This window comes from Pteronotus mesoamericanus, unplaced genomic scaffold (genome assembly GCF_021234165.1).
Source record: "Pteronotus mesoamericanus isolate MK-2021 breed Mesoamerican mustached bat unplaced genomic scaffold, CSHL_Meso_final contig_52, whole genome shotgun sequence".
Taxonomy (NCBI): domain Eukaryota; kingdom Metazoa; phylum Chordata; class Mammalia; order Chiroptera; family Mormoopidae; genus Pteronotus; species Pteronotus mesoamericanus.
The window spans coordinates 2,082,921-2,143,868 of NW_026555189.1; the positions used below are offsets into that span (position 1 = coordinate 2,082,921).

The 60,948-nt window shown below is 41.2% G+C and overlaps 1 protein-coding gene across 1 annotated transcript; it reads right to left on the reverse strand.

The window, feature by feature from the left end:
* Positions 1–14,357: 14,357 nt before the first annotated feature.
* Positions 14,358–58,754, reverse strand: HSD17B2 (hydroxysteroid 17-beta dehydrogenase 2). The gene is made up of 5 exons (XM_054579006.1): positions 58,451–58,754; positions 32,072–32,284; positions 25,837–26,022; positions 18,378–18,515; positions 14,358–14,762 (listed from the first exon to the last, which is right to left on the reverse strand). Exons 1-5 carry the CDS (start codon positions 58,716–58,718, stop codon positions 14,419–14,421), a joined length of 1,149 nt encoding a protein of 382 aa, XP_054434981.1. The 5' UTR covers positions 58,719–58,754; the 3' UTR covers positions 14,358–14,418.
* Positions 58,755–60,948: the final 2,194 nt, after the last annotated feature.

Below are 60,948 nucleotides of genomic sequence, written 5' to 3' on the forward strand. Positions count from 1 at the left end.
AAAACCAAGAGTGAACACTAAGGTAACCTATGGACTCTGGGTGATTATGACATGTCAGTGTAGGTTCATCAATTGTAAAAAACATATTACCGTGGTGAGGAATATTAGTAGTTGGGGAGGCTGTGTATGTGTGAGGACAAAGGTATGTGAGGACTCTCTGTATTTCCCCCCAATTTTACTATGAACCTAAAGCTGTTATCAAAAAATAGTCTTTAAAAAAAAACTATGGGGTTCATATGTGAACCTAGACAAGATAAATCCTTTGAGAGCCACACCTTGAACTTATATTTAAAAATGGAATCACACCTGATAATAGTTTATTTGAGTATAGAATTCTGGATTGAAATGTGTTGTCACGAACTTAGAAACCAATAGCTATTATCCCTCTGTGAAAGAAGTACTGATAAATGGACTTAGAAAAGTAAAGACAGCATTGTGTCATAAGAGAAGAGTTAGTGAAGAGAGAAACCAGCAAAAATTGGTTGGAAAAATGCATTGATTATAAATTGTATATTATTTAGAAAATTTAAATATTCACTTATTCTAAATAACTTGTCTTTTTTATAAAATAATGCAAGAAAACAATAGCATGGAAGATAGGAAGGGAGCATTTTGAGGGAATTTAAGTTGTGCTAAGGTCTTGATCTTATTCAAGAAGAGACTAGAAATATAAATTTACATAGATATTATTTTTTAAAATATAACATTAAGTGTACATGCTAAAATTTTGAGTAACCATCAAAGGAATTGAAATAGAATATGATGAAGTTAAAAATTGGAAGTCAAAAAAACTTAACTCATCCAATAAGAGACAGAAAAAGAGAAATAAATAAAAAGCAAGTGCCATTGGCATAGGATAGACAGATAGACACATGGAATAAAGATAGCCCAGAAATAGACCCACATCTGTATGGTCAGTAATTTTCTTACAAAGGTGTCACATCAATTCAGCGGGGTAGATCACGTCTTTTCAACAAATAACAGAGGGACAACTGGATATCCATATAGAAAAAAGGTGTGCCTTGATCCCTGAACCCACCACTGTGGGCTACCCAGGTATATTCACTTCTTAAAATGCACTGAACCATATGCCTAAGGTGTGTGTGTGTATTGCACATAAAATAATATCTAGTTTTTAAAATCTTCATTTAATCCTTCCTCTCTCCCTCCCTTTCTCTCTAAAAACAATGAAAAACAAAAGTCCCCAGATGAGGATAAGAAAAGAATAATAATGAAGTCTTTATTAGAGATGATTATGTCTAATTTCTCCACAACCTTTGTTCTCAGCATGATACCTCCTCAAAGAGGCTCTCCATAACCACTCTAGGCCATGAATACCTTTAGCATTCTGGACAATACTGACTTCAGCCCGAAAGAGGTAAAATGTTATCCAGCCAAGATTATTTATCCCTCCTGGTCTACAGCCAGCCCCCACCTCCCATGTTCACTGGCTCTTCCCCTATATGTTTGCCCCATTCCCTCCCATGTCCTCCAGCACCTTGAACTACCCATTATCTCCTTGCCTCCCATTCCAATCTCCTCATCTTTTTCCACTTCAAATGCTTACCAAGCTGCCTCCTGCAAGGTGAGCAGTAACAGCAACCATTCTTGATTATTAGTTTGAACTTTGGGACCCCAAGTGTGCGCTGCCTTCTGGGTGTCTGTGTGGTTTGTTCATAGGTACTGTGTGTTCAATACCTGATGAATTGCTGCTGAGGATCCAAATCTTTTCTGATGTCCCTAGAGCAGAAGGCCTTGCAGGAAGGTGGAATCAAAACTGGATTACTACCTTTTTTCCTCCAATTGCTACTTGCTCAGCCCCCTGAGTCTGATGCTAACTCGGGTCTTGCAGGATGCATTCTAAGGAGGGGATGCCAGACACTGTCCCTGGAGAACACAGAAGCTCAGCAAGGCTGACATGCATAGTTACACAGGTTGTGCATTTCACAATATGCCCTGGTAAGGCAGATAGAGGGGTCTGAAATCCAGCTTTCAGTCCCCTGACCAAGCCATTCATGCTTAGGACTATGTCTTTTTAGCAGACAATTAGTAAAATTGCTTACTAATTTGTGGAAAGTACCATAGAAGCGAGCATCCACAATGAAATTTAGCCTGGGGAAGACAGGAAGGGACAGTGGCTTTGACCAGATTCAGAATTCCTGCAGCATTCAGGACCCTGAGATCCTGGAAGGCAAGGGCAAAAACGGACTTGTTTTACAGGCTTCCCTGAGTAGGTCTGAAAGAAGGCAGCCTGAAGACATGAGCCAGTTTTCAATGAGGCCCATTATCGATGTTTAGTAAACTAAGCGATTTACTGAAATCATCGACAGCCCCTGCCTGGCAAGATGCATTCCTCCACTCAGCTTTGGCCAAAGATGCCCACATTCCCTCTAAGGCCTACGCCCAGGTGTTTCAAAACCAATTACCAAATCAAACAGATTCTGTAGCTTGTCACCTCAGACCAACACACAGGCTCCTCCCTGTGATCCAGAGCCTATGGACCTGGGTGCTGTGCCCCTACGTTCTGGGAAGAATCATGCATTCCCCCAGGCATTAGCTGAGGATTTGAGTCACTTCTAAAGAGTCTAGGAAGAACACACATCTGAGTTAGAGTGAGTTGAACACCTTCACATGTCAGGCAGTTATTCAGGGAAGAGCTGCCCGCCTTCTTACATATCCTTGTCATAAGGGTTTCATCCTTTACTGGGTTCTTTTCAGAAGAACCAGTGGCAGTTGGCTTAGTAGTTGGAGTTCTTATGAAACAGCTAAAATCAGCTGTCTTGGCACTCAAAACATAATAGCAATGATCTCATGCTTACATCAAACAACTTTATTTATTTAGTTGCTGCATGTTAGTCTTCCCCCATTATACTTCCAGTTCCCAGAAGAGCACGGATGCATCTGATTTGTCCCCAGACGTGCCCCCAGGGCCTGGCACAAAAATCTGCTGAGTGGGAAAAAGGGTTGGTGGGTAATAAATGACATAGAAAACCTAAGGTTTGCGGTTGAAGCGGGACTCCTTTGAGCAGTATGGGCTGGGTGGGCAGAGTAGACAGCCATGACTTGACTTGACATTTGTTCCCCTAGAGCAGATCAGAGGAGGCAGAGTGGCGGGGAATGACAGAGCAGAAACATTTGGGCGCTAGTTGGGGTATGCAGGATATATAACATATGAAATTCCTCCTCCCTTAAACTCTGCTTTTTGGGGCATTGTACAGCCATACCAACTTATGTTTGGCCAGTACTTGCATGGTATATCTTTTTTGTCTTCTTACCTTCAGTCTTAGAATGTTTCTCTTGCTGACACTCTCTCATAATGTCTTTGTGGAGACTGACCCTAAGAAGTCTGAGGTAAGTCTTGGTGTGTTCCTGCCTATGACACAGTGATTCACTTCACTTTTATGTAACAATGAAGCATAAGTCACAGGACATCAAGACATAGAGAAGTCACATGTTCCACTTTCCTTCTCCTGCATACAAAACACAATGCCAGGTGTCACCTCCTCAGCTTATAGCCTCTGCTTGCTTGTGTTTTTCTTATGCTTTTCTTTAACTGTCTCTTCACAGCAGTCCTGACAAGGAAAATGTTCTGTCCCCTCTGATCATTTCACATTGGATAGAAATGAAAGACTCATGATGACACTGAATTAGTGTTCTTTTACCTTATTTGGAACATTGGTAAGCCATCTTTTCCCCAATTTTGCATAGAAGTATAAATGTCAAGTATAATTTTCAAGCAGAAAATTTTGTTGACAATTTGAAAACTGTGTAATTATGAGAAATAACATTTCAACAAGGGATATCGACACACTGCTTAAGTCTTTTTTTTACTGCACACAGACATGCCTTTATGGGGAAAGGCACATAGACCTTAGTACAGCTCACTTAGGAAACTTGTAATAGAGTAGTATACCACAAGGTCTCATGATCCTTCTAGGGAAGAGATTCTCCAATGGCTTCCAATAGACTTCGATAAAGCCTGGTACATAATGGATACCTTGGAATGACTGAAGGATGATTTCTTCTCCTCCTGGGTTCTAATTTTCTTATTCCTCTTGATTACAACAGGTCCATGGACTGGATGGAGAGACTATACACTCCTTAAGAGTCATTAGCAGCACCCAACATAGCGAAGAACTAATCTCCTGTTCCTTTGCAAGCTCCTCACCCACTTAACACACAATTCTCTATACCTGGTACAATCAAAACCACTCATCGAAGTGAGATAAATGGCTCTGAAGCCATCTAACTTATTTGTGCAATCCTGACTTAGGAAGAGCAAGTAAACATCCATCTAGAATGGAAAAAGGAGCTTTGTTTGCCCTCTCACTTTCTTTGACCTCTTACTTTCCTTCAGTGAGAGATGTCTTTCCTTATGGCTAAGCCAGAGCTTTGACTGAGTAATTGGAATAGCTCAGTCAGCCATAGGAGATGCTGTCTAGAACTTCCACACCAAGCCATGGTCACCATCAGGGGCTGGGTGACAAATCAGCTTCCTCATTAATTGGTAGTGGCTATATAGAACACAGTGCAAAAAAACCATCTGAGGCCTTATTTAGGCTTCGTGGAAAAAGAATTCTTTTTTAGGCTTTGTGGGAAAACATTGTTTAGTAGTCTGTACCTTGGTTTTTGTTGTGAAAAAGATCATCTAAAACTTGGAAATAAGGCAAAGGGATATATCTGTGTCCGTTTCAGTACCATGCCAGAGTGTTGTCTGAAAGAATACCTCAGGACCACTTGACTAAGGAAATGTAACTTTGCTCAACTTACAACTTAATATATTAACTAGGGGCCCAGCTCTGTAAGAGTAGTTATTAATTTAGAAAAAAACATAAAGGATCCAAATTATTTTTATCCACTGTAGATACATTTTGATCAATAGAGAACATAGACCCAAAGATAATGAGTGAATTGCTCTGTAGAACCTTGACCAATTTTGTATCTAATTTAGCAATCTAGTTCCTGCACCCTTTTATTATTTTAAGAGCATTATATTTTACATATAAGTTTCTAAAATCCTCTCTGAAACCAGCTTTGCCATCCTGCTGGTGCTCTCATTAATGGGTTAAATAAAACTTCAATGCATGTTAATCATGTGTTTGTATGATATTTTTAACATCTTCTGAAAATTATTCCTTGACATGTGGAAAGAGGAGGGAGGTGGAGTAGAAGTCGTGAGTTTTACATTCCTGGCCTGGAAGGCCAGAAGAGGTGAGGGGTTTGATGATGTTGTCCACACGGGTTTGCATTCCACAGCTCGCCCTAGGCCCTCCGTCAGCCAGGGAGCCAGCTGTGTCAGAAGAGATTTTCATATGTGTGATTGGTGGCCTGCTGGGCCCACCCCGTTCTCTAGTGTTGGGAGAGACCATGTTGTCTTTCAACACCAGAGGGAATTTTAGTGACTTAATGAAATCCCACCAACATTATGTAAGGAAGAGATATATCACTTCAAGCTTAACTCAAAGAAGTCGGTTTAAATAAAATTTTGTGTAGTTCAAAACCCTTTCCACATCCCAACATCTTTCCTAACATTCTGATCTAGCTCCTGTCCCATCATTCCTACAGCACTCTATAATTACCAGGATGGAGTAATAATAACTAATGTTCATTGTGTGCCTCCTATTTACCAGGTTAAGTTCTAAGTATTTAACATAGATTAAGTTATTTAATATGATAACCACCCTAGAAGAGGAGCACCATTAATTATCATCCTATTTATAGATGAAGGTACTGAAGAGCTAAACACAAGTAACTTTCCCCAGATCTCATAGCACATCAATGGTGGAACTGAGATTTGAACCTTGGAAGAATTCATGTCCTTACCCACTGCACAATTGTTCCTTTCACATTAAAATCTAACATGAATTATGCCCTGGCTGGTGTGGCCCAGTGGATTGAGCACCAGACTGTGAAGCAAGGGGTCACTGGTTCAATTCTCAGTCAGGGCACATGCCTGGGTTGCAGGCCAGGTCCCCAGTGAGGGGTGTGTGAGAGGCAACCACACATTGATGTTTCTCTCCCTCTCTTTCTTCCTCCCTTCCCCTTTCTCTAAAAATAAATAAATAAAGTCTTTTAAAAAATATATACTTTAATGTGAATTAAATTTTAAACAAACTTAGAATTAAAAGTTAAAAAACAAACTCAGTTTAAAAGCCTCAATTCTTGGGATAATGGAAAAGTTCTAGAAATGGAGAGTGGTGATGGTTGTACAACTTTGTGAATGAATGTACTTAATGCCACTGAATTGTACATTTAAACGTGGTGAAAATGGTAAATTTCATGTTATGTGTATTTTAACACGATTTTTAAAAGTTAAAAACTCCATTCTACTAAAAACTAACCATGTGACTTTGGACACAAATAAACTGCTAAGAAGGTGATGATAGTACCTACTTCATGGTTGCTGTAAGGATTGAATTGGTTAATCCACGTAAATTGCTCAGCAGAGTTTCTGGCAGCACATAGGAAGCCATAAATTATTGTTAGCTTAAATAAAAGGCAATAGGGATCGTTGTCAGGAAGAATAAAAGGCATGAACTTTATTGCTTGTCCAGGAAAGACACCCTGTGTTCTCCTAGGAGGGAGAAGCATTAGCCAATCAGCAGTGCTAGTTGCCATTTGATTCCAGAAGTTTGTTAAGTCTTGGCTACAAAAATTCAGAGCGACATTGGTTTTCCCACCATTGGACCTCAACCTAGAAAAGACATGCCAATGTGACCTTGTCTCCACAGCAAATGTGCTCAAATAGAAAGAAAAATAAAGCAATTATTATTCCTACATTTATGGGACCCGGATCCAATACCAGGCATTATTACAAAAACTTTTGCATTATTATCCTATCTCATCATCACAACTTTATGAGATTAACATTACTACTGCCCCTGTTTTTAGAGTAGAAAGAAAAAAAAAACCCTAAGATGCAGAGAAGTTAAAAATCTTATTTTTGGTCACCTGAATATTGAAGAGCAGACTCAAAATTTGCACTCGAGACTATGCACCTTAGTCTCTTCTAGCTGCAATAACAAAATACTATATACTGGATGGTTTAAACAACAACCATTTATTCCTCACAGTGCTAAAGTTTGGGAAGCCCAAGATCAAGGCGTTGGCAGATCTGGTGTCTTCTAAGGGCCAGCTTCCTGTTCTGCAGCTGGCCATCTACTCGTATCCTCTCCTGGCAGAGAGAGAGAAAAGCACATTCTCTCTCCTTTCTCTTCTTATAGGGACACTAATCTCATGACCTAATCACTTCCCAAAGGCCTTCCTTCCTAATACCATCTCACTGGGGGATAAGATTTCAACATGTGAATTTGAGGGGGACACATCCAGTCCATACAGTGTTATTCCTAAATGCCCATATTGTACCAATGTGTTGCACTGCCACCAAGAATTTGACATGTCTGGAGCAATATTAATTTCCCCAGAATTCAAAATACAAAACAAAACAAAACACTGCAGAGGAAGGGGAGAGCAGTCCTTCGACCTTAAAGCAGGGAGAGATGAGTAGAGTCCCCATTTTTTATAAGCTTCCCTGGAAAAATATTCCCAAAGTGACCTTTTCTCTTTCATTTCTCTTAACCCAACCAGGTCAAGTCTTAGTTTCGTCCCCTAAACTTCTTGTCCCTTAGTCTCATCCTACAGCCTTCACTCTGGAGGGGGCCAAATCAGGATCTGGAGTTAGGAAGATTTTTTTCAGGAGAAACCAAAAAAAAAGAAATGGGCATCTGAGATCCATCCGAATGTGTCCATGCAAGTGGAGCAGAGTCCCAGACAAACCAAAGAGGAGGACAGAGCTACTGGGATGGTTCACAAAGGGGAATGTACACAGCATCTCTCTTTGTAGAGCGTGCATCCTTCTTGGAGCCATTTACTCTAAGACCCATGATTACGTAAGGCTGAGTTTTAGGAGTCGGTTTGCGTGTTGTGGTGACAATGATATAAATTACAATGCTTGTGGTTGCAAGTAATAGCAACTGAGTTCGACTGTCTTTGAACAAAATGGGAGTTATTTGAGTATATATGAGGGTAGACCCCCCAAAAAACTGGAATTATCTTCTGGAGGGTGGGCCACTTGTGGTACAGGCTTGCCCCACTGGTGAGTGTTCTAGGAACCCATCTGTATCACTGTACCAGCTGGCATTATTGTGAGAGGCTGCATTCGGCTATAGTGAATTTTTTTTTTGAAGACTCTTTCAATGTGATTAGCCATTTCATGATGGATGATTTGTGAGAGCACCTGCCCACACCACACTGAAGGTTCAGCAGTTTTTAACCAAAAATGGCATGACCCCTGTGCATCACCCTCCCTATTCACCCAATCTCTCCCCCAAGAGACTTTTTATTGTTTTCCAAGATGAAAAAAGTCCTCAAAAACAAACCTTTTGCCAATGTGGAAGAGGTGAAAAAAAAAAAAAGGCAGAAGCCCTAAAAGGCATCAAAATCTATGAGTTCAAAAACTGTTCTGAGCAGTGAAAAAAATGTCTCAATAGGTGCATTGCATCAAATGGAGAGTACTTTGAAGATGACTAAAGTTTAAGCATGTAAAAATAAATACATAATTTTTTATAAATAAATTCTGATTTTTTGGCGTCCCCTCCGTATATACACACAAGTGCAAATACATATATGTATGGATTCGAGATGGCAATTGACTAAGTCTGGCATCAAGGCAACGCTAGAAGATCAGGCTTGAAAAATTGAATTGCTGGGACCAAGTGTCTCTAAAGTGTCAAGAAAGAGGAAGCACAACAACCACCATTTGTGGGAGACTGCCACCAGTACTCTTCATATCTTTCAATTGACATTCCATATCTTAAGAGGGTCATACGTTTGTTCATGATGCCCAAATTCCAGAGGCAGAAAGATGCGGAAAGAGGCAGGCTTTAGACCTCTGGCTTCTGTAGTTGGAGACAAAGCATTGCTTTCCACCAATATCTTACATCTGAGGAATGACTTCCAAATAGGGAGGTAAGTGGATGTTAAACAGTGTCCCTCCTTCCCCCCGAAAAAATCCATCACTACAAGGGCAGTAACATGTATTGGCCTCCCCCTCTTCTGATTTTTCATTCCTGTTTTGCTATTCACAGTGGGTATTCAAGAAGAAAGTATGAACTTTGTGTTCATTAATGACAATTTCTTGCACAAACATTTGTCTTAGCTAAAAATCATACCCGAACCAAAGAGTGGCATGGTTCAAGTTAGGACCTTCTCTACATAGAATCAGTTCATCTTGCACAGTCAGGAGAGAGTGCTCAGGGCAATGCCAAAGAGAGAGGTTACATTACATCCATCAGTGAATTACTGTCTATTATCAAAATAAGAGAAAGAACAGGAAGGGAAGCTAAACAAAAATATCTCTATGGTAAAATTCCCAGGGCAATTACTTGGGGCCAGAACACCATTACACAGATGGAATGACAGAAGAAGAACAAATAGTTTAGGACAAAAGCCTTCAGTTTGCTTGTTGATCTTCCTGTTTCCCATGGCTGGGATTCTCACTTTAGTCCTCTCCATATTTTGCAATATGATAAGAAAAGGTTTTTAATGATCCAAGACAGAATATTCTACCATGCTAGATGCAGTGTACTATATACTGTTATCCTAGCCAAGCAAGATTCCAAGAGTCTAGAATTGCCAGAGATCAACTGAAATCTTTCGTTTCCACCCTGGGGCTCAGTAAGGATTTTGTTTCAGCTTGTTTCCGAAGAACCGTGCTCACACACTTTGGGGATAAAACCCTCAAAGAAATTTTAACTGGAAAATTGATTTTCTGTAAGAGAGGGATATTGAATAATAATATCACCCATCCTAATATCCTTTTTTGTTTTTACTTAGTCTCATCTCTTTCTTTCTCCCCTAGGACATTGCTGCCTTGACTATTTTTTTCTGTCAGGCATTATTTTATTCCTCATTCTTCACCGAACCCTTCCCTACAGTGTATATTTGTCAGTAATTAATTCTATTGCAAAACATAGCAACCCAACTTAAAATAGTTTAAAGGAAAGGTATTGGCTCACACAACTTGAAATTCAATCCAAGTGTAAATTGGTAATTATAGCTAGATCAAAGATATCAAACTCTATCATCAAAACTTGATTTTCGTCATCATTATGCTCCGTTTTCTTTATCAGGGCTTCATTCTCTACCACACTCTCTTTCTGGTGGGCTCTAGAAGCTTCAGTTTAATATGGTCATTACAGATACGGTTTCTCTTTCAGTGCCTATTAGTAATCCTCCCACCTTTGAGAGTCATGATCCTCTCCTCCTGGGTCTTGTGCCCACGCATAAACCAATCATTGGAGTCAAGAGTACAGATTGATTAGCCAGCCTGGATCACATGCCCACTCTTACTGGGGGGGACTTGGGGGGTTTGAATGGCAGTCTCACCAAATCCCCCACCCAAAAAATGCTAGGCAGGCATAAAAGTAAGCAACTTCAGACTACAAACATATTGAGATCTCCTTATTTTAAACCTTCAAATTAGATTCCAATCTCTCTCCCCTCCTTTTGTTTCTTTTTTCTTGATGTGTAATTCTGAGCTCAGTATTGAGCTGGGACTCAGAAATACCCATCTAGTCCTGCCATGGCCATACATACACCTGAGATCCCAGAGGGAAATACTGGCTTATGAAACAGATTGGTAGAGAGACACTAATTTGAGTCATTTCAGAGCAGGTGTCCAGGGCTCCTGCGCCTGAGTGGACACTGCTCTGTGTGAGCTGGACTGGCAACTATTACCGAGCAGGAGGTAACATTACCCCATCATGGAATTACTCTTCTTCAGAATCACGCTATGGAGGATGGCATTCTAAAAGAGTCTTTTTCACCAGTATAATGAAACTGATGAAATTTAATGTTCCTTTCTAATAAAACAGTAAAGTTTATTTTAGGCCTTTATTAGCTTTCTATGTAAAAAAAGAAATTATATTTTCACTGGATGCTTTTTCTGATTTCTCCCTGTTACCCTAGGTCTGTTGTGAGGATGGCCCACTATCCTGCTGCCACCATCAGGGAAATACAGAAAAGGAAGAGATAAAAAGGAGCAGGTAAGGTTTTGCATGGGATTTTCATGTGATATTGTGTAGCCAGGTATTAAATGTACCTTGCATCCTGCCCTTGAGCAGAAGAGCAGGACTGGGGTGGGAGGAGGGAGATTAAATACTTTTTGCCAGAAGTCTTATTGTTGAATTACCTGCTGATCATGTCTTCCCCGAAGCATTCAACAAATTGCAGACACATTGGGGGTTCCCCTCTGCCATTAGCTCTTACCGGTTTCTAAATAAGAGACATCGATTACTGTGTAGACATGGTCAGGGTATGAAGGTGTTTGGTCTGCAATACCCGTCCCTTGTTTTCTGAAACTCTATAGGTATTTACTAAAGATGAAATACATTGGAATACCTATTAATACGTTCAGTTAACTTGGTCTCTTCTGGTTTAAAACAGGGCCTTCCAAATGGATGTGCAGTGGAATTCAAGACCCACCCCACCCCCTTTCTCTTTTTATTGCCCTTTTCCTCAGAATCTGAGCTCCTAGGGCCTGGTATATTCTCCCAGCATGAGGAAAGTCGCAGTGTCTTGACTCCACTGGCTTCCAGTTGAATTTCTCAACCTTAACTCAGCCCCCAGGTTCAAGGCTGCCCATTGGGTGGCCTTTGTTATACCATTCTCCCATTCACCTCTCAGGGACCCATAATCTTCATTCCCAGAATTTTTCCCTGCTTTCTCCAGGAGCCTCAACGATTTTTCCAGACCTCTCCACTCCAACCCAAACCCAAGGGAATCATGATGGGAATGACAGTGAGAAGCTGTCAGTCTTTCTCTGGCTAATATAGGCCACCCTTGGGTTTCTTTTCCTCCAAGGTAACCCAAAGATAGTGCAGAAGCACTCCTGCAGAAACCAGTCAGCAGCTTCTCTGATACCAATCCTCAGACCTGTCTGAGCCTCCATTCAGCACCTTCTGCCCATGCCTCAGTTTTCAACCCCTAGAGGCTGCAGAACACAGAGTATGTCCCACACTCAGGTCTCAACCTGATGTTTCCAGCTCTCCCCCACTGTCTTCAAAGACCTTCCCCCCTCCTCCTGTGGCCTGGCCACGTATCACACAGCCCGCTTACGCTATACCTTAGAGCTGTGGTTCTCTAACTTGGCTGTACATCACCTGGAACGCTCAGCATGACACGAATTGCTAGGCCCACCCCCAGAATTTCTGATTCATTAGCTAAGTCAGTGGAATACTGATCCCCAGTAATGGCAGTAGCACAGGAGTCCTCAGAACCTATGAATATGTAACCTCACACAGTAAAAGGGATTTTGGTGATGTGATTAAATCAAGGATCTTAAAATGGAAAGCTTATTCTGGGTTATCCTGGCAGGCCAATATAATCGCAAGGTTCTTATAAAGAGCACGCAGGAGGATCAGAGTCAGAGAAGGAGATGAGAGGAGGAAGAAGAGGTCAGAGTGAGGCAGGCACAAGCAAACGGATACAGAGGCCTTTGGAAGCTGGAAAAGACAAGAAAAGAATTCTCCCCTGGAGCCTTCAGAAGGAACCAGCTCTACTGATGACTTGATTTTAGCCCAGTGAGATACATTTCAGATTTCTGACCTCCAGAACTGTAAAATAATAAATGTATGTTGTTTTAAACTGCTGAGTTATTGGTAATGTGTTACAACAGTCACAGGAACCTGAAATGCACTGGCTCCTGAGAAATTGCATGTCTAGTAGGGTCTCAGGTGGTGCTGATGCTGCAGGCGTGGGGGCCACACTCCGAGAACCACCGGTTTATCATAAAACACACAATCCTCAGTCCTCCTCTGGATCCTGGACTGCAGGCTGCACACATCCTTTGCCCTGTCAGTGACTGAACCCCATAAATGGAGTGTTGGCCTTGATAGCTCTTATCTCCAAAAAGTGCCTATTATGGAAATCAACGCTTAACTTGATTTCTGTTTTCTTTTCTTTCTGTTTTGCCCTAAAGTAATGGTGGAGAACCACTGGGAAGTTGCCATTACCAGTCATTTAAAATGTTATCATATTAGAGAACAGATGGACAGTTAGTTGTCAGAAGGAAGGGGGGTTGGGAGCTGGGTGGAAAAGGTGAAGGGATTAAAAAGTACAAATTTGTTGTTACAGAACAGTCACAGGGATGTAAAATTATGGCATAGGGAATATAGTCAATAATATCGTAATAACTATGTCTGGGCCAGGTGGGTACTTGAAACATCGGGGGGACCACTCTGTAAAATACATGATTTTCTAACCACTATGTTGTATATCTGCAACTAATACAAAAAATATTGAATGTCACATGTAATTAAAAAAATAAAAGATACAATATATTAATAATTTTCTAAATATTTATCTCACTATATTGTTACTTATTATTTTATTTTGGAGAAAATCGCAGAGCACTATCAGTTTATCTGCTCTTCCCAAATTTCCAGGGAGTTGGAAAATAGAAAAAGAACCTGCACATTCCTGAAAGGAAATGGGACAGACAGAAGTTTGCCATGAGCAAGATGTCTGGGCCTCCGCTTCCCTTGTATCAAGCTGATATTTTTCTAATTCCATTTATGCCCCCTCTGTTCACAAGCTCCTCCCCTTTTGCCTACCCCAGGTGAACTTGGCAACACCCCTTAGTAGCTGACATTGCTCCCTTCAGCCAGTCTTCTCCAGATAACTGGCTTTCTATCCTAAGATGCTCAGATCAGGTGACAGGGATGGTTACTATGGATACCAAACCAGCCAGTCACACATCATGGGTCTGCCAAGAGGACTCTGGTGCTTTGCTTGTGATGAGAGAGCTCGTCATATTGTTCCCAGGGCTCCTGGTAGAAGGAGGGAGAGAAGGTGCACAGAGCACTGACTATATACAGTGAACTTAATACTTTGAATGAAGTACAATAGTTACTGAGGGATATCAGTACACAGTGAAAAAGACTCAGTTTGACTCTGGTCCTTGACAGTTCGTCCTCCTCTTCTCCCTTTCCTCTCTCGCTCTTTTTTCTCTTTCATCTCTGTTTCACTTAATTCTCTCTTGTCAGATAGTAAAGTCAAATCTGGATTTCAGTTTTTGCTCTGCCTTTTGCTAGCTATGTGACAATGAACTAAGAACTTAGCCTCTAGATCCTTAATTCCTTTACCCAAGAAACTAAGGTGAAGATACCTACCTCAGTTCTCTGATGAGAACTAGATGAGACAATATTTGAAATGTATTTAGCGCAGAGCTGGTATTCAATCAATGCTCTTCATGGTGGGCATTTCTACCCTCCAGCCTTCCCACCATAGGTCCCATTCAATGAACAGAATTCACAGGAAATGCAAGGTAAAAACTATGCTTTAATAATAAGCTCTGATTTCCCTTTCACTCCAAGATTACAGCATTTTCCACTTATTTGCGTACATGACCTTATTCTTTCAGTTAGACGTGCTTAGTGCTCTAGGTATTTTAACACCAAAGTTATACAATTTTTTGTTAAAATAATCAAATATGCCAGTTGGGCTAAAGGAAAAAAAGCAGAGCCACAGGTAAGCACCTGACCCTGGTGCATATAAGGTAAAGGGGCTCTTAGCAGAAATGGCATGCTGGACATCGAGGAGCACAGGGGATATGTCAGAGCTGGAAAACCAGCTGATGTTGCTGAGCCATTTCCGTTGCACAAGGATAAATTCCTGGCCGTACTCCTCTTGCACGTCAGGGGTGAGATGGTCCAGCATGTCTTTCTCCAGCTTTTCCAGCATTTCTCTCGTGCCTAAGATACCTGGGATAACAGAGAAAACAGAGGCTCAGAGGCTGGGAGGGCCCCAACAAGCATGGCCAACCCCGAAGGGGAACCCGGCCCTTGAAAACTGATGTCTGTTGGGAAGAACCAGTGTTCCCAAAAACCTTTTCAAATATGTGCTTTATAGTGATATTTATTATATTTTTAACAGAAAACTGCACAGATGACTGGGTTTTCACAAATTGAAGAGCCCGTGTGACCAGCAACCAGATCAAAAAAGACAAAATCATCCTCAAAGCCCCCATTCTCATCCCCCTTCCCAGGAGCCACTGTCCTGATGAACAGAACAGAGAATTTTTGCCTGGCTTTGGACATGATATAAATGGAATCATATACGACATGAGAGATTCACCTATGATATTGTATAGTCATTCTCATAGCTGCATAGTCTTGTATAAATGTGCCATAAACTATTTATCCATTAGTATTCTGTGATGGCCATTTGGGTTGTTTTCAATTTGGAGCGCTTAGAAATCGTGCTGTTACAAACATTCCAGGATATATCTTTTCATGATGATTAAATACAATATAAAATATAATATACACGCTGTAATATATGTTATGTATAAAATATGTGTATACATGCTGTAAGAGAATAAAAAGATGCATATGTTTTTAAAATCAATCTCCTCTGCCTACAGTTTTGGATGTCTTTCTACATTTCCCCCTTGGTTATACAAATATATATACACATACAAGGCTTTGGGTCAATTCCATTTTACCAGAAACATAAACCAAAAAGGGTCAGTACTATACATTTTTTCCAGGAGTTTACTTTTGTGTATGTTTGTTTGTTTTTGCCCAGTGGTTGGTGGCTATAGATTGAAACCAGAGCGGCAGAAGTTTCCGTCGAAGAGTTTTTAGTCAACCACATCTCTATCAAAGAACTTTCCAGTCTTGCCTAGGTTTCACCATTTTAGGTGGCTCTGCTGTAAACTGCCTTGTAGATCCTATTCTCCTGTATTTCAGCACTTACTTCTGTAGGTTATAGTCCCCAAAGCGTGGCTGCCCAGTAAAAAGGCACATGCGTTTTGAATTGTAATAGCTACTGCCAGACCTTTTTTTGTAGAACTATTGCAGCAATTCATGCTCTCTCCTGCAAAGTATGTGACTGCGTGTGGATTGCTGCAGGGATGAGCCTTGGTTTGCAAGTTTGGTCAACACCCAATATCAGGGCCGTGGGGGAGTCTCGTTGTGAAATGAAAGCCAGTGAAATTGAAATATACTCATGGGACTGTAAACATGGTTTCAATTGCTCATTTCTTTTTATGAAGGCACATGCCATATTTAAAGAAATGATTGCCCTGACAATTATTCTGGAGGTTTCTGAGTCATGGGAAACATGTTTGCATGAACTATTGTTCCTCCAACTACTTCTCCCCTAGTTCCTGGTTTCACAGGCTAGGGGGTTCCTTTCCCTCTACGTTTCCTCTTTAAATACCTCATGGACTTTCTAATCACTCTTGTGGGGATCCCATCTAGATTTTTCAGAGCTCTCTTTATTGGTGTCAAAGCCACCAGCCCTTTGTAAAGCAGCATGCCAGTTTTGACGTGCACCCCCTCTAACCCCCGGACACTTTGGGCTACACACAATTGTTAAAACTCTCTCACTGTACATCCTATCTCTGCCTCATGTTGCTTCATATCAGCTGTGTGGCTTGGGAAATTCCTTAACTTCTCTGAGCATCAGTTTTTTCCATAGGAAATGTGATTATTATAATGCCTACCTCGTAGGATTAAGTGAGATTGTGCATGTCAGGTGCTTAAAACTTGGTAAGCAATTTGTATTGCTGGTACTAAGAAATCTGGGGTGTCTCCTTGGATGTCTTTCAGAAGCTCTTTGTGTCCCTGAAGATTCTTATTCTTGCCCCCACCTTCAAGCATTGTTCTCCAAGTTTGAGTCTTCAGCCATCTATTGTCTGACCTCTTGCCTTCAGAGAGCCCATCAAATATCAGCTTTAAAGTGAGGTCAGCCTGGCATAACACAAAGAATCCAGCACTACATCTCAGAATTTGGTTTTATATTCTCCACTGTCATCATGTCCCAGACACCAATACCGGGTGTATATCACCCACCTCACTGCAGTGACCTCACCTGGAGAATTATGTCCATTAAACCTACCCCTCAGAGCTGTGATGCAGACTAAGACTCATATGGAAAGAGTAGGGCTATAAATGAAAGCAATATTTTATTTTATTTTATTTAGTTAGTTTTAAAGATTTTATTTATTTATGTTTAGTAAGAGGGGAAAGGAGAGAAAAAGAAAGGAAGAGAAACATCAATGTGTGGTTGCCTCTTGCACATCCCCTACGGGGGACCTGGCCCGCAACCCAGGCATGTGCCCTGGAAATCAAACCAGCAACCTTTTCGTTTGCAGGCTAGCACTCAGCTCTCTGAGCCGCACCAGCCAGGGCTGGAAGCAATATTTTAGAAAACAGTTTGATGTTATCTGGTAAGATGGGAGATAATCCAACTCTATGATCCAGTCATTCCACTCCTGGGTATGTGCTGTAGGAAAAATCATGTACAGATACACTGCAGTATGTGCGACACAAGGTTCATAGAGGAATTCTTCATAATTGTCCAAAATTGACCCAAATATCCCACCAACTGTAGAAAAATTGTGGCACATCCACAGAATACAGCAATGGAAATGAATAAACCACAGCTGCACACAACATAGGTGAACTATGGAAACAATGCGGAGTGAAAGAAGCCAGACATAATAAAATACAAACATGTTGATTCCATTCAAAGTTCAAAACAAGTACAGCCAAACTCTATTGTTTGGAGATGTATCTATGGATATGGCATTGTAAAGAAAAACAAGGAATTATTACAAAAAGTAAAAGAGTGGGCACATTTTGGGGATGAGAGAAGGTTATACATATGGTAGTTTCTGGGTATAGACGACATTTTATTTTTTTGTCTGGATGTTCAGGACATGAGTTTTTATAATAATTTGTTAAACTCTGTGTGTGTATGATATACCTCTCAATTAAAAAATAAATAACATCAAAACATCGGAAAGAATATATAGGAAGTAGCTAGAGTCTGAAAAGAGCAGCTCCCCCAAAATGTTAGCCACAATTTCGGTGAATAGTCAGACCTCTAGGATTTGTTCTTCAGTGTGCTAGCAGTACCTCTCAGTTTGTGGTCTTTTATTTGACAGGCTTTTTACATCTTTACTTCAATCACCAATTAAATGTTTGATGGCCCAGAACTAAGCACGAAGTCATAGAGGTGGTCTGCATCTGTCCAGAGTTCAGATATTCAGGGAGGAAGGAGGAGGGAGGAGAGGATAGCCATCCCCTCCCAGGGTAGGAAACAAGTGGGTTACATTCTTCAGAGGGGAGGAGGTGGTGTTTAAAAAATACTTGACATCAAAACTTAATTCCCTTGGGGAAGAATGCAGGGAAGCAACCATAGATTGAAAAAAAGAACCTAGCACTTGCCCCTCTAGTCTTAAAGGCAGCCCACCCATACCAACCCCTCTTTAGTTGACCTTGAAGTGTTCAGTTTGAGCAGAACAAAGGACCTTTGGCATCCTTCCCTGGATGAACATTGCAAGGTTTTTAGGTTCAGACACTTACCTGTTTTGAAGCCTCCAGGCTGGATGATAGAGACTTTAACTTGCCATTTTGAAAGCTCTTGTCTCATGATTGCCGAAAACATGGTCAGAGCCGCCTTGGAGGAGCCATAGGCCGCCAGATTTAAAAATGGGATCCCTCCTATGGAAATAATGGGAGAAAAAAAAAATCAGGTCTGATGTTTTCATGTATGGTGATGACTTAAGTATCCCTTAGTAAATGATCCTTAATAAATGTTAGATATGAGCATGAGGCATATTTTGTGGTTTCAAATGCTCCAGCTGAAAACTTTAACGTTTGGGTAGAGGTGGGATTCAGGCCAAAAACATGTTCTCCCATGGATGAAGCATGTTCAACTAAAAAATTTTATTTGCAAAATTGTAATGAGAACAAAGACAAGCACATGTGCAAACCTAGTCTCATGTTTGGTTTGGTGAGAATCACTAAACGCCGGGAAAGCTGGTGGAACTGGGAAGCATGGAAAGGAAAGACCAGGGAGAGCGGGAGGTCTTCCTTCCAACCCTAGATAGTTGTGCTAATGTCCTGGGGATTTTAGGCAGAGCAAAATACCCATGAAATCATATCTGGCATTTGCTGAAATGTCTATGGCCTCTTGAAGCCAGGTGGTTCCATTTTTTAATATGTTTTTTAATTGAGATATAATTGATATATAATAAGCTACTCATATTTAAAGTACACAATTTGATAAATTTAGACATATGTATGCACTCAGGAAACCATGACCACATAATCAAGATAGTGAATATGCCCATCATCCCCCAAAACTTCCTTGTTCGCCTTTCTACTCCCTCCCCTGCCTCATAGCAGCTAAATGCTTAGTGCACGATTAAAGAGAAAATGAGATGATGAAATGTATGAAACAAAATACACACACAAGTAAAACTGGGAAAATCTGAATAAAATTGGTGGATTACATCATTATTAGTATGCTAGTTATAGTATTGTACTATAGTTCTGCAAAATTTTACCGTCGGAGGAAATTGAGTAAATGGTACATAAGATCTCTCTTATTCTTCCTTACAACTTTAGTAAATCTACAATGACTTTAATAGGAATTTCAATTAAAAAAAGAGCATAGCATCTCCACCCTCATGTTCATGGTAACGTTATTTCCAATAGCCAAGACATGGAAACAACCAAAGAATTCATCAACAAATGAATGAGTAAAGCAAATGTGGTATAATATATGCAAAGGAATATTATTTAGCCATAAAACAAAAGAAATCTTGCCATTTGCAACAACACAAATGTACCTTGAAAGCCTTAAGGGCATTATGCTAAGTGAAATAAGTCTGACAGAGAAAGACAAGTATGCTCTCAGTCATATATGGAATCTAAAAAAACAAAATCATAGACACAGAGAACAGATAGATGGAGTCCAGAGTTTGGGGGACGGGGCAGGATATAGGCAAAATGGGTAAATGTGGTCAAAGATATAAACTTCCAGTTATAACAAACAAATCTGGGGATGTAATATACAGTAAGTCCTTACCATTGTCAAAAGGTCTCCGACTTTAAGAAAAAGAGGTATAACTATAGGTTAATTGATATAAACAAGAGTTAAATTTCCACAGCATCTGGGCACCGTTAATAATGAAACTGGTCAAATTAAACAATATCGTTTGAGGACCTACTATACTGCATAGTGACCATAGTTAATTCTATATTGTATATTTGAAAGTTGTTAAAAATAAGTCTTTAAAAAAATTCTCATCACAAGAAAAAAAATGTGTAACTCCATGAGGTAATGGATATTAATTAATCTTATTGGGTAATCATTTCATAATATATGTATACCTCAAATCATTATGTTCTACACCTTAAACTAATAAAATGTTAAGTGTCAATTACACATCAATCAAATCTGGGGGCGGGGAAGAACATAGGCATTGAAGTAGAGAATTGTAGAATGTCAATTACCATCATTCTTCTTACATTATTATTAGAGTTTTGGTCTGGCTCACATAATTTCCTTTGGGGAAATACAGGCATACCTCGGAGATATTGCGAGTTTGGTTGCAGACCCCCTACCCCCAATAAAGCGAATATTGCACAAAAGCCAGTCACAATCTTTTTTGCTGGCAGAGGTCTTGCTTTCACTTCGTAAAAATCGTATCTGTGAAGTGCAACAAAGCAAATCGCAATAAATAGAGGTGTGCCTGCATTCACCCTTACCTTCTTGCCTTGGAGGAAGGCTGCCCAGTCAACGGTTCTGTCCTTCTCATTCAGACAGACAGACCTGCCCATCATAATACTTCCTCTGCTGGGTGTGGAGATTGGGTTGGGTCTGGGCACGTGACCTTAATTGAGCCACAGAGCCCTGATATAAATAGTGGTTTTTTAAAATGTTCCTGGCTACTTAAGTACAATAATGGTGAAACAAAGGAGCCCCCAGAGGCTGTTTTTGCCATCACTTAGGGTAAGCAAAGGACAGCAGAGGAGCCAAAGGGGAAAGCAGAGTCAGAGGTTAGGGTGGAGGAGGGAAACTGTGGAGATGGGAGAGGGTTATAGTGATTCCATCTTTGGAATCACTATACATACAGTGTGATTCCATACAGTGTGACTGAGAACCACCAGCAGCAGCTAGGAACCTGTTAAAAGTGTAAGTCTACAGGTCCCCCTCCAGACTTACTGAATCAGTAATCCTGGGGGTGGGTGCAGGATTTTTTCTTATTGTGGTAAAATACATACAACATAAAATTCACCATTTAACCATTTTAAGGTGTACAGTTCAGCAGCATTTAGTAAGTACCTTCACAATCTTGTGCAACCCTAGTGTCTTGTCCCACGATATTTTCAATGCCCCAAAAGGAAGCCCTACGCTCATTAAGCAGTCACTTCTCATTCTCTTTCACCCCAACCCAACAACCATTAATATGCTTTCTATTTCTATGGGTTTGCCTATTTTGGACATTTCATATAAATAAGATCATCCAGTATGTAGCCTTTTGTGCCTCGCTTCTGTCACTTGCCATATTTTGTCAAAATTCATCCATTCTGTACCACGTTTCAGTGCTTCATTCTTATTTTTGAATGAATAATATCCCGTTGTATGGCTAGACCACATTTTGTTTGTCAGTCCACCAGCTGATGGCCATTTGGGTTGTTTACACCTCTGAGCATTATGAATAAAGGTACTATAAACATTTGAGTACAAGTTGTTATTTGAACACCTGTTTTTTGTTCTCTTGCATATATACTTAGGGGTAGGATTTCTAGGTCATAAGATAACTGTTTAACTTGTTGAGAAACCACCAGATGGTTTCCACAGAACCTAAATTGTTTTACATTTTTATCAGCAACTTGGGAGACTTCCAATTTCTCCACACCCTTGCCATCAAGTGTGGTGTTCTGTTTATTTGTTTGTTTGTTTGTTTGTTTGTTTTTATTACAGTTATACTAGTGGGTGTGAAGTGTTATCTCATTATAGCTTTGGTTTCCTGAGGTTGTTTTTAAGTAGTCCTTCTGGTGATTTTAATACATCCAAAGTTTGAGAAAGTCACCCAGGGACAGTAGTAATCACTAAAGAATTAGTTAGAGAAATGCAGAATCTTAGGCACCCACCTGCCTCAGACCAACCAGTCAAAATCTTCATTTTAACAAAGATCCCCAAGTGATCACTACACACATTAGTATTGCGTTGGCCAAAAAAATCGTGTTTTTTTTTTCCATGCAATGGCTCTAATAGCGCTTAGTTGTCTTCAACTTCATTCGAAACAATTTTTTTAGATTGTATTGTGACAGCTGCCATATCAGTGTGCAAAGAACTTAATCAAAATTGGTGAATTTTTGTGCAGCCATTTTAATATTACAGATGGAAGAAAATATGCAACACTTTTGGCATACGCTTTATTAATTCAAAAAAGGTGAAAATGCAACTGAAATGAGAAAAAAAGACTTGTGCAGTATATGAAGAAGGTGTTGTGACGATCGAATGTGTCAAAAGTGGTTTGCAAAGTGTTTTGGTGCTATTAGCCTTTCGGCCAAATACTTCTTTGCTGTGGGGTTGTCTTATGAATTGAAAGATGTTTAGCAGCACCTCTGGCCTCTACCCACTGGAATCCAATAGTGGAAGATAGCCGACTTATTCAAAATATCCAAATCAATAAAGTTATTGGTGAAAATGAAAAATGTGTCTTGTATTTTACAGAAAGAACCTAACAGACATTTTGACCAACCCAATATCTGAGAAGCCCTGGTGTAAGAGACAGGCAGCCCTGGATTGCTAACACCTCCTCATCATCATTTAAGCACAGTAGAATTAGGGTCTTTTTTTTTTTTTTTTTTGCCTTGTTTTTCTGATATGTCTTTTTTGATAGCCTAGAAAAGAGAGAGAACACTGAATTTAGAGTAAAACAGACAGACCAGATTACCGACCCTGACTCCAGCACTTACCAGCTATATAATCCTAAACTAGAGTATGCTTGATATAGAAATGGTGTTAATACCTGCATCCTGCAGACCTGGATTTAAGTGATTTCAGGTGTGCAAGCATCTAATATAATTTCGTGCAGAAAAGCTCATTCAATCTTGTTCTACTCTCTTCCACTTGCCTTACACTAGCCCCCGCTTTTGTGTGAGAATTTCAGGGAAGTAACTCTCAGCTTTGGCTTCCTCTCACATCATGGAGCAGCAGAGGGACTGGCTGAATAATTTGCCGGTTTGATTGATTTCCTTACGGCAGCCAGCTCAGCAAGAAAAAATCCAGGAATGATCTGCAGTCAACTTTTCTAGACTAAGCAAGACCAGGCTCAAAGCTGGAACCATGAATTCTGCCTGATAACTGTAATTTATAGACCTGTAATGATCTCCAAGGCCACTTACTTTGGTGTAAAGTAATTTTTATGCATATTAACCAGTAACCATGCTAAACACTCAGAACCAACAATGTCGAGGTCAGAGGTTCTCAACTGGAGGTGATTTGCCTGAAGACCACCCCCATGTGGCAATGTGTGAAGATTTATCAGCCATGGGGGTGGGTGCTAATTACATCTAGTGGGTTCAGAATACAGATGCTGCTGAACATCCTACAATGCATTGGACAACCCCACCCCCCCAAAAATTAGCCCTCCCAAATATCAATAAGGCTGAGGTTGTGAAACACTGCCCTAGATTCAGGTGCTGGGTCATCCTAGCATTATCATGGACATGTACACAAGTGAGGTGACCTGCCCCAGATCACCCAACTAATATTGGAACAGAATTCAAACCACAACTGGCTCAAAAACCCTGAGGCCTGAGCTGTTTCGTAAGGTTTGTTTTCTACCATTCTTGTTCAAGTCAAGCTTGCAATTGTACATACACAAGTTTTACTCTGCAACTTCTTAAGAGGAAAACTGGCAAGAAAAAGCTTTTAGATCTCTCAAACATAAAGCTTTTTCAAGTGCCCTTTGTGCAATCAATTTAAGAATCACCTCCAAATTCTTCTCTTCCTTGGTTAAATATTTATCTAACTGCCTTGTCAGGATTTGGGTTAAAGAGCTATTGTATTACTGTGGTAAGGGTGATAAACATGATTATAGGAGATAAAATTCTACCACAGAAAGTATGGTTAACTCTAAAAGTAGTAACCTGTCAAGGGTTAGTGTGTGACAGGGAGCAGGCAGCAGGTTACTCATTGTCATCATCAGGGGTGGTGATGCCAGCAGCTGGCAGGACAAAAAGCCACAGATGCACATATAGCCAGCCTCTTCCTCAAATGTCATGGAGTATGGCTTTTGACTCTCCCATCCAAGTATTAACCAAGCCCAACCCTGCTTAGCTTTCCAGATGGGGCACATTCAGGGTGGTATGGACGTAGATGGATTTTGGGTCTCTAATGCACTACATGCCAGGTGTGGCTGATGCTTAAACATGTCATTTAATCTCATCTCAGCACAACCCTAAGAATTGACTATTATTCCCACAGTAAAATGAGGAAGCTGCATCGCAGGAAATCAGACTTTGTACTACGTCACTAGTTTATCAGTGGTAAACACAGGATCCCAACATAGCAGTTTATCTCCACTCTGTTTGACTGGCTTCCTAACTTTTTTTTTTTTCTCTTCACACGAGGATGTGTGTATTCATTTTAGAGAGAGAGGAAGGGGGGAGATGAAGAGAGAGAAAGAGAAACATCCATCAGTTGCCTAGTTACGTGTCCCAATCAAGAACGGAACCCGCAACCTAGGTAGGTGCCCTGACTAGGAATTGAACCCACAACCTTTTAGTGCACAGGGCAACGCTTCAACCAACCTGATTCTACCTCATGTCTTTCTCACTCTTTCTATTTCTTGTTCCTTTCTTTAGGGATGGGAAATATGGAAGAAAAGGCTGTTCATAATGTGGTTATGTTTTCTGTGCATTACCTAGAAAAGAATGTAAAGAAGCAATGTTTCTCTCCTATCCCAATCCTTATAAGAGCAAGGCAGGAGTGTCAGAGTCAAGGAGAAACTGAAAGATGGAGGAAAGGGCCATGAACTAAGGAGTGTAGGTGGCTTCTAGAAGCTGGAAAAGTCAGGGGCATTGACCCTCCCTTAGGGATTCTGGAAGGAATGAAGCCCTGCTGACATCTTGATTCTAGCCCAGTGAGACCTCTCACCTTTAAAACTATAAGAGAACTTTGTATCATTTAGCCTCAAAATTTGTGGTTATTTTTCATAGCAACAAGAGTAAAGTAATAAACCTGAGTTGCTGGTGCATCTACCCTTCCTCCCTGTCTTCCATCCCCTTCACCCGCCTGACCCCCATGAAAACATCAACTGTAGGGACTGGCCTTCATACCCAGCATTGGCTATCCATATTGAGGCTCACTCTGTCCCAGGCCTTCCAAGCACTCCTAGATGACATCTTTTATTGCATGTATGTGAAGTCACATACATGGGCATGGGTTATAAAAGGGAGGTTGACTCTAGTTGTTGAGTATCTGTTCATTAACATGGAGAGAAATAAATCATCAAATGTCTCACTCTCACCCAGCTGCCAAGATTGCAAATGATGGGGAGGATTGTACAGAAAACACTAGCAGGCAGCCAACTAAGACATAGGGCTCTGACAGTGCCAACAGGATGAAGACATTTGCCTACTCGCCTCACAGGGAACAAAAGTTTAGGAGGTTTGAAAACAAGTAACCTGTAATGCTAACATTAACTGTATGCAGGATTTCCTGTCCAGATCTAGGAAGCTTATATATTGGCAGTCACATTATGAAAATAGGCAACAACCCTAAATCCCCAGTAATGAATAGGTAAATTAGAAGGTATGTTAGAGTTTGTACATGAAAAGATTTGAAAGGAGAAAAAGGTTTCATTGTGTTAAGATCAACAGTAAACATACAATTTGACTAATCTTGACCCAGTCTTGCTTGAGCACATCCTGCTTTTTGTTCAGCCCACAAAGAATGCAGCAAGGCACGTCTCACATGAGGGGCACTGCATAACCCTGTGGGGAAAGGCCAACTTACCCGCCATGCTGCTGATGTTCACCAGCCTCCCCTTGGATTTCCTAAGAAGGGGCAAAAATGTCTTTGTGACTTCCACGGCCCCAAAGAAGTTCACAGCCATACATTGCTTGTAGTGGCTCATGGGAATGAGCTCCCCTTCAGCAGGTAAGCCAAGGATCCCAGCATTGTTGACGACAGCCCACAGTCCTGAGAACAGAACGAAACAGCTTTGAGGTTGGGCCAGACTAGGAAGCAGGACAGTTTATAACACTTCAAGTTCCAGAGTCAAAAGGACCCCTCTGAGATTTCAGACCTAGGCAGATAACTTAAACTCTTGAACCTCAGTCTCCTTGAATCCCTACAACTACCTACCATGAGGGGTTATGTGGGGAGTAATCTGTGACATATCAAGCAATATTTTTGGAGGCATTACTCTTATTATTATTATTGCTTCAAAACACTTCCCTACATCCATGAAGCTAATAAGAGCCTACCTCATGCTTATCCCTCCAAGGAGCGTAGAGAGACAGTATAGTATTTTTAGGACAATGCAGAATGACAGAAGAGCCTGTCTTCCCTTTTCCTTAGATGAGAAGATTTTCCAGTCCCAGGAAAGAGGAAAACCAGAGCACAAGTACCAAGAGCTAAAAAGATTGTAGAGACCCTGAGCCTTATTCTTTTCCCCAACCAGCCTGACCCCCTTGCTCAGAATCACCGGGAGGGCTTTTCAAACACAGATTGATGGCTCCCCCTCCAAAGACTGATTTGAGATGTGCGGAGCGGGGCCTGAGAATACGCATTTCTAACAAGCTCCCAGGTGATGCCCATGCTGGCCCAGACCACACGTGGAGAACCACTGTCCTCAAGTAGTAGTTTTCAACCTTGACTGCACATTATGCTCACCTGGGGAAGCTTCTCGAGGCCTCCATGCCCAGGCCACATCCCAACCAATTAGATCAGGACTCTGATATGGGGGAGGAAGGGGACCTTGGCATTAGTAGTTTTCAAAATTTCCCAGGTGATTACAATACGCAGGCTTGGGAATCACTGCCATAAATAGTAGGAAAGAGGTAAACAAAAAAATAAATAAATGACCTCTAGATGTTTCAGGGGTTGAGGGGTCTGAAGCAGAGGTGAGTGACCTGGAACCTCTTTATCTGAGAGAAATGGAGGTGACAGGACCCAGGGCATGTTTATCTTGACAGACCTGTAGCAGACTCTCTGAGTTCCCCAAGCCTCAGCATAATTAGCAACAGTGGTTTGTAAGGTGCTGTCCAGAACCAGCAGCATCCTCATCAACTGGCAACTTGTTAGAAATGACAATCCAGAACCCCACTTCAGACCTGCTGGATCAGAAACTGGCGATCAGAGTTCAGTGAAGCTCAGCACCTGATACAGCCTGACCTCCAGGCGATCCTTCTGCACGTTCAAGTGTGAGAACCTGTGCTATGTGCAGAAGACAAATGAGCCTCAGTGCTGGCAGAGCACAGAAATGGCGGGAGGCACTGCCTCCAACAGCACCTTCCGATAGCATCTAGGAGGTAGGTACATGAGGGCTGGATGGAGCATTGGATGTCTCCGCAGGGGCCAGCATGAAGCATTGACAATCCAACAGGAAATGTCCCGTCCCCAAGTACGTAGATGCTACCCCAGGGGAATAAGACGAAGCTCAAAATAACAGAAATGGGTTTGCCACATGGCAGAAAGATGGCTCAAAACAGAAATTGAGTTGAGTTATAGAAAATAAAGTTACATGTCTTGCACACCTGAGTTGGTGACATTTACGTACAATAATGTTGAGGGCATGCAGAAAAGAGGGCGCCTGGCATGTAGTAGGAGCTCCACAGCTGTTACAAGGACAGTGAGGGGTGAAGAGGAAGCCTCCACTAGCATCCCCTTCCTCAGTGAGAGTTTTGAGTCACTCAGCCTGATGCACACCTTTAATCAGACAACATGCAGATGGCAGCTTGAGAATGACCTAGAACAGAGGTCGGCAAACTTTTTGTATGAAAGGGCAGATAGAAAATTTTTTGATGTTGAAGGTCCTACTTTCTCAACTCTGCCATTATCGTGTGAGAGCAGTCAGGCTATATGTAAATGAATGGGCATGGCTGGGTGCCAATAAAACTTGATATATAAACATTGACATTTGAATTCCATATAATTTAAGTTGGTCCGAAGGTTGTGGGTTATTGTTAAGCTGATTAACATTGTTAAGCTGAATTCCATATAATTTACCTGTCAAAAAATTCTTCTTCTGATTTCTTTTAACCATTAAAAAATGTAAAACACATCCTTAGCTCACAGGCTGTACAGAAACAGGTGGCAGAACCATATAATAGCCTTTAATTGACAAAGTTAAAGAGATAGAGAACAGGTTAATAAGTGCCAGGAGTTAGGGATGACACTATGGCTCTAAAAAGGCAGCGTGAGAGAGGCTGGTAGTGAGGGAAAAGATTTGTATCTTGATTGTGGTGATTTTTGCACAAATCTACACATATAAAATTGCAGAGCTACACACACACACACACACATACACACACTTGTGTGTATAGTTAATAAAATCTGAATAAACTCTGTGGATTATATCAATGGCAACTTCCTAGTGTTGCTCTTTTACCATAGTATGCAAAATGTTAATATTGGGGGAGGCTTGCCCTGGTTGGTGTGGCTCAGTGGGTTGAGTGCTGGCCTGTGAACCAAACGGTTGCTGGTTCAATTCCTCCTCAGGGCACATGCCTGGGTTACAGACCAGGTCCGCAAGTGGGGACTTGTGAGAGGCAACTGATTGATATTTCTCTTGCATATCGATGTTTCTCTCCCTCTCTTTCTCTTTCCCTTCCCTTATAAAGAAGTAAATTTTTTAAAAAAATTATTGGGAGAGGCTTGACAAAAGGTGCCTAATATTTCCTTGTACATTTTTTTTTTTTTTGCAGCTTCCCATGAATCTACAGTTATTTCAAAATGTTGAAAAAAAAGAAAAAAACAAGGTAAAGCCATATTTGCCAACTCTCGTCCTAGAATTCTAAACTGGCCAACAAGCTCATTATACATTTAGGGCTTTAAAATAATGTTAGTTAATAATTAACAATATGTTAACAAAAATTCATTAACATGTAGTATAGGAACATAGCACAAGCTCTGGCCCTCTTCCAGGATCAGAGGATTTCTGGATTATCTACAGGTCCCAGAAGATTCTTTAGCAAACATCCTTCTTGGTGGTTTTAAAGTCCCTTGTTTTCACTGTTCTAGATCTCTGACTTGAGAGCTGAAGTTGAGAGAGACTTTGAGAATGGCAGGCAAAATGTATGTTGGTAATTCTGTCTCAGAAGAGGATTGCTCTCCAGAGTACTGGCTCTCATATACCATGGGCTCATACCTTATAAAGTGTACTCACCACATCCCTTTACCCCTGGACACTGGCATGGTATTTTCCCTGCTTTATTGATCAGTATGGCCAGTACTGCCCCCTCTGGGCCTCACTAGAGTATCTCATTGAATAAGACACCATGAAATCAAACTCATAAGAGGAACACGCTCAACCTGGTAAGACAGCAAAAGACCAGGCCAGGAAAACTACCTTTCTAGAAAATGATCACACACTGCTAAATGCTGAAAATTGATTCCTCATAACCAACAATCTATTTTTCTCTTGTCTTCTCATTTCTTAGATGTTTATTGAATACTCACTATATGCCAGGGACTGTGCTTAATGTTGATTGAATGAAAAATAGGAGGCCTAACTGAATGTTTACCTCATGCCAAGACTCTTCTAAGTGTTCTCTATATAATAACTACTCCTTTAAATAACAAATGAGGCAAACAACATTACTCTTTTTTATTGTTGTTGTCAAGAGGATATAAGCAGGAAGAGTTTGAGGCTTCCATGGAAAGCCCTATAATAAAACCAACAGAGGAAATGGAGCCTGGGTCCTGATGACATTACTTAAGTGCCTGGATCAAGACATGCCTGAAGCCAACTGATCTTATCAATCTCATAAGCAAACATATTCCCTTTAGGCTTTAGCAGTTTTGAATTGGGTTGTGTCACTTGCATCTGAAAGAATCCTGCTGGAAGCATGGTTCTGGTTCTCTAGAAGCATAGTGGTGAGGAGTGATAGATGGACAGATATTTATAATAATGCGGTGACACAGGTGTGTATAAGGTATAATGAAATGAGTGAGTGTCCAGGAGAATGAAATGAGTGACGTGGCCGGATTACCAGGAAGATCAGGCCAGTGAGGATATGTTTGAGCTAAGTCTTCTGTGGGAACAGAGCCTGCCGTTGGATGAAGGAAGTGTCTCAGAGAAAGGAAGTGGAGGCAAGAAGGAAATTTTGGCAAGAGGAAGCAGGATACGCAAAGATACAAACTAGTACATTCTATTCTGGAAAGCATTCAGAATTTACTGAGTGGACCAGCAGGTATTGCAAATTAAGAATTTGGCAGGGGCCACTACCCTGAGAGGACTTCAAGTGCTTGTTAAAGTGTTTAGATTTTATTTGGTGGTGGGTAGAAAACCACTGAACAATTTAATGAGATGAAGCAAAACACCTATCACAGAGCTGGCTCATGGGAGGAACCCAAGACATAAAGGCTCTCTATGCCAAGGGGTGTTAGGGGATGGATGACCTTGTAAGATGTGCACTTCATAAAGATTACTCTCCATTGGGAAAGTAATGGGGAAGGAGGCCACCGTGGGAGCCCAAGTGGGAGATGAGGGCCTGCGCTAAGCCACAGCTGCCCGGAGATGCTAGGAAGGGACTGGGGTGATAAAGATCTAGGAGGTAGAATTGACAGGACTCCAGAGCAATAGGATGCAGGGATCAAGGTTAGCTGCTGGTCTAAGTGACACCCAGGTTACTGGCTTGAATGTGGCAGTGCCAGCATCTGAGCCATGGGGTGCAAGAGGATAAGCTGATTTGCAGACTTGGAACAGAGGTCAGTTTCTGACAATCAAGTTGAGACGTCAGATAGACAACTTTATATACATATAGTTCCGGACAATGAGAAGAGGGCTAGGTAGATAATACAGATTTGGAAGTTACTTAAATCACAGTTGCTTAAATCTCAATGTTTCTCAACTCGGGCAGAACATTAGCATCTCCTGAGGAGCTTTAAAATATACTGATATGTAGGACACCCGCCTAGGATCTTCTTTAACACTGACATTCTCAGCAAAAAGATAGCAGCATTGCCAGCCCCATTAGCTGACTGCAATCCCCGTTGAAAGATTAGCTGAGTTACTGTAGGTAGATGCTGATGTAACCGGTTGGGGGAGGGGTGCCCAGGCTGGGTGGATATTATGAGCGTGAGACCTGCACAGCCACACAGGGCCCAGTGCTTCAGAACGGCATCATGCTTGCTGGAATTCTCTGCTGACACCATCTTAAAGTCTTAATCATTTTTTAAACTAATGGAGCCCCGCATAATTTTCATTTTGCATCAGGGCCCTCAACATATGTAGCATCCTTGGTCCAACCTGGATATTTTCAAATACTTCCCAGGTGTGAATTCCTGATATAGAGAAAGAACAGTAATAGCCCAAAAAATGTGGAGTGGGAAGTTTGGGGATGGAGCCCTCAGTAACTTTCACATTTGGGGGGTGTGGGTGGGTAGGGGGTGGAGGAAGAGGTTCAGACAGGAGAAGCAGAAAGAGTGATCAGTGAACCAGGATGGCGATAGGGGTCTGGCAACTCCAAAGCCAAGGCAGGGGAGGGTGACTGCCACATTTAAACAGTGCAGAGAAGTTGATTTTGGTGTTTAGGATAATGCTGATTAGCTTGGCCAGACCAATGTTGGATTGAAAGTGAAGTAGTAAAAAACACAGCAGCAAGGTTTTTGAAGAACTTGGCCATGAAGGAAAGGAAGGAGAAGGGGCAGTGGCTAGGGAAGGACAGTGATTATGGAGTTGTATTTTTTTTAAGTCTAATATGTATCAACATTGGTGAAAGGAGAAAAACGAGGAGGGAATGGGAGGCGGTGATTCATGGGAGAGTGACTGAACAGATGTTGGAGCGAACAGGATAAAGAATTCTGTAAGTTCTGTGAAGACAGACCATGCCTGACTCATTGCTAATGTCCTAATGTCTATGAGAGGCCCCAGCATGTGGAAGGTGCTCCGTACAGGTGTCTGCAGGTGCAGTGAGCAGCCAGAATGGACTAGAGGGCAGCAGTAATTAGAGGCTAAAACCAGTGTTGAGCATTTGCAAGGAGGTGGAGGATAACGCAGGGCATGGGTGGCTGAAGGTAGTACCTCTGTTCTGCAGCTTCTGCACCACAGTGCTGTAGGCATCTTTTATCTGCTGTGTGTTGGTGACATCCATCTGGAGCACACAAAGGCGCTCGGAACAGGTTCTTCGTAATTCCTCCGCTCCTGGTCCACGGTCATCCAGAACTCCGGCAAACACAGTAAAGCCCAGCTGGTCCAGATACTTGGACAAAGCATGGCCAATTCCGGAATCGCCACCTGCAAGGTGTCAAGGCAAGACAGATTTGTTCCAACCAAGGGGACAGGAGAAATTATTTAATAATTTTAATATTTATGATGTTCATGTTCCCTAGAGAGTGCATCTTGAGGAGTTTTCTTTATTTGCTAAGTGGGAAATAGGCAGAGAAGCCAAAACAGACAAATTTTTCTGTATAAAAAAAGGGAGATGAGGGAGAATTTGGGGTGGAGCCATACATGTAGAGGAAACACTGCTGGAGAGATGTCCAGGACAGGCTGGTGGCAAAAGAACTTTGGAAGGAATAAAACCTCTCTTTACTAAATCTGGATTTTTTTTTTTTAATTTCAAAGTGAATTAATAAAGCCAACGTTCACAGAAGGCCATCTGCTCCATCTGCTTGTGCTTACCTGTAAGGAAGGATAGCATAGAGGCCTGAGTTGTGAGCCTGGCCCCAACCACCCCTACCTGTGCAATGCCAATCAGGTTATTTTACCTCTCTGTGCTTCGACTTCCTCATCTGTAAAATGGGCTTAATAATGATATCTACATCGGTTAATATTTGTGACATGCTTAACAGGGACTATGCCAAGTAATTACCATATAGGTCTTTTCTTTCTTTTCTAACAAAACTGTGCCACCCCTCCTGATTTTCAGACCTTTATATGCACCGTTTTGGTAGGTGGGGAATTTGCCTCTACTGACAGATAAACATCTTGGTTAAGACTCAGACTGCCTGATTCTACCTCTTCCACATATGAGCCTTGGGAAATGTTATATATAGTCTTGTGGAAGTCAACAGAACAGAGAATGTCATCGTGACATGCACAGGGTCCAGCATGCCATGCGTGGCTGTTATCAGCATTGTGGCTCTAAATCAGACATGATTCTTATTTACAATGTTAGGGGTCAGGCCCTGTTGTCATAAGGCTGTGTGTTTGCTCAGGGGCCATAGAGCCTTGGGAAAGTGTGTGGCTGGGGAGCCACTCCCTGCCAAGATAAAATAACTCGTGCGCTCCAGCAACCCACAGACAGGCTGGAGCCTTCGTGAAAAGGGAAATCGTTTCATCAGTTACCCAATATGTAGTAGTTTCTGAAAATAATCATATCTAGTTCAAAATGAATGATCACCAAATTCCAGCCAGCCTCACACATACTAACTCACTGAATCCTCCTCTGGGAGAGAAGTCACTTTACTTTTGATGAGGAAACTGAGACACAGGAGGATTAAGTCATTCAGCTGGGACATGACAGAGGTTGGAACCCAGGCAGGACTTAGGATATAAACATCTCAGGCATGAAATATTCACTTCTTCCAGAGCACAGGGCTTAGCATAGTAGGTGGTAAATAAAAAGCATGTGTTGACTAAGTGGGCATTTGAGGGCACTGGGATATAAGTTCCTTAGGAACAAAGAGAGTCCTATTTCTCTAGTGTTGAAGGTATCTACCTCAAAGTAAGTGCTCAGCAAATGCTTGTCGAGCCTGCCCCAAGAGTGTGGGGGAAATGCTGGGCTTGGCTTTAAGCTGTGTCCTTTGCAATCCTTCTATTTCTCAAGGCCTGGAAATCTATCAACATGAAGCAAGCAATGAGGACTAGAGTCCCATTATGCGAGAACGGAGTGAATTTGAAATAGTGATCCATTCAAGAGTATTAATAATTCAATAAAAGAAGAAAGTATTAATAAAGTCTCAGATTATGTGCAAAATGGAAACAACATAAATCATTTTAATTCAAAAAGACCTAAAAATTGAATAGTTTCATATCTAGTGGGCTAATTTTAAGTGGATTTATGCTGTTGTCACATAGGGCCGCTGTATTAGCTGGTGAACAGAACTATATCCCATCATTTGTTGGATCAAGTCTTGAATTAGGTGAGTTGTGAATAACGGGAGTTCAAGAGTTCTTCAGGGCCATGTCCCTTAAGTAAAACACACCCACTCTGTAAAAATAAGACTGCATGTGCTCTTGGACACAAGCTGGAAGCTATATTCAGAAAGAGGGATGAAGGGAAAAAATTTATCCATAAACTTACCAATCTGGCATAACTTTTATAATTTTTGTGTTTTCTTCTAGGTTTTCTTTGTGTGCGTGTGTGTGTGTGTGTGTGTGTGTGTGTATACACTGTTTTTAGCACACACATAATTTGACAACTAATTTTAAACTAATATATAAACCAATTTTACATATTCTACATAGTCTTCAAATCCATAAACCATAATTTTTTTTACTAGATAAAATTCTCCCTATTAAAATACAGCAAAAAGAAACGATGAGAGCTTAGATCCTGGAGCCAGGACACCTGAGTTCAAATCCTGGCTCTGCCATTTACCAGCTGTGTGACTTTGACCAATCACTTAACCTCTCTGTGCCTCAGTTTCTTCTATAAAGTGACACTAGCAGCTGCCTCATTTGGTTGTTACAGGATAAAGAGATTTGATACATTAAAGTAATTGGGAAAGGGCCTGGTATATGGCAGTTGCTATCCAGGTGTTTGTTAAGTGGCAAATTTTTAAACATCCTTTCATTGCTTACTTCTAATTCCTGAACCAGAAGGTTTCAGTTCAGTTTGTATTTCACAAGGTCATCACTGTTATTCTAACCACAGTGATGAGCCAACCAAGGACCACGATTCTGCTTTCTGCTAGTGGTCCCATCTCTCCCAGACCCTGTTCCTAAGTCCCCACTTTGACAACGTCAATAGAAGCTTAAAGCAGAGCTTCTCAACAGGTGGGCACCTTCTAATAGTGGAATAGACAAACACAAATTGAGGACCTACTATGTATCAGTAAGAGGACATGGTCGGAATATGTATTTTGTGTGGCTCACACAGTATATCTTGTAGAAATTTAACCTTATGCTTCAAATGGGGTGATTTCACCTGAAAATCCAAGTTAATTGTTTTTCTTGATTAACCAGGATATGGGCCAACTCTGGGCCTACATTCCTACAATGAACCCATGAGCTGAGGCTGAGGATTCCAGTGGCCACCCCCTCACTTGGGCCATTCACTCAGTTGGTGCTGACGGTGATGATGAGCGGTCAGCAGAGATGGCCAGAATTTTAGAAATCCTCAGCCAAGACCAGAAGCCATTAGAAAGACATGAGTTAAGTATCCAGATAAAGGTGGAAAAACTCCCCTTTGGCAGAACTTAAGGGAATCAGCCAAGACTCCCCAACCCCATTTCCTCTGTGGGTGTCTGCAGAGACTCAAGGAACACTTTTTATTTTTTAATTTAATTTAATTTAATTTTAATGTATATTTGATTGACTATGCTATTACAGTTGTTCCATTTTTTCTCCCCTTTATTCCCCCCATCCCTTAGTTCATGTCCATGGGTTGTACATATAAGTTCTTTGGCTTCTCCATTTCCTATACTATTCATAACCTCCCCGTCTATTTTGTACTTACTATTTATGCTGCTTATTCTCTGTACCTTTTCTCCAGTTCTCCCCCTTCCCCTCTGATGTTCATTTTTGTGATTCTGTTCCTGTTCTAGTTGTTTCCTTAGTTAGTTTTGGTTTTGGTTTTGGTTTTTAGGTTCAGTTGTTGATAGTTGTGAGTTTGTTGTCATTGTGCTGTTCATAGTTTTTGATCTTCTTTTTCTTAGAGAAATCCCTTTAACATTTCATATAATAAGGTCTTGGTGATGGTGAATTCCTTTAACTTTACCTTGTATGCCCTTTCATTCTAAATTATATCTTTGTTGGATGGAGTAATCTTGGCTGTAGGTCCTTGTCTTTCACAACTTCAAATACTTCTTGCCAGCCCCTTCTTGCCTGTAAGGTTTCTTTTGAGAAATCAGCTGATAGTCTTATGGGAACTCCTTTGTAGGTAACTGTCTCCTTTTTTCTTGCCACTCTTAAGAGTCTCTCCTTATCTTTAATCTTGGGAAATGTAATTATGATGTGCCTTGGTGTGTGTTCTTTGGGACTCTGCACTTCCTGGATCTCCTGGAAGTCTATTTCCTTGGCCAGATTGGGGAAGTTCTCTTTCATTCTTTTATCAAATAAGTTTTCAATTTCTTGCGCATTCTCCTTTCCTTCTGGCACCCCTATGATTCAGATGTTGGAACATTTAAAGTTGTCCCAGAGGTTCCTAAGCCTCTCCTCATTTTTTTTGAATCCTGTTTCTTCATTCAGTTCTAGTTGAATGTTTATCTATTCCTTCTGCTCCAAATCATTGATTTGAGTCCCTTCACTTTTAAAAAATCTATTAAATGCCCACCTCCTCAAAAAGAAAGAAAATGGGAAGAGTCTATCCAACAGTTGGTAATCATGGCCATAGAAAAAAAAAAGGTGGTGATCTGGCTTTCCCTAATGTCACTTTTAACTTCTGACACTTCTTTCTGCCTCTCTTCAGATTCATTCATTCATTCATTCAGGGATCACTGTGTTAGGTCCTAGAAATACCACCATAAAAGAAAGATATCTTCCTGCCTTCCTGGAGCTTACAATCTGGGACAGAGATTCTCCATCCTGAGTCCCACTAGACTCCCTGGGACACTTTGAAAAGTGTCAGGACCCCGCCCTCAGACAGTCTTGTTTTGTTGATCTAGATGGAGCCAAGTACTGGCAATAGTTTCTAAAGCTCTCCAGGTTATTCCATTGTGCAGCAAGGGTGGAAAACAGTAACCTAAGACAAGCATCTCAACCTGAGGTGACTTTGCCCCCAGGATATTTGGCAATGCTTGGAGGTATTTTTGGTTGTCACAACTCTGAAAGTGTTATTGGCATCCAGGGTGTAGATGCTAGAGATGTTGCTCAACACAGGGCAGCCTCTACCACAAAGGGCTATCCAGTCCCAATGGCAACAGTGCTGACATTGAACAATCCTGGTCTAGGGGAAAGTCAGACATTTGAAGACCATTACAATAGAGAGTGAAGAATGTTATAAACAGAAAAGCTTTAAGAACTACGGGCCATCGTTTCTTTATAGGGAACTCCAGTTTTGTCCTTCAGTGAGCACTCCATGGAGAGGAATACAAGCAGGAAAGAGAAGGAACTAGGTGATCCCCAACAGGACAAGAACTTTACTAGGTTATCTAGCTCTCTGTTCCATCCCCTGTGCCTCAAACATTTCTGGGAAGTTGCTGAGTAAATACTTGTTGAATGACAAAATGACCACAGGAATAAATGGAAGTATCAAAGTCCATGTTTCTTTATCTTCCCATCACCTTGCACTAGACTGATTTTCGGGACTCTGGGCTGCCTGCACAGCTCTGTCCTGCCAATCCATCTGGTCCATGGTGCCTGATTCTACATCTCAAGGGTTTTCAAAGCCTACTTTTACTTTTTCTCTGCTTCACAGCCTCAGAGGTTTCCCCTGACTATAGAACAAAATTCAAGCTCTTAAGTCTGGCATCAAAGGTTGTGCAATGAGATTCTAATCTCTATTTCCCACTATGTCTCCCACTGGCTTTCCACTGGTATCCTGAACACTGCCCATCACTATACCTGGAAGTTCCTTTGAACTTCCTTCTCCACACTTTTGGTCACTTGGACTTTATGCCTAAAATGCTCACTCATGTCCCTTTTGCCATTCTTTACCATTTCAATAGCTCAAACACTCTTTTCTACAGAAGAACAGAGAACTCTATCGTGGACTATGTACCCATCTTCCATCTATAAGAATTACTAATATTTTGTTTCTTCTATTTATTCCCCACACACTTTTTTCCTTGCATTTTAAAGCAAATCCAACACTTAATCTCATGTTCTCCATAAATCTGTAAATATGCCAGTATACACCACTAAGAGACAAGACAAGGAATTTGTAACGCTAACTATATTGTCATTATAAACATGATAAGATAAACAATTCTTCTTTAGTGTCATCCAATACCTGGGTGGCATTCAAATTTCCCATTTTATTTCAAAAACATCTTCTTACATTTGGTTTGACTCAAGGTATAAACAAGGTTCACCCATCACATTTGGCTTTCGAGTCTCTTTAGATTCATTTATTATATGAAGTTTTATTCTCCCCTTTTTAATGCCACAAATTTGTTAAAGTCACAAGGTATTTGTCCCTTAGATTATCCCACATTCCTAAAGTTGGCAAATTGCTTCCTTGTACTGTCAAATTGCTCCTCCGTCCTCATATTTCCAATTAAGTTAGATCTAGAGGCTTAGTTAGATTTATGTTCTGTTTCTTTTTTTTAAAGACTGCCTGATAGGCAGTGCCGAGTGCCTCCTATTGCACTGCATCAGGAGATGCAAGGCTTAGTCATTTCTCACTTTTAGTGATGCCCATTGATGAGATCTTCAAGGTTTAGCCTTAGCCTATGCTAATGGCATGAACGATTGCTGCCTCCACCCAATTTCATTTGAAATTCAAAAATAATAATTTTTCTATTTTGATAATTTATTCTGCATTTATTAGCCAAAATTGTGAATACTGACAAAACTGTTCAACTGTATTCATTAGCCTTATTAGTAATATTATTGTTATTGTAAATATTATTATTTTGAACTGTTATATGTATATCAAGAATAAAGCAAATATCATCAGGTACCAAGATCTTCAGCATAAAAGAAAAAAGGTACAAGTCTAAAATTGAAGAAATAAAAATCCTGTCATCTTAAATTTGAATTGAAAGTATCAATATGAATCCATGACTTATTCTCCTGTTTCTAAACATCATATATTCCCTAGTCCTGTCCCGTGAAAAGGCCTACAAGCAATGATAATCCCCAAAATTCATATGTTGAAACCCTAATCCAGCTGTGATGGCATTAGGAATTGGGGCCTTCTGGAGGTGATTAGGCCATGAGGGTGGGGCCTCAGGAATGGATTTAGTGCCCTATAGGAAGAAGCCATGAAAGCCTGCTCTCTTTCTGCCCTGAAATACAAGGAGAAGTCGGCATTAAGCAAAGCAGTCTGGAAGAGGGCTCTCACCAGAACTGGATTGTGCCGGTACCAGAACTGGGAGAAATACTTTTCTGTTACTTAGAAGCTGCCTGGCTTATGGTATTTTGTTATAGCAGCCTGAGTTGACTAACACAACTTTTAAGATGCCAACGGTCTAATAATCAGCTCGCCAGATTCCTGAATATTTAACAATTGATCCTCCAGTGCCTGTATGACACAGCTCCAGCACACCACTGAGAACATGCAGCCGCTTGGGAAACATGCAGTTAATTATCAGAAACCTAAAAAAGACAGACCTCAGGAAAGAAAAATATTAACTCAGTGCCTAGAATGGGCCAAGTGGCTCATATCAGAGGTGTCAGTACTAAATTCTTTCCTACCTCAGGACCTTTGCACATGTAATAATTCATCTTTTCTTTGCCTTGCTAGCACATTCTCATTCACCAAGCCTTAGCTCGAATGTCACTACCCCAGAGAGACCTTCCTGACCATTGTGCTTAAAGTAGATGCCCCCTATTTCCTGTGGTGGACGACCCTGTGACATACAACCAGACTAACTTTGAGGAAGGATTTGCCCCAGAGGCTAGGAGTGCTATCAGCAGACACCTTTTGGAAGTCAGCTCCTCCGGGGGTTGTCTCGGCTTTACAGAGCCCCCTTCCCAAACGTGGTCCACATCCAGCAATTGGTCAGCACAGAAGCACAAAAGCCTGGCCTTTTCAGACCAACTTGGGAGAAACCAGAAGGGTCATTCCCGTCCAGCTCCCCCACAGGATTAACTACCCTGCTGCTGCTTCTCCCTTCCATAGGTGCATATCCCAAAGCACTTCTTAAAAAGTGCCTTACATGCTCAATTCTGCCTCAGAACCTGTTTCCCACTGGATCCAACCTGCCACATTCCCATCCCACATCTCATAGCTCAGTATTCTTTATCTCAGCCTTTGGGTTGTTTCTTCAATCCAAAAAGTATTGTATTTGTTGATCAAATTGCTTTTTACTTATTTCTCTAGTAGAATATAAAGTAATGATTTATGCACAGAGACTGTGTTTGTTCTATTTTCCCTATGCTAGCACTTGACTTGTAACAGGCATTCAATAAATGTTTTAAATACATTAAATTTTCAAAGTATAAGCAATGATGCACTGATGAGCCACAAACAGATAAGAATCAGATCCTTTTTAAATGACCACATATATCCATTCATTTCATTTCTTACATGCACCTAACTTATTAAAGGTTTGTCAAAATTTGTATTCACAAATGAAATTAGAATACACAGTGACTCTAATTTATTCAGCATTCTCTTGCAATCTGGTTCCCATCAAAATTTGCCCTTAGGGCACAGGGTAACCAACACAAAGCTGATGTGGAAATGGGTGGAGTAGATGGGTCCTAACGAATCTTGCCCTATATAAAGGAACAAGGTGCCAGAAGTTTGAGAGCCTTATGTTTATTGTATGTGTTACCTTATTTCATGCCAGAGGTCTCAAGGTAAGGTGGGTCTTTTTAAAAAATAATATACTTTAATTTTTTAGAGCATTTTTAGAGTTTCAGAAAACTTGGGAATACAGCACAGAGTTTCTGTATGCCCATAGTCTCCCATTATTAATGTCTTACAATGACATTATAATGTAATTTCTGTATGCCGCACTTCTTAACAATGAATGAACCAATATTGATACATTATTATTACCAAATTCCGTACTTTATTCAGACTTCTTTACTGGTTGGTTACTTAATGTGCTTTTTCTGTTCTAGGATCCCATTCATGATACCACATTATCTTTAGTCACCATGTCTCCTTAGGCTTCTCTTAGCTATGACAGTTTCTCAGAATTTTCTTTGTTTTTGATGTCTTTGATGGTTTTAACAAATCCTGTTCAGGTATATCGTAGAATGCTCTCCATTGGAACTTGTCTGATGTTTTTCTTATGATTAGACTGGTGTTAATGTGTTTGGGAGGGGAGATCACAGAGGTAGAGTCATTTCCATCACATCATAGGAAGGATACATACTGTCAACATGATATATGACTGTTGATGTTGCCCTTGCTCACCTGGATGAAGCAATGTTGTCAGGTTTCTCCACTATTAAGTTCTTTTTCATCTCCTCTACCCCCTTCCATACTGTACTCTTTGGAAGGAAATCTCTATGCATCGCTCACATTTAAGGAGTGAGGAGTTACCTTCTCCTTTAGAATGGAGTATCTACATAAATTATTTGGAATTCTTCTGCATGGGAGCTTTGCCTCTTCTCCCTCATTTATTAGTTTATTTGATCCTTTATATTATTATAGACTCATGAATATTAATTTTGTATTTTGGGTTCTAATCCAATACCACTTTATTTTATTGCTCAAATTGTTTCTGCTTTGGCCATATGGAGCTCTATCAGTTGACTCCTATAAAAGTAGTACATCTTTTTATTTCCATTTTATAAGTGAAGAAACCAAGCTTCAAAGAATATAAAGTTTCCACCATCACTCAATGAAGAAGAGGAAAGGTGCAATTAGATCATAAGATTTTTTTAAAATTTATTTCTTATTGTATTTTTTCCAATACTATGTATCTGGCCCCCCCACCCTGCCCCCAGAATTATAAGATTCTAAAGCACACATTTGGGGTTTTTTTTTCCTATTTACCATCTGAATATAGCCAATCTTTGTAAATCAATGACTAATATATATTTCACCTAATGGTTATTTAAGGCAATAATGGGCCCTGGCTGGTGTGGCTCAGTAGATTAAGCACCAGCCTATGAACGAAAGTGTCGTTGGTTTGATTCCCAGTCAGGGCACATGCCTGGGGTACAGGCCAGGGGGCGTGAGAGGAAACTGCACGTTGATGTTTCTCTCCTTCTTTCTCCCTCCCTTACCCTCTCGCTAGAAATAAATAAATAAAAAATTTTTTTTAAGGCAATAATGGTTTTGAGACTGTCAGTCTGCTATGTGCATTATAGAAATTCCTTCATTATTTTTTAATTTACTATAGTATACAACTTAATAAATTTTCACCGAGTAAATCCCCTCATGCAACCAGCACCCAGATCGAGAAACATCAGCTCAGCAGAAATCTTCCTTGTGCCTCCTTCCTGTCATCCCCGCCCCACAGGCTACCCTGACTTCTAACAGCATAGATCAGTGGTGCCTGATTTTTACTTTAAATAAATAAAATCTTACGTTAGTGCCTTTTGAGGCTGGATTCTTTTGATCACTCTTCTTTGCTTTCATGTGGTTGGTTAGTAGAATTTTTTTTAAGGTTCCAACTATATATTTTACAAGAAACTTTACAAGCAAAGTAACACTTGTAAAAACATGTTAAGCAACGACATGAAAAAAAGCACACTGCTTCATAAAAAAGTAAATTTACTTAGGATTATTGTAACACAAAGATGGAAAAACCACCCAGGGATGTAGTTATATTCCCTCATTATTCTAAGGTAGCTTAGTTCTTCCTCACTAGCATTATCTATAGTTTTATCTACAAAGGGTTGCCTTCACAATGTCTCTGTGGGTCTTTTTCACAGGAAAGCTGATTCCTGACTGACAGGATGTCATTCTTGCCAACACGTAGCCAAAAATTCTTAGGCTTCCTCTAACTGGTGCAAGTTGCTACCTGTCCAGTTTGACTAAAGTACTGCCCAGAAATTCAAGAGAGCTTTATGGAAGTTCTCTATTTTCTGTTTCATTAATTATCACCACCTAGTGATTGTTCATCTGAGCTAGTTCCTTTCAGCAGGGATGGCAAACCCTTGAGCTCTAGTGACCTAAGAAGAGAGCTCACTGCAGGCCTTCTCATAGTGTCCTCACATGGCAGAGAGAGGGAGAGGGACAGCTCTCTAGTGTCTCTTCACATAAGGACATTGATCCCATCATGAGGATCCCACCCTCATGACCTCATCTAAACCTAATCATCTTCCAAAGGCCCATCTCCAAATATCATCACTTTGGGGTGTAGAGTTTCAACATGTGAGTCTGGAAGGAACACAATTTAATCCATAGTACTGTTCTCCAGAGCTTACAGTCCAGTGTGGCATACAGAGAGTATGTGCATGACATAAAAAGAAATTTATAAATTGTGGTCAGTTCTGCCAAGGAACTAAAATGAGTGCTCTGATGAATAATTGAGGTGGAAGGGAGGGACCCGCCTTTGGGAGTCAAATCATGGAAGACTTCTCTAAGGAAATAACATACAAACAAATCGCCAAAAATTTAGTACAATGAAAAAAATGCCTCATTAATACTTTTATACTGATTACAAGTTGAAATGATAGTATTTTAGACATATTGTATTAAATTAAATATATTATTCAAATTAATTTTACCTTTTTTTTCTTTTAAAAATGTGGCTACTAGAAAAACTTAAATGACTTATGTGGGTCACATTATATATTGGACAGCACTGCTGTTTACTATTCCCTCCCACTATAGACACTGAAGAGGAAGGAGAAACAGTAACACCCAGAACAGATGAAGTGGACGGAGGGGAAGAAAGCAACATGTCTGGAGCTAGGAAGTCAAGTTGGCAGAAATGACTAAATGACATTTCAGGAATAGGGCAGTCTGCTAATGGTTAGAGGTTTCTTTTGGGGGTGATCAAAATTTGGAATTAGATAGTGGTGACAGTTGCATAACCTTATGAATATACTAAAAACCACTGAATTGTATACTTTAAAGGGTGAATTTCATGGTATAAGGAATATAGTGCAATGAAAATTAGCATACAAAAATGAATAGAGCAGTCTAAAATCTTCAGTGTCTGCTCTAATAGAAGACCCCTGAATATTTTCTGGAAAGCTTACTGCTTTCAGCTGACCTATAAGCATAGTTTATAGAGGTGAAAGGGAAGTTGAGGGTCAGTAATTAAGAACAAGGGGCTCTTACATGTCTTGACTGAAAGTGGGTGACAATAAGGGTCCACCATCACTAGAAATCAGAGCCAAGGTGACCTAGAGAAAGATGAGCTTGGGAATTTGCAAACTTGTGGAGGGCAAGGGTAGACCTCTCGCAGGGTATACAGTGGGGACTCAGGCAGATAATATCTTGACTTGATGGGGCAGGGTGACTCTCCCTGATACCTGAATCACTTTGATTATCAGGAACAACTAATTAATGAAATCAAAACGGGAACTTCTATGTACGGTTACATGGTCTAGGTTAGGACTACCCTTGCATAATACATAGACACCCTGCCCATCAGGTATTCTCCACGTCCAGCCTTGTGTTGATTCCCCAGGAGCAACCTAAAACGAGCCATCCTCTCCAGGGGCAACAGCACGCCAGGTCCTTTTCTCTGTGCACGGTCTCAGAGTTGACTTAGAACATCTTTAGAAACCAGCCCCAAACAAGTTGTCTCATTCGTGAGCTCACTCAGCTTCTCCCTGAGCCATGCTGGGCTGGGTGCTGAGGGTAGAACACTCTTTGTTAGAACTGTTTTGGAGTCATAAAGGTCCCCTTTTCTGGCGAAGGTGGAAGAAGGGAGTATTCTTGCCCACAGATGATTCCTAGGGCTAAAGGACATTTGGACAATATCATCATCAAATTTATTTGCCAAGCCCAGTGGAGGAAACAGAGATAAGAGGACCCTGGCCTCACTTCCCTCTTTTCTGCAAGAAGCCAGAGGTCCCACCTAAATGTGGGCCCACCAGAGGAGTGGGAGGAGTGAGAACAGCCTCCCCAGTCCCATGATCCACCAAGGAGGGACCTGGGACTGGGCATTTTTTCCCAGGGAACATCTGCTCAAGAAGGTAATATTTAAACGAGTAGTGTTGCTACTGGCTGGTGATGTTGCCATCACAGGACATTTGGTAATGTCTGGACATTTTGGGGTTATCACACTGTGGGGGGAGTGGTGCTATCAGCATCCAGTGAGTAAAGGCCATGTTTACTGTTAAACAGGATGGCCCCAACTATAAAGAATTTTCTGGTCTAAAATGTTAATGATGCCAAGACTGAGAAACCCTGATTTAGACTAAGATATGAAGGTGAAGAAGAAACCAGACCTATAAAGGGACTCCAATCCCCTTCAAGCATTCCAAGTAAAGAGAACAGCATATGTTAGGGCCATAACGCCAGGAAAAGATGTGAGATGAGAGAGACTAGACCTTGCAGGGCCTCTAGTCTTGGACAAAACTTTGGATTTTTATTCTCTACAACGGAAAGCTTTTGAAGGATTTTAAACCAGAAAGGGGCATTCTGGCTACCCTACAGAGAATGGGTTGGAGTGTCAAGAGTGAAATCCCAGAGGCTGGGAGAAGCCCAGAAAGAAATAGGGGCAGCTTTGACTAGCGCAGAGGTAGTGAAGAAGGAGAGCAGTGAGTGTATGAAGATGTATTTTGAAAGTAGCAGTTCCTGAAAGCAGGGGAGAAGGAGAATGAGGAATCTAGGCAACTCTCAGGATTCTGGTCTCCCCAGGGTGCTAGGTAGGGTGGCTCACCAAGATGGGAAAGACTGAGGCAGGGCTAAGTAGGAAGGGGTCTCAGACCAAGAGCTTAGATTGAAACACATAAAGTCTGAAACAGCCAGTGGAATTGGGTACACAGCTATGGGAGAGAGGAAGGGCTCATGCAAGGCATTGATCTGTGGTTCCTTCTCAATGTAGGGCTATGCATTAGTCTCACATGCGAAGGGGGCACTCTAAAGAAACACCAACACACAAGTCATATGCCTTAGATCAGGTAAACCAGAGCTCTGGGAGTGGGTGCCTAAGCACCAATGTGCTTTAAAAGACCCTCAGGTGATTTTAATGCACAGTCATGATTGACATCCACCAGTCTCAAGGTGCTGCCCCAATGTAGAGACTTCTGTGTGCATGGCAACCCACAGTGGGCAGAGACACCTTGTCTTTGTGCATTACCAAAGGGACTCTCTAGTTCCTATCTATTTAACATTCTGTCTCTGCTTCTTTCAGCGGTTCATTGAATTCTACCTGTCAAAACAATGAACTGCTCATTGTCTTGGGTGTTCTTGTGTTACCTGCAGTTCCAGACCTTTTGTTCTGAAACTCTCTTGTTTACAGCAATATCGGTCTCCTGGTGAAGCCCCGGGGCCGCTTTGTCTCTTTCATCCCTTTAAGGATAGAATATTTGCAATCTCCTTTGTGAACTTTGTTTCCAAAGAACTCCCAGTACACTCTGTCTCTTGTATACTCAAAGCAGAATAAAAATGTATTCAGACCTGTCTATTCTTTAAGATCCAGTTCAATTCCAAATTCCTTTTATTATTATTGGGCACTCATCGTGTGACTTACTTTGTAAGTGGCACTTGGGGATACCATGATCAATGAGAATGATCTGGTCCCTGAGCTAGGGAGCTCAAACTGTAGGGCAGAGTGACTCAACCACAGTACTACCGACATTTGAGACAAGGTAATTCTTTGTTTGGGGGTGGGAGGGGGTTGTCCTGTGCATTATAGGATGTTTAGCAGCATCCCTGGCTTCTATGCATCAAATGCCAATAACATGTTTCTGTGCCCCCCAATTATGACAACTGAAAAATATTTTCAGACATTGCTAAAATGTCCCTTGGGAAGCAAAATTGCTCCCAGGAAAGAACCACTGCTATAGGAGGAAGAAGACATTAAACAAATACTTACGAAGGATGATAAAGATGATAAAATGGGCATAAAAAGAAAGATCTAATTTAACTTGGCAGGCACAAAGAAATAAGAGCTCATGATGGAGACTACCTGTTCCAGCACAGAAAATAACTGGTATTATTTCCATCATCATGTTCTCCCTGATTACTGCAATGTCTTTTGTCTTCTCCATTTTCTTACAGCTGCATTCACCAATTGTGTACTATGCAGCCAGGCACAGTGTTAAGCATTGGGCTTGCTTTATTTCATTTTATTGTCATAACTACCCTATAACCATAACTGGCACCCCAAACCACTGAAGATTTGCTATATAACTAAATTGCCTTTTTAACCAATAGCTTTGTATATTAGGCTATAATATAACTAGAACAAAAGCTGAGACATCCATGACTTCTGCTATTCTTTATCCCTTGGACAGTAGCCTCTTGCTTCATCAATTACCACAATATGTTTGGCACTGCCAATGTCTTCTGATTTAATTTCACCTTAGTAGTTCCAGTCTGGTTTGCAATGCTCATACCAAGATGGCACACAATGTTAAATCTGAGGCAACATCTCAAAGGAATGTCAAGAAACTAAAAAGAGGACCCTGAGAAAAATGATGAAAGTTCTGGAAACTAGGTCATGAGAGGGATGAGAATATTTAGTTCAAAGCAGATTTGGCTATAATATAAGGCAGTCTTCACATTTTTCAAGAGCTATCAGGCAAAAGAGTGCTTTCTTTAGATTATGTGACTTCCAGGGCAGAATTAATGCATTGATGATTGTCCAGGGAAGCATATTTTGGCCAATATAAGGAAGATATTTATAACTATTAAATCATATAAAAGTGGAATGATTTCCTTGAAGAGGTAGTGAGCTTTCCATCATTGGGGTTATTTTTAAAAACCTCACTAGATGAAATGGATAATCCTGAGAAGGGTATTCAGGCTTTGAGAGGCAGCTGTTCGAAATACAGTTCAATATGACCATGTAAATCCCAAAGGTGAAATGAGATGTTCTTTGCCTCTCACTACTCCCTCCCCCAATATCACAGACACCATACAAGTGTAGTGGGCCAGGGGGGACCCCTTGCATGTTCCCCGCCTGGGGAACAGGATGCACTGAAACCCCAACCCCTACACCATTGTTCCTGCAGCAATGTTCCCCTAAGATGACTTGAACACACACTTCCTGTGGCTTATTCTAGAAGCTTCTCTGAAACTTTAAGTAGGGAAAGTATCCGTGTTGGGTGGGAGAATTCTAAGGAAGTAACTCCCTCCATATTCCAAGGCCTATTACAATCATGCTCAGTTTACTTCTTTTTCTGGAGTTGTGCAGGGGGGGCTCTTTTAACAACCTCATCTTTTGACTTCCCGCCACCACCCTCATGCTTCTCTGTTTGGCTAAGAATGAAAGGTACCATCTACAGGTGGCTCTTTATGTGGGCAACCGCATTCCATCCTGGAATGATCCCAGTGAGATCGATCTTTTGATAATCTTCCCTTCACAGAGTAGGAAACTGAGATTCAGACACGTCAGACACTTTAATTAACTTGCCGTAGGTCAGAAAGCTAGTAAGTTTTGAGGCAGGCACTGGTAACCAGGTCAGTCATTGTCTTAACTGTGTGGTCTTAACCCCTGCATCCTCTTCCCACCCTGAAGGACAGTAGCCAGACTTGCAATTAGATGCACATATGTTTCCAGAGAGCCACATACTTTTGATTTTGCTTCTAATCCCTTGTTGTTGTCCAGATTTGGCTTGACTCTGAAGGCCATGAGACCTCAGTAGACATGAATCTTTAGAAAATAGGATTCATTGAAACCCAGATCCTTTTCTGCTGACCTAGCTGAGCCTTTGACCCATGAACATGGAATTTGGGTTCTATTCAATCTAAGACCACTTTGGGCACTTCTCTCAAATCGACGTGTATCTGGTCCAGCCCTGGACCTTGAATCCTCTGTACACCAAGGATATTGAACATAATGTTCCCCCATGGCTTCTGTCTTTGAGTTTTAGAATTGTTTTTCAGTGGACACATGTCTTTTCAATATCCTGTTTATGGCACAAAGTCCATGGGAGTTAGCAATTCTGAGCACAGAGGAAGGATCTCGAGATGTGGGCCAGTGGGCAAGGGGGAGTCAGGGATCACCAGTGTGCTGCATGTAATGAATCCAAGGTTACAGAGGAGATGCAGCTGTGTGTTGATGATGGATGGGATGGACACCCCAGGGGTGATCAAGCCAGACATGTTTCCTGACTCTACTCCATGCCTCCACTAGACTTCCTCATGCTCCCTGCCTAGCTTGCCCCCAACGTGCCCTCTTTGGCACCTGGATTTACTGTCATTCCCAGTCATCTGTTTATCTCCATTTGTTTCAGTACAACTACCTATTAATCTGATGTCCATGACTTTGCCTCAAAACCACGGCCTGTGCCATGTCCTAGCACATACACATATATTGGCATCCTGTGATCTAATCTAATCCCCAGCTCTGAGGACCTAGCATTGAACCCCAAAATTGGGAAGGCAAGGGATCGAGTGAAGAAGCAGCATCTGGAAAGAGTTCATCTTTAGGAGCATACATAAGGGGGTTCCAAAATCCATATGGTTCAAATACTGATGTAAACAAGTGGACACGGAAGCTTTGGCCATGAGGGTGTGGACAGGATAATCTTTGGTCATTTTCTGAGATTAGAAATTGTTTGTACCAGGGACCCTTCTGAAAACCTTGGGTTTTACCTCTTCAGCAGGTCTTGTTCTGCCTTAAAGGTAGTAAAATGTGTTTAGTACAGTGTCTGGATAGCAAACAACTTTTGAATCACTAAGAGGTATCCAGAACTTTCCTGGGAACTTAGGGAGTATAAAGGAAGTGTATAATATGACCTCTATTGCCAAGGGCCTTTGCACACAAGAAATTTGGACATTCTATGGATGAGGAGCTGTAGCAGGATTTTATACACAGGGGAGTGTAGATTGGTTCGCCTTATATTTTGGACAAGCATTCACCTGGCTACATAGTGAGGATGAAGAAATGAGAGGCAGGGATACCAACCAAGACACTATTACAATAGTCCAATGAAAAACAAGGATCCTTTGACCAAAGGGAGTAGCTTTGGGAATAAAAAAGGAGGGGAGAGGTTAAAGAGGTAGGGAAAGGTCATTGAGTTATGAATAAGTGACTGGTTGGATGAAGCAATGAAAGAAAAGGAAGAGTCAAGAAGAACTTTGTGATATGGGTTAACTGAAAGGAGGATTCAAAGACCGTGACACCTGTGACTTGGGCAGATGGGGCGGATGGTGTTAGTGCCATCAAATTCTGGACCAACGGCAGAATTTGGGGAAAAGTCAGAGTACTCTCTTGGTAATGTGGACCCTAGAGCTTCAGGAAGTAGCAGATATGTGGTCCAGAGTGCAGGAAACAAGGCTGGGCAAGGTGTTAGAGATTGATCATCACCAAAATAAAGGAAGCAGGAGATGCCATATGTGGAAACAAAGGTGCTACATGAGAGTGTGAGAAATGTAAATACATCCTAAAGGAGACACAGGGAACTGGAAGGGGTACAGGAAACGCTGTCATTTATGAGGGTAGACAGCAAAAGATGAACCTGTGAAGAAGTCATCAATAAGGGATAGAAATAACCTGTAGAAAGTGGCTGATGTAAAGAAGTGGAAGAAGGGATGGGAAAGAGGTATGATAGACAGAACTGAAGAAATGGTGAGAACCAGAGAAGTTCAGAAAAGAAAAAGGATTAGGAAAAAGGATGATAAGTTTGTCCTAGAAATGCCAAGTTTAAAGTTTTAGCCTAACATCCTGGGAATATGAGTCAGGAGGTCACAAGAATACCAGGTATACAAAAGTACCACAGAGAGGCCATGAATACCACAGGAGCAGGTGAGACTTCAACAGCAGAGAATGTGACAAGAAAAAGGGGGACAAGGACAGAGCCACAGGGGTCACCTTGGGGGAGGAGTAGGAAGAAGAACCTGGAGAATCAAGGGTCAGAGAAGTGAGAGAAAAACATGGAAATGAAATCTGGAAAGCAAAGGAGGCCACGTCAAGAAGGCAGATACGGTCAGCAGTGCAGGCTTGGAAGTCAAACTCTGGTGACTAGTAGGGCACCAGTGCCCCTTGGGAGAGCAGCTTCACAGCCTTCTGGGGTCCAGGGGAGGTTCTGTTTGTGCCACATCCTGGGTAAGCAGAAACACATTTAGAAGCAAGTTGTCACAAAGTCCGGTCCAGAGCAAGCCAACCATTAAGGTGCGGCAGAACACGGGGCCGCGCCAGCTAAGCCATGCCACGCCACCCTTCCTTCCCAAGTGATCCCAGCAAAAAGAACCAGCAGAGACAAGTACCTAAGGGAGTGGGCAGATTCAGACAATCCCATTTTGTCCAGCCAATGAGCACAAAAAAGGGGAGGACATGTCACCAGCTTGGTTCATTTACTCAGGGCTTGTGCTGTATTGACACTGTATTGGGTCTAATGTGCTCCAAGCCCGCAAAGGGGTACATGGTCATAAAAAAGACGTGGTTCCTGCCTTCAAACAGCTTACAATATATAGGGCAGGGGGCTGGGAGTGCTTTCATTCCATTAGAATTTCCTCCAACCAAAAAACTGAAACTCCTAGATATGACAACAGTATGGTGGTCACCAGAGGGAAGGGAGGTGGGGGCACGGGAAAGCATAAAGGGGGCCAAATGTATGGGCACCGAAGGTGTTTTGACTTTGGGTGGTGGGCACACAGCGCAACATACGTATCATGTATTATAGACATATACAGTTGAAACCTACATAATCTTATTAACCAATATCACCCTAATAAACTTAATTTTAGAAAATAAAATAAAAATATCCCATCTACAATGCCTCATCAAATCACCAATCGAACTTTTACAGAATTACCCAAGTTAAAAATACCTATTTATATTTCTCTGTAGAGGGCTATGGTAAAGCTTAAACTGAATTATAAAAGAGGATACATAGTCATATAAAAAAATTCTGAGAGATTACCTGGATTATAGGCTCACTGAAAACTGTAATGATTCTTTTTTTTTTTTTTTTGTATTGATTCTTTATTATACATTTCCAGGACTACTCCCTTTGCAACATTAATCATCACGTTGTTGCTTGGGTTTCTCCGGTCTTTTACTCCATACTAACCAAAGTTTGGTTCTCTACTTCCACCTGCGTGTGACTTTCCACCTGCACTGCCCTCTCATTGCCCTCAAACTGAAACCTGAAGCCAAACTCACCAGATCGCATATCTCAAAACATCATCACCTTTTTCAAACATCCCTATCCCTGTCCACAGGACCTTCATTTTATCTCCTCTCACCCATATCTCTGCATCCAATCAATTCCCAGGTTCTGTATAAGCAAAGTCTTATGCACATAACACAGGGTGGGGCAAAAGTAGGTTTAAAGTTGTTTGTATAGAAACTAATACAATAATTAATTAATAATGACATAAGAATACACTGTGTTTTCTATACTCACAACTGTAAACCTACTTTTGCCCTACCCTGTGTATATTTAACATGTACTTACACTATGAATGACCCATTTTATATCCTGGACACCTTTATAAGCTACTAGTAACCATTGCTATAGCACTAATAATGACAGTGGTTAAGAACATGCTTTTGGGTGGCAATAGTTTCTGATCTGGGTTAAGTCCCATTTCTGCTACTTAGAAACCCAGTGATTTTAGACACATAGTTTCTTCATTCACAAGATGTAATATATTAGGGTTGTGAGGCTCAAATATAAAATGCATGTAAATCTCTGAGCACAGAGATGTTATTCTCTTAGTCCTATAGTCCACTGTCAGTGTTCATCCATTTTAATAATTTAGCTGAAATCCAAAGGACACCAAATCCTAAACTGATGCCAACAGTGTTCAATTTTAGAACCTTAATTGGACTGTTTAATAAGTCCCAGCAGGGGCCACCACCCACGTAGGACTCTCTGTTTGCAACATAAAATACGGACCTTCGCTTAAAACAAGTCCCTTTTCCCCCCTCCCTGATCCATCCTCGATTGCACCCACTTTTGAAAATTCCAATTAAAAATTATCCAACATAACAAATTTTAATGAGTGCTAGCTCTGTGTGTAGGAGCTGGTTGACCAATTAGCCTGGAAGACCTTATTTTCCCTGTAGAACGGTGCCTTTTAATTCCTAAAAAGGCTTCTTTTTAATCGCGCTTTCTCCAGCCCCCGACGCAGGAACTGTGCCCACCCTCGAGCTCTGCCACACTTTGTGAAGCCTCCTGGTGGCACCCTCTGTGCCCCATTGCTCGGCTCTAGCCGCTACTGCCAAATCTCTCCCCTGGACTGCGAGGCCCTGCAGGTGTGTGCCCTGCTCACAGCAGATGCCAAGTTAGAAGTTAATCCTTGAGGTGGGCGAGAAAGACTGGAGGGGCCAGGACGGAAGGGCTGAGGGCAGCAAATCAAAGTTAGCTTTGTATCTCCTACCAAGTCCAAGAGATAGGCTGAAAAGGACAATGCACAATCTCAGAGGAAGAAGCAGGAACACCAGTAAATGTGGATCTAAGGTCAAGAAAATTTAGGAACTTTGATTCCATCACTTGACAACGTGACAACTGCATGGTCTTTAATTTTCTTCCTCCACTGCTTCTGGACAATACAGAGCACATACTGAGGACTCAATGAATAAGCTGTTGAATGAATAAATGAATGTTTCTTCATTTCTTTGTCAGCCTTTTTCTTCTTTTTTTCCTTTTGGTCTCCCTAACCCCATTTCTCTACCTTTCCCCTCACGACCCCAATACAGAAAATTATACATCTCTCTCTCTCTTCTTCTTCTGCTTCCTTCCTCCCTCTCTCCATCCTTCCCTCCATGTCTCTCATCACTAACTCCTTCTATACAAGTGTGTGTGTGTGTGTGTGTGTGTGTGTGTGTATTATTATTTCTAGTTCCCAGAGGAGAAAACAAAAGTTCAAAAGCCCAAAACTGGGAACCAAAGACCACACAGCCAGGAGGAAGAGGTATATAGAGATGATATCAAACTGCCCAGATTGCAGGGCCATTTAGGGGCTCTCTAAGCCGCAGTGGGCTTCACACCGGCAGCTTTGTGCAGCAGGCACGGCAGGACGCTGGAGCTCACTTTGCCAGCGGACAAGGAAAACCAGCAGTGCCTGGAGTTTAAGCCGCCCCTCGTCACCACCATCTGGGGGTGTGGGCATTAAGAGCCCTTAACTAATGATTGACAGGTGTGAGGGCATAAAAACTACAGCTCCCTGGCCCACAATGGGGACAGCTCTCTTGCATGACTCCGCTGTCTTCAGATCTGCCCCAGTGATTAAGCCAGCTGACTCTAGACAGGCTTCTCTTCACGCTGCACCCACTGTGGCCTCCGCCCCTTCCTGTCCCTCTTCCCTACTCCAGGATCAGTGTTCCCTGGAAGCCCTCCGAATGAACCCTTTCACACTATAGCAGTTCAGAACAGGCTTTCTCAAAACACTTCTTCACTTTGGCATGTGAATTACTGTATTTTGCCGTGTGTAGCATGTATTTTGCCGTGTGTAGCATGCCGTGTGTAGAATTACTGTATTTTGCCGTGTGTAGCTTATGTAACTTGTAGTTCTACAGGGAAAATAAGGTCTTCCAGGCTAATTGGTCAACCAGCTCCTACACACAGAGCTAGCACTCATTAAAATTTGTTATGTTGGATAAAAGGTGCACCCACATTTTTGGCCCAAACTGGCAGGAAAAAAGTCTTTCATTTTAACTTTTTAATTCAATTGTTTATTTATTTGTATTTAGAAATAAATATATAAATACTTATTTATATTTATTTTATTTATTTATATTTAGAAATGTATATTTATATTTATATTTAGAAGATTCAATACAATTTTTAAAACAAGAAATACATGAAACTGATTATCATATTCCAGGGTATTCTTTTTCATACAAATATGATTATTGCTTTCTAGAGTTATGCTTTTAACACATAAACATAAATAAAAGAATTAAAAACATTTGTATAGATTAGGAATTAGTCCTACCCATGTACAATGCACATCCTTATTTTTCCCTCAAAAATAAGGGAAAAAAAGTGCACATTTTACATGGCAAAATACAGTACTGGTATTTTGAGCTGAAGGTAATCGAGAGTCTGTAGGCTCACAAGGAATTTTTACCTCTCCCTTAAATAATTTGAATTAGGGGCCTTGCCTATAAGAGTTGTCACCAAAAATAACTTCTTACGACTTATCTATAGGACAGGGAAAACTACTAATTACTGAACATCTACTCTTCTTATTGTCCCTCTGAAACCTCCAAGGCACACTACCTTATCCTGAGCTCAAAATGGCATATATACTTATTTTAACTTTCTGTCCCTGAGCCTCCTATGTATGTGTACATATGTAATTAAATTTGATTATTTTTTCTTGTCAATCTGTTTTGTGTAGATTTGATTATTAGACCAGCCAAAACAAAAACAAACAAACAAAAAAGACGAAAACAAAAACATCAAAAAGTAGGGGAAAGTTTCCTTCTCCCCCCACAACACAAACCGTCATCTCAAGCACTGCCCTTGAAGAACCCGGCGAAGGCAAAGTAAATGCAGAATTCAAACCCAGCCCTGTCAGACCTAGTTTTTTTCCACTACATGTGCCCGAGACGTTACTGCAGTCCTGTGGGACTGCTCATCGTTACTTTTACAGTCATTTAAAAAATCAAATGACCGCTATAGCTTCGGGCACTCTAAAGACACATATGTTCAAACTCTCTGTGCTTGCTTATTTCTTCTTCGCACTGCAATTTATGTTTTTAAGACAAAAGACCTTTGAATATCTTAGCAAAATAAAATAAGTTGACCCAAAGAAACAAGGTGTTTTTTTTTTAACTTGTTCTCATAATTGCCCTATGCCTGGATCCATAATTAAATGGACTTTATCCTTTTAACGTGATCCCTTTTAAAAATAATAAGCCAGTCAGAGAAAGACAAGTACCATATGATCTCACCTATATATGGAATCTAATGAACAAAATAAACTAACAAACAAAATAGAAACAGACTCATAGACAGAAAACAGATTGACAGCTGTCAGAGGGCAGAAGGGGTGGAGCGCTGGGTAAAAAAGGCGAAGGCATTAAGAAAAAGAAAGAAAAAAAACCTCATAGACACAGATCACGCAGGTGATTACTGGAGGGAAAAGGGGATGGGTGTAGGTAGAAGAAGGAACAGTGCAAATAAATGATGAGGAAAGGAGACTTGACTTAGGGTGGTGCACACACAACACAACATACAGACGATGTATGTCACCCCCAATAAATTCAATACAATTTTTTAAAAAAGAATATATATATTTTACTCTGTAAGTAATATAAACTACATTAGAGAAATTTCAGGGGAAACACCTAGGAGCAAAAACATCCAAGTACCCTAATCCAACCATTTACAAACTATTTCCTTCTAGGGTTTTTTTTTTAATTCATGTGACTTGGTTGCAGTCCTGCTCCAAACACCTGGATCTCCTGCACGCTTTCCTTCAGCCCAGTTTTCCATGGTGTAACACAGGCCTGTGGTTGTCATTTTTAATGGTTAGACATTGTTCTATCAGAAGATGTACTGTAATTTGTGGCCATTTTGATTGTTTTTGATAGTTCGCTATTTCAGGTAAGATTGTGTTGAACAACTATGTGACTATACCATTTTGTTTGGCATCTATCTTTTTTACAAATTTCACATTATTTCTTTAAAAGAGATTTCCAAATCTTAAATTATCAAATAAAAGAATAGTATTTATGTACATTGCCACATTTTTGTCCAGTCCCCCCACCCACTATAATGTTTACCAATTTATAACTTAAGCCATCCTGAAACAAAGGTTAATCCAAGTTATGGTGACTTGTGTTTAGATAAGTTCTGATCTAATTAAATGAATTCCTTTTAAATTCCTCCATTTAGTACAAAGGTCTTCAAATCTTTGTTAGAGTTATATTGAACCTATGGCATTCTTTTTGACAAAGAATATGGTTCCTTTATTAATTCTAAGCTTTCTAATTGCTAAGCATTTCAAGGAGGAATTAGTCATTGGGCTTGAGTTGCCTAATTGAATCATTTTCCATACCACTTAAACACAAGTCAGGACATTTCAGTGGCTAATTTGGGCTGACTTGGGTGTGTATTCTGTGAGCGTCTCTGCTTACCTACATCTGCAAACGCAGAGAGACAAGATAATCAAGCAAGAGAGAATGCCTGTTTTTTCCATTACCTTGAAGTTTGCCTGAGTGCATATTTGGACCTCCAGGAGAACATGTCCCATTAGTGTCAACCACGCATTGCTAGTGATTTTTTTTAAACATGCTTCAGTGTTCTGTCTCCTTTCACACAAGTGGAAAAGTACAAAAAATAAATATGACCTAGAATTATTCTGAAAACCATGGATACTTGCTGCTACACAAAGAACTAAAGGCTAGACTATTAGTATGGCTTTCTACCCAGCCCACCCAGAGAATTCTAGTGAAAAAATAGAAAATCCAGCCAGTCCTCTGGTATCACCCGCATGATCCCAGACACTCATGTAAATAAATTTGATCCCATTGATCAGCTGGTTTTCTACCTTTGAATTGCATGGAGTTGTTTTTTGTTTTGTTTTCAATGGAGCTTCTTTTCGACAGCACCTCAAAACTCAAACAAGTGCCAACTTGCATCTCGTTGTAAGAAAAAATTTCATCATTAGATTAAGGTAAAAGGCAAAATAAACATGTCACTGTATAATCACATTTCTCTATGAGTTGGGAAAACCTATTTGCTTTCATCTACACCCTGTGTTTGCCTTTACTCCCAGCAGGTTGTAGCGTTGGGGTATGGGGTGAAGACAACCCAGCAAATGCTTCTGCAACGGACGTCCTTACCTTGGCATCATTTTCTGGGTTAGGATAATGCTGGGTAATCCCACTTAAAGCCATGAACAAACTCCAACTTCACAATGAAGCCAACCAGTTTTACAAACCAGAGGAATTTCATTTGGCCTCACACTTGCAGTGGGAAAAGAAACACAAAAGAAGAAAAAAGCTGGCAGCTCAGCTAACAACCAATTAATTGCCTTCCGGACACACTGCCAGCTAAATCCAATTAAGAACATTAGCAGACTAATGACAGGTAAGAAGACAAAGGTTCAAGTGAAACAAGCAGCCAGGCAAACTGCAAAGTTTCCAGCTCTCATGGAGTCCCTTCGATTCAGGGGTGGGCAAAAGTAAGGTTACAGTTGTCTGTATGGAAAAAGATGTGCAAGTTATTACAATAGATTTATCAACTCAGAAGAACATCACAATGCAACTGTAAACCTACTTTTGCCCACCCCTGTATTTAAAAAAACACAGCAAAACATAAAGAGAGCCTGACTTTGTAAGCCTCCTTGCACTTCTAGGAACTACATAATCTCAGAACAAAATTCCATTTAAGTCTGAAGACACCTAGGGGACTTTCCTGGATATAAGAAATACCACAGGTTTGCTTATTAACGTTTATCCTGGAAATTGACAAAACCATGGCTTAGATGTACTTCATTTTCCCATCCTTCTCAAGTACTCCTGCCAAAGAAAGCAAACCAAAACAATGTGGTGAAAATTACTTGGGGATGCACTTTCATTTTCTCCACACCAAGCATTTTATTTTTAAGCCAAATCTGAAAAAGTCCTGCTGAGGCAGAGCAAGTGCCCAATCCTGCCCCGTGTGAGAAGTGCAGTGCCGTCCACTTACCTGTGATTAGCACAGCCTTTTGATCCACAGGTAACAACTCTTGGCCAGATAAGTAAATATACAAGAGGAAACATGACAAGGAGAAGAGGACGAAGCCCCAGAAGAGGGGTAGGCTGAGCAGGCAAACCACTCCCCAGAGACCTGCCAGGCAGACCATGTTTCTCCCGACTTGTCCTGGGCTCTTCCTGAGTTTGTAAAGAACGAGCCCTCCCAGCACTGCTGTGACAGCCAGGCAGAGCCACGCTGTCTCAGAGGACAGAGTGATCATTTTCAGAGACGCCGCTGCACCTTTTTGCGCTCAGGACAAGTGGGGAAAGGCTGGCTGGAGGCAGCCTGGGTTATATGAACTGAGAGCCAAAAAGGGAGGGAGGAAAACAGCCCTAACACATTCTGAATGAGCCTGAATTAATCATACTTATTCAGGCACATATTTTCTAGTGGGTAATTTAAACCAGTGTGCAGCTTGATGTAAATACCAGAGCACTTCCTATGCGATTATGGCCCCACGCCCACTACGCGCATGACACATGCATGTTCTCACCACAACAAATAAGCGTTCATTCTTTAAGGTCCTCTGGAGAGATAACTAGTTGAATAATTATTGACAAAATTTGATCTGAATGGTGAATTTCAAAACCTCTAGCTCCTAGGAAAATATGCTTCTTTAGGAGCCTGTGCTGTGTTTGTTAAATCCCTTTTCTGACTCGTACGCGCGCGCGTGCGTGCGTGTGTGTGTGTGTGTGTGCGCGCGCGCGCGTGTGAGAGATTGAGAGAGAGAGAGAGAAAGAGAGAGAGAGAGAAGCCAGGCAACCAGTAAAGTTCGAAAGATGGACCCTGGAGGGGGAAGGTATCACTGATCTTGCACAGGATTCCTGCCATCTGCCACCTGCCACCTGAGTCAGGCTAAAGGGTGGATGAAGAAGGAATAAAAACTAGGAGAGATTCATGGCAGATGAAATGTCCTTTGCCAGAGGGGAGATGTGCCTGGGTGAGATAATAACAATGATAATACAACTAATAGTGCCCCACACATACCTAATGGTATTTATTTGTGCCAGGGGTCATATTTAACTACTTATCCATTCATTCTCTCTATTGAGACCCTACTCTCTGCCAAGCTCTGTCCCAGGCTCTGGCACTCAACAGTCAAAATGCTCAGCCTCTTTGAATATAATATCCTTATAACAGTAGATTCTATCATTGTAATGATTTTACAGGTGAGACCACTGAAGCACAGAAAGGTGAAGAGACTTGCCCAAGATCACACAACACTGGAGTCAAGCAGCCTTGTTTCAGAAGTGTATGCTCTCTCCACTCTACGTACTACCTGTTCTAGGCAAAAAATAAGACATCAGTGTGTGCTGTACTAGTGCTTCCTTACCTTAGCCTTATTCAAACCTTAGGAAACACTTCAAAGTGGATATTATTATGCCCACTTTACGGAGAGGAAAACGGGGACTGAGAGAGGATAAGTAGTGGATCTGGACCCACGCTCATGACTCACTGGATCAAAAGCCAACACTCAGAGCTGTGACACCTTACTCACCACCTGCAACACTGCTGACTGTCACAAGAGGGCACTAAGCCACCTGGACTTATGGCGTGCCTAGTGTGTGCCAGGCACCAGAATTCCAATAAAGGTTGGGCATTGGCATATATGGAGAGATAAGAAAAGTTCTCACTTTGAGTTAAGATCACTTGTATTCAAACTCAGTCTTGCTCTGCTAAGATAGTACCCTATCTTAAGATACTGTGGCAGACACCTGCAATCAATAAAAGCCACAGGAGCTGTCAAGAAAATAGTGACACCACCCTCTATCCCGCCAACCCCCCTATCCCTGCTGAATTTATGGCTTAAAACTGGCAGAGACCAGCTCAATCCAATATGGCAACTAATTTCAACTAATGGTAACCTCTAGCCTCATTCTACACTCACTGTAATATAATAGTAAGCTAAATGACACACCCCAAGCTGCCCGGATCAGGAAAGGAAAACCAGCCCTAGCGGGGTGGCTCTTTTGGGTGACTCAGTTGATTGAGCATGCTCCTGTGCATCAAATTTTGAGGGTTCAATTCCCAGTCAGGTCACATACCTGGCTGCAGGTTTGATCCATAGTCAGGGCAGCCCCTACCAGAGGCAACTGATCAATGTATTGATGTTTCTCTCTCTCTCTCTCTCTCTCTCTCTCCCCCTTCCTCTCTCTGTAAAATCAATAAACATATCCTCAGGTAAGGATTTAAAAAAGAAAGAAACAGAAAGCCCACATAAGAACACAAAATGGCCAATGAAGCTTCTTTGAGAAATTTCTTTCCCTTTCCCTGAGAAGATCCTAAATATTCTTCTCCCTCATTGAATACCCTACCCCCAATTAAATGAATTTCAATAAAGGAAGCAAATTCTACCAGAGGGCGGCTCTGTCTGTGGAGTAGCCCATTCTCTGTCTCACTGCTTCACTAGCAAACTCACTTCCACTTTAAACTCTATGCTGGCTTGAATT

Bases quoted from the DNA above. Each gene is read 5' to 3' on its own strand.
- HSD17B2 (XM_054579006.1), bottom strand. From the start codon at position 58,718: ATGATCACTCTGTCCTCTGAGACAGCGTGGCTCTGCCTGGCTGTCACA. The intron at 32,285-58,450 runs GTAAGTGGACGG...GACACCTTGCAG, and splicing joins AAAGGCTGTGCTAATCACAG to GTGGCGATTCCGGAATTGGC. The intron at 18,516-25,836 runs GTAAGTTGGCCT...TTATTTCCATAG, and splicing joins GAACATCAGCAGCATGGCGG to GAGGGATCCCATTTTTAAAT.